This window comes from Ylistrum balloti, unplaced genomic scaffold (genome assembly GCF_031769215.1).
Source record: "Ylistrum balloti isolate Yb309-2 unplaced genomic scaffold, AGI_CSIRO_Ybal_v1 Utg371740, whole genome shotgun sequence".
In the NCBI taxonomy this organism is placed as follows: Eukaryota; Metazoa; Mollusca; class Bivalvia; order Pectinida; family Pectinidae; genus Ylistrum; species Ylistrum balloti.
The window spans coordinates 371475-427451 of record NW_026782874.1 but is presented as its reverse complement, the minus strand read 5'-3'; the positions used below and the strand labels follow the sequence as shown (position 1 = coordinate 427451).

Here is a 55977-nt window from a genome sequence, read left to right as displayed (position 1 = left end):
TAAATTTCTTCTTTAATATTCAATCTGCACCAAGATTTAAAAACATCTTTCCAAAATACATTTTTAATTTTGTTTTGAGACATTCTTATATAGTTATTACCACAGTTGATGAGATAATCAATATTTATATAGGTTTATGTATTTTTTGCCATTTTCCCTGTTTTTGTAGTAACCTCCTTATCCAGCCTAGTTTGAGTGAATCTATGAATGACGAAAGATGTACCATTTTGAGCCCTCCATCTATATAATTTTTCACAACCACATCCCTATTTATTTTCTCAGTTTTACTCATCCAAAGAAACTCAAATAAGATCATGTTTAGTTTACTTAGAAACTTTCCACTTGGCTTGGGTAAGGAAATGAACAGATGATTTAACTGAGATATCAATAATGATTTAATAATGTGTATTCTACCAATAGGTGTCAAAGTTCTTCTTTTCCAAGAATTGAGAATAGACTTTAATCTAACTAGCTTTTTGTCAAAGTTTAACTTTGGGATTCGATGTAGGTCCACGTGGAATTCTATTCCAAGAAATACAAAACGTTCCTCCCCCCAGCGAAGATCTATATCTGGTAATAAGATGTCATTACTATACTTTTTGCTACCTATCCATATTACTTGTGTTTTAGTTAAATTCATTTTAATCCAGATATTTTAGCATAAGTATTTAATTCATTTAATGATTCTTTAAGAGACTCTTCTGTACCACCTAATATAAGAGAACTATCATCAGCATACTGAGAAACTATAATTGGACATTCATTAACATTTATTCCTTTAATTTTCCTATTATTCCTTATTCGAATTGCTAGTATTTCAGCGCAGAGAATAAATATATAGGGTGCGATAGGGTCCCCTTGTCGACAGCCTCTTTTAATATCGAAGAATGAAGAAAGATTCCCCCCTTGGTTTATAGCTGACATTGTATTATTATGTAAAAGTTTAATCCAGTTTCTTATATTATTACTAAATTTGAAAAATTTAAGAACCTTACCTATGAATTTCCATGACACGGAGTCGAAAGCTTTTTCAAAATCGATCATTAGCAGCATACCCGGTATATCATTTTCTTCTGAATATTGCATTATATCATAGATTAGCCTTGTATTCTCCCCCATATAACGCCCCGCTAAAAATCCAGTTTGATCTGTGTTAATAAGTTTTTGTATAACTGTTTTAATCCTACTTGCTATTGTTCCTGAGGCTATCTTGTACACTATATTCAAAAGGGAAATAGGACGCCAATTTTTTGTAAAATGTCTGGGTTTATTGTCTTTTGATATGCATGTAATAATACCTTGTCTTTGAGTAATTGAAAATCTACCTACTTCATAGCCATAATTTATTGATCTAACTACAAAAATACCTAGTTGTTTCCAAAAAAAATTTAAAATTCTGCAGTATAACCATCTGACCCAGGGCTTTTATTGTTCTTCATAGATTTCAAAGTTGATGATGCCTCTTTAAGTGAAATAAACCCTTCTAAACTCTCTGATTCTGTAATATTCAATTTTGGAATCTCAAAACCCTGTAAGAAATCTTCTAATTCAATATCTTCTATGTTACTGTCTGAAGTATAAAGCTTTTCATAGAATAACTTGACTTCATTAAGAATTTCATCCTGATTTGTAATAACCTCCCCATTATCTCTTTCTAATTTCTTTATTATTTTTGAAGTAAAATTTCTATTTTCTAAATTAAAAAAGTAATTTGTAGGTTTTTCTCCTTCTTCCAGCCATTTTTCCCTTGATCTGACAATATTACCCTTAATCTTATGTAACCTTATTGTTTCTAACTCTTTTCTTTTCTGACTAATTTCCTCTATATCTACAGTTTCCCTATCCTTTAAATCTTGAATAACATCCCTGAGTATTTTTTCTCTACGGTCTTGTTGTTTTTTCCTAAAAGATGTATAAGAGATGGTTTTGCCCCTAATTTCCATCAAATGTGTTTCTAAAAATAACTGATCTTTGATTAAAAACTGAATAGACTCGTCAGTGATCATATGCAAATTATCAGGATTATAAACAGGTAAACAATATTGTGTTTTCACTCTTAAAATAGTTTCATTTATAACATCAAGATAGTCTTTTTCAGATCAAAGAGAGTTGTTAAATTTTCATAGCCCCTTTCCTTTTTTGAATTCACTAAACTTTAAAGAAATTTTTTGGACAAGAATGATCCGACCTATACCCTGCTTCTATACTTGCATGACATATGCTATCTATTAAAGCCAAGAAAAAAATCTAGTCTTGCTTGTTTTATAGGATTGTTCTTTCGCCATGCATATCTTCTAGTATTCTGATGTTGTTCTCTGTAAATGTCTATTAAATTAAAAGTGTTCATCAGTTCCAAAACTTTATCTCTAGATCTAGGATTGTTTACCTGCTTATAAGTCTGATCATAGTCTAGATTGGGGTTTAATACCAAATTAAAATTACCACATACTATTACGAAATCATTATTAAACTCTAATAAGGTTTCAGATATTTTCTCAAAAAATCAGGGGAGTCTGAATTCGGACCATATAGTACAATGAGAGAAACTCTTGATCCTTCTATATCTAAATCGAGGCCCAAAAACTTCCCTGTTAGATCTTTTTTCTCTTTAAATACTTTATATTCGAAATTTTTGTTGAATAAGATAGAAATGCCTCTAGAATTTGACCTATACGAGCTAAAAAAAAACACTGCAAACCCCACTCATTTCTTATGAAATCTTCCTTCTCCGGTGTGAAATGTGTGTCCTGAAGACAGTAAAGGTTACAAGATTTATCTCGAAGATATTTGAAAACATCCTTTCTTTTAAAATTGTTACCCAGACCTTGACAGTTTGCCGACAGAATCGTTATATTTTCAGACATACTGAAAATTGTTAATTGTTAAATAGAAGTGAGATTGGAGAGAAGAAAAGTTCTAGAAACGAACGACTGAAACAAGGAAGAAAATAAATTAAAAACAAGGTCAAAAAGTGTTGACTGCTATTAACTCACGCATAACAAAACATTCTTTCTTGCGATACACACATCTTTTCCACCAGACAGGAAGCACCACAAACAAGAGGCGCGAAACCGGAAGTTCTAATTATACACTAATAAAGTTATGCACGTATGATCATATTCCGGAATCATGGAATAAACTTGAATGAAAAAATGAAAAAAAAAAACCCAGCACATACCGATACTGAAGAGGAAAACTTGCAAATATCCATTTTTTATATAAGCATAGAATAATTTGGGGAAGAAAAAGGATCAATCGTTAAAGAACGGAGCATATTTTACCGGGTGGTCATCTCGACATAAGCCCATTTTCCCCATTCAAACAAAATGCATTGTATAATATATTTTTAAAAATTATACTATTTTCATTAGCTTTAATACGACATATTACCTAGAAATAATTACTTCTGTGAGAGTAGAAAACTAATTCAACAAAAGTCTAGCCGAAATTTTAGCACGATAGCTATCCTGAGTTATCGTTCCTTGCTTATTAACGGAAGGGACACTACTCTGGGCAGAAACCGTATCTCCATGATCACAAAACACATCCAACCCCAAAAAATATATATCATCATATATAGGCTTACCTTACTTTACGAAAATAAATCCTGCACTCATATATCCACATCCATTCGTAAACATATCTTCACATTTAAGAATGGAAGACAAACATAGAAAAAGAAAGAGAAAAACACCAAAAAACACTGTAATAAGTGCATGTAACACCGACCGGTAAACGGCACCATACAGATGCCAAAAGTCCACTACCGATCTTCATATTCAAAAGAGGGAATCAAGAGAAAGTCTTCTTTTTTTTACCATTGTGCAGAATCGCGAACAGTTTTCCGTCAACGCTGAAGGTGTTTTTAACACAGTTCAACCTGAAAGCTTCCTGAAGTCTCTGTTGGTTGAGGCGCGTGAGATCCTCAAAAATGGTACACCCTGAACCTTTCAGCTTCCTCCTTTCCTTCATTATCTCCTGTTTTTTCCGCCTATGGGTGAACTTTACTGTGACATTCCGTGGTTTGTCCTTGGAGAACACACTCCTCCGCCGTCTCTTTTTCCAAGGGATCAGCCATTCCGGCTATCCTTATGGATTTTTTACGTCCGTGCTGCTCAAGGTCATTGTTTTTGAATGCAATGTCCTTCTGACCATGTTCCAACTCCCCAATTTTCAACTCCAGGTGTCCTATAGTCTGCTTGAGTAACCCGTTTTCTGTCTCTAACTCGAATAGTCTTCCCTCAAATTTACCCAGGATAACCTCATTTTCCTCTCTGATATCCATTAATCTCACCTAACTTTTCATCTGTCGATGTGGGTTTCTCGGAAAAGTCAACACCTGCTTCACTTTCCCTGGTACTCCTGGAACTTCGAGTGACGGAAGCTCCCGCTGAAGATTTGGTGGTGCCAGTTGATGGTCTCATAATTATATGTATATCCTGTTACTTCGTATGAAAAAAAAACCAACTGTCCGTGTACAATGTGTATTTCTATAAACGTATATACGTAGCGCGGTTAATAGTAGTCACCGTGGTCTGACTCAGTCCATTGTTACAAGTGGAAATGTCCAAAAATTCACTTTCCGTAAGCAAATAATCACAGGTTTTTACACCAAAGGTATTATAATACGTATAACTATTCCATCGCCAAAAAAATGGATGTAATTTTCACTAGAAAAGACGTATTTGACACAATTATGTATGAGGTCCAGAAATGTCGACTGACCAGCTCACCGCGTGACCCCATCTCTAATTTTTTATTGAAAGGTGCTATTCACTTGTGTGTCTTTTGTACAATTTTCATATATCAAATAATATTAGAACGATTACATGTGCTTATTCTGAATCGTGTAGTTATCTAAATTAATGTAAACGTGGTACGCATGCTTCGGCAAAGATCGGGGACAAAAGAGGCCACCAGTGTCTACCACCGGCAATCTCGACGAATGTACAAAAGCCACACAAAGTCACTTAAGCTGCATATTTAATAGAAAGAAATGATATTTTCAATACCAACAATGGGAACACCGACCTATTAACAGGACTGAATTTAAACATACTCAATGAAACTATAGCAATATCAGAGGAAAAAGGTTTACACTAGGTTAATGTAAGATTGTTAAGAAAGGTAAAGGTGCTTTTCTTCACCGCCTTCTTCTTCAATCACCCGCCATGTAAATTATGGTCAACCAATCTAATAAGGTTACGTTACGGAACCAGTAAGCAGATGAATATCATACCTGTCTAGCTTCATATTACACAAATATATAGTATATTTTCGGCTAGAGCATAATAGAGACCGTTAAACATCCCCAAAATCTTCATCAACTTGCATCGCTTGAAACCTTGGTGTGTGAGTTTTTCTGCCAGTTGCCGATACCTTTTACGAAAACTGTCATATTGGGAACAGGCCATGGAATATCGAATTCACTGTGACACGTAAACCTCATAGGTTGATAAGCTTCGTCTGTAAATACTGTTCATCTAATAATAGATATTAAGACGATTACAGACAGAAAAGTTAATGTAAGCTAAACAGAAAAATAAAAAATGAACTCGCATTGTATTTCGATAAGAATATTTGTTTGCATAAAAACGATATCATTTATCCGAAAAATATATATATTAAAAAGGCATCAAAATTGTCTTAATCAATTGTAAACATCCAAATAAAAGAACAGTGAAGCAGCATGTTAACAATGTCTTAATTCAAAATCAAGAAACAAAAGATGAAACAAAAGATGAAACAAAAAATGCGACAAAAGATGAACAAAAGATGAGGCAAAAGATGAAACAAAGGATAAAAATGAAATATTTACTCGTACAACTCTGGAAAGGTACAATGAATAAAACACCAGGTGTTCCATTGTCCACACCCACAGTGTTAATGTCGGTGAATCCAATGTTTTGATTTTATGGTTTTTTATTATTATTATTTATAGACAGGAGGAAAATGCGTACATATCTGGTAGCAGCACTTATAATTGCGGTTGTAGCATGTCTAACATGCGAAGTATCCGCTAAAGGCTACGGGGGTAAGCAAGTCTACGCACCATACCGTCCCCCCGTATACGGCTACAGGTATTACCGACAACCATACTTGATCGGTGGAGGACCCCTAGCATACGTCGGTGGAAACAGCAGCGGCATCTACAACTCGAACGCAGGATATATCCTTGTCTTGATTTCGGCCCTTATTTGTAAGTTATATTTAAGTTAGAAGATTAAGAATAATTTAATATAAGCATTTTAAAAATTATTATTATTATCTTAACAGACAACCAGTGTCAAAATGAGAGCGAATTGTTCATTGTCTTCCAGCTGTTAATGTTTCGTTTCGTTACGAAATAAAATTTGAATTTCCAATAAAATTATGTCTTTCAAAAGCACCTGGTTTTGTCTTCACACAGATCGATATTTTTCTGGCTCCTTTTGCGTTCTCAAAACGCATTTTTAATAAAATTGAAGGTTTCTATTTTACCAGTGCTATTTTAGTATTGAACGTTGTATTTCACCAATGTTAATGTTATTTTACGAAACCATAATGCTATACAACATGTTAGAAAAATATTCTGCATTTCCACATTTCTAGTAATGATGTTCAGTCTTAAAAGTCTTTCAAGCATTTTCTGGTTTGATTGTTTAACCTCATTATTCCTTTTAATTTTCCCATAGTGATGTTGATTGCTCTACTTTCTGACAAGTAGATTAAAAGTGAGTATATTGTGTACATACGCACTTTATCATGGTATAAAATGAAGGAGCTAATGCTTAACACTAGTGTCTATAATTATTTTCCACTGTAGTGCCGTTAATGTACTAGGCCTATACATATGCTGTTAACATAATGTTATTTTATATAACAAAGATCTGTACTTTTCTAATTTGAAGAATCTCCGACGGAAAACAATTTTAGTATACATAAAACCGGTGTTCAAAAGACATGAAACCATCACAAATTTTTTCTCTCTTTTATTTTTCAATTTTAAATCTTTTCCCGATGGTATCTGAACACGTGCTACTGACGTCATACAATAATTCATAAATTATGTCTCTACGGCAGTGTTGACTACTATCTAATAAACAATGTGTTCTACTTTTCAGGAAGAACCTTACTGCTGATATCAACTCAATGGTTTTTATTTGAATATGGTCTGAATTTTCGCTCCTGTTTTCCAATAAAGCATTTATTCCATGTACAGTGTGTAAAGTTATCATTGTTTTATGTGTGTTTATCAATATCACGACAAAAATCAGAATACCATTACAGAAAAGCTAACCTGCATGTACGTGTTCCACAGGGTTAGCATTTTCTGTTTCATCAATAATACCAGCTACTAGTACAAGTTTACCCATTGCACCTCGCACAAGATGACCCCGACATCATCGGTCAAGAGATGTCACGTGGTGACCTTCTAGTTTTCTATAGGGGGTCAGTTTAATTCAATTGAGGGCAAAATGGTGAATTCCAAGTCCATCGCTTGTAATTTTGAATCATGGCATCTTAAATTGTTACACTAAACTCGAATATTTTTTAACTATGATGTATCTAGTAAATTTATTAGAGTTGTCCCCCTTCACCGATTAAAAAGTAACAAGACGATGTAGCGTATTTTGACAATCTCTACCACAATTGTCGTTCGTTAACAAAACTCGCGGCCAGGGTCAAAGAACCAGCTGAACGGCCCTGCCATGGATACCCTGACACGAGCAACCTACACGTGATTTCCTGTCAGCAACAGGTATCGTAGTGGTGGCACAGGCTGCGTATTGCGTCTTTTAGAGGACGTCGTTCATCACTGCCTCATACGTGTTACACTGGAGACAGGTTTTTGGTGTTCCCAGGCAAGAGTTCTGCCCGAGTTGGCTGAGGTGATACAGCCTACTTTGTTTTCCCAAGCATGGTATTGCTTGCTGCTCTGAATTGAGCGTCTGGAATGCATTCTAGTGACTGAGTGCTACGTGACGGCTAGGAGTCCCTTCATGTTTGTGTCGGCGGTTGGTCTCTACTGAGTTACTGACATGGCAAAGCTACTTTACATGAACTGTAGTTATTGTGTATGAAAGTGTGTGAAATAGCCTGTGTGATTTGTTTTAATTGTTGTATATAATTCTTCATTATTTTCCATTCTAAATAAACATTTTATTTTGTGTTCAATCTCATCAGTCTTTGTTTCCCGGATCACTGACCGACACTCGTTCCACGTTAACAGTGACTGTTAACTTATCATTATACATCCAAAATATAATTTCTTACGTTTATCGCCACATTAATTAATGTAATCATTTTCAACATGAACAAAAATTTTGTCCAAAATACTTACAAGAGCGATGTAAAGATCTCACCCAAATTAACATTTTGAGGAAATTTTAATTTACATTACATCGCAGATGTCTTCATACTATGTATGTCTTACTTTTTCGGCCAATATAAGACTATGGTGATATTGTTTGGAATAACCTAGCTAAAGCCCAACCATACTTCTTGGGAAATCGCTAATTAGAAGCAGCGCGAATAGTTACTGGTGGCACAAGGCTAATGAACAGAGCAAAATCATATATTGAAACCGGCTGGTTGCCATCGGAACAAAGACGTAAATATCACAAAGTTATCTGTTTTCATAAAATGATTCACGGTTTCGCCCCGCAATATCTACAAGATATTCTTCCTCAACGTAACACGATCCCCATACTCGTGTCAGAAACAATTTTCGTCCATTATCCTGTCGTACGACTTAATATTGTCTTTTTTGTCTTCTGTTAGTTAACTTTGGAATTTCTTGCCGTCGATTCTTAGACTGAACAATCGTCTCTTTGACGATCCCATCCCACTACATTTCTAGCATATCGGTAGCAGGATGGGTCAAAGCCACCACTCTAGGTTCAGAATGGAATGTAGTTCTTTAAGGTTCTACTTATACTGTAGAAATCTGGTTGATAGCCCTTTATGATCTTGTATGGAAAAAGAAGAGACTAATGAACGCTATTTGTTACATTGCAGTCTTTTCCGTTAACTCCGTGTACGCGCCTTTGCGATAACAAATCACCCAATCTCAACTAAAGTGCTTTTTGGTGAAAATTATTTTTTTCATGTTCCCAAAAAATGTCATCCCAAGATTGAAAAGATTTGAAATGTCTAGGTCTTCCATTTACCGTGAACATTATATATACTCAAGGAATAAAGAAATGCAGGGTGACATTATTTGCAAGATCTGCGAACGCGTTGTTCAAAAACAATGAAAATCGTTCAAGCAACTCTCTAGGCTACAGTGCACATGAACCTGTATTGTTGCATTATTGTATTGCGTGACGATATCTTCCGGGGAAAGCACAAAACGGAAATCTATCGCGCACAGCAGTGTTGTGACATTGAGTTATACTGCTCATCATACCATAAGGTAGTCGTCAAAGAGAAACACATCATTTTCCGATACTTTGATAAATTTCTGACAGCATTAAACAATAGCACGGCTGACGGAATTTCCGAAGGGTCATGCCATTGCGATGATTATGCATGGTCAAAGACAAATACAGGCTGCATTAGATTTCGGTGTCCATATTTGCGCTAAAGAATGTCTTGTTAGACGTCTAATGGAAACTGGACGGGTTGCTGCCAAACCTAGGTCTAGGCGTCCATGCGTGACGTCACAACGTCAGGACAGGCTTAATCGTCTCGCGCTTTTGCGCAATCGTCATCTTACTGCCACTGAATCTGCCCTTCATGCAATAGGCACTCATAGAAGTCCTATCCATGCAAAAACGTTAAGGAAACGATTGCAGGAAGTTGGTCAACGGGCAAATCAATCGTTTGTAGGTCTGCCACTTACCGCTGTTCGTCGGCAGCATCGTATGGATTGGGTGGCTTTACATAACCCCAGAATATTCCCTTTGAGGCAGTGCAGGCAGGTCTTGTTTAATTATGAATCCCGGTTCACCCTGTTTTGACCAGTATACCGACGTCGTGGAGAACGTTTTACCGCCATCTGTGTGGTAGAGACATATAGGTGAGTGGATCGATTATGTTGTGGAGAGTGCCGCTAGGTATATTGTTGAGATTCTCCGAACCCTTGTGCCATTATTGCAGCAAACAACCTCACATTCCAGCAGGATCTGTTGCGACTCACTAACAACAATATCCACCCTCTGGATGGCCACCATACAGCCCCGACCTATCCCCTATTGAGTACTTTTGGGATCAGATGGATAGTCAGCTTCCTCCTGTTACTCTGGCCCAACTGAGAACAGCGCTCTTGGAAAAATGTGCCAACATCCCAATGAGGAGGATAAACTCATGAACTCATGAAGACAGCGAATGGGGGTCATACTCGGTATTGACTAGCCAGATCCCACAATCAGTCCATTTCAGATTTCAGATTACAGAGTTTTCTTTCAATTCCCTTAAATTACTCCTAAATCACTTACCAGATACAAGTCGTTGATTTTGCAGTTTATTCTTTACGGATTAATCTTCATTCTTTCTTTAAAATATTGAACATTATACTCGACGTCTTCCCTAGAAAAGGAACGACAACTCTTGTACAGACTTGTAAGGCATCAGTACATAGTTTCACGGTGTGGCAATGGGTGACATTTTTGTTATTTAGATTACAGTTGTAAAGGTTTTTATTAAACTTTAATAAATAAATCTTTGCTAAAATTGGTAATGTCATGTTGAAATGGACAATGTGGGGTTTATTTTTTTCAGAATAATATTCTTTTTTTAAATAATCATCATCATCATCATCATCATCATCATCATCACCCGTGACTACAACACCACTAATGCTGGTTACCCAGTGACTACAACACCACTAACACACGTTACCCGTGACAACAACCCCACTAACACAGGTTACCCATAATCATCATCATCATCATCATCATCATCATCATCATCATCATCATCACCCGTGACTACAACACCACTAATGCTGGTTACCCAGTGACTACAACACCACTAACACACGTTACCCGTGACTACAACCCCACTAACACAGGTTACCCATAACTATAACACCACTAACACAGGTTACCCATGACGACAACACCACTAACACAGGTTACCCATGACTACGACACCACTAACACAGGTTACCCATGACTACACATTGCTGGAGAGTGGTTAGGTGCAACTAAATATTATGTCAATATTGGAATGAAGAGGGTTAGGTGTGACTAAATATGATGTCAACACTGGTATGGAGAATTGTTAGGAGTAACTAAAGATAATATCAACATCGTTATAGAGAATGGTTAGATGTAACTAAATATGATGTCAACAATGTTATGGAGAATGGTTAGATGTAACTAAATATGATATAAACATTGTTATAGAGAATGGTTAGATGTAACTAAATATGATATCAACATTGTTATAGAGAGTTGTTAGATGTAACTAAAATTGATGTCAACAATGTTATGGAGAATGGTTAGATGTGAATAAATATGATGTCAACAATGTTATGGAGAATGATTAGATGTAACTAGATATGATGTCAACAATGTTATGGAGAATGGTTAGATGTGAATAAATATGATGTCAACAATGTTATGGAGAATGATTAGATGTAACTAGATATGATGTCAACAATGTTATGGAGAATGATTAGATGTAACTAGATATGATGTCAACAATGTTATGGAGAATGGTTAGTGATGTAACAATGTTATGGAGAATGATGTATGTATGATGTCAACAATGTTATGGAGAATGATTAGATGTAACTAGATATGATGTCAACAATGTTATGGAGAATGGTTAGATGTAACTAAATATGATGTCAACAATGTTATGGAGAATGGTTAGATGTAACTAAATATGATGTCAACAATGTTATGGAGAATGGTTAGATGTAAATAAATATGATGTCAACAATGTTATGGAGAATGGTTAGATGTAACTAGATATGATGTCAACAATGTTATGGAGAATGGTTAGATTTAACTAAATATGATGTCAACAATGTTATGGAGAATGGTTAGATGTAACTAAATATGATGTCAACAATGTTATGGTGAGTTGTTAGGTGTAACTAAATATGATGTCAGCAATGTTATGGTAAGTTGTTAGGTGTAACTAAATTTGAGGCCATCGAATGAAAATTAACACCATCAGCGAAAATAATGAGGTAATGTGTTGCATTTATGAGAGAATGTAGTGTCTTTCTCAGGATTTATCTGCTAAAACATTTTAAATGATTGAATTACCAGTACATAACTCTCATTATGGTTTTTCTATCTGAAATATTTACATATTGATCCTAATTGTAATTACTACCTATTCTTGATATTGACGTATGTATCACTTAAGGATCACGAAGTTGTTTTGTTAATGAAAACTCTGTTTAAACCAGCAGTTGTACATTGTACTAACCTATGTAATATCAGTTCTGTACAGTATGGATCATAATGTAAATGTATTTCTGAAATCTGATACTGGTCTAAGAGAGAAAACACAATACAATGTTGTACATCTGAATTCATTGACTTCATTTTCTGTCTGGCATTCCATAAAGTATGATCCTCTGACTGCCATCTTATTTCTCCAAGTCTGATATTTTTGTTTCATAGAATAAAGATCTTTTCAAACTCAGCAACATATGAGTCTTCAGTTTTGCAGACCAATAAAATAAATTATCAAATACTGGTACTCTCTGCTGTACATGTTATGATGTCTATTTACAAGGATAATCCTGGAGAGATAATGACCCCGTGCCCCTATGAATCATACCCCTCCATTTTCATATTTTCCTCTTAACATAAAATTACTCTCATCATCGTGGATAACAGATTTTAAAAAAAAGCAATACAAACTGAATGGAAATGTTACCTTTGGTAACAATGATAAATTTGAAATATTGTTTAAGTGTCTAGACCTACAAATTGTTTCACTGCATTAATATTTTTATGTATTTGAGAATCAATACCATAAAAGGTTGGTTATCTTTAAAACCTACATCTACTAGCAATCTGATAATCAAAAGCAAGGTAGACTAGCTAGGCCAACCAAAACTACAGATGTATTCAAACTCAAAGTTCTCACAAGGTAATGTCTTTCAGCCTAAATTCTACTGTAGTATGTACTATGATCGATTGCGATCGATTACAACAAAAACCTAGATATGTTGATGTACATGAAACGTTACCAAATGAACCATCGTGAGTTGAACTAATACTATATTATCGTGAAAATTAACAGAATGGCGGTTAGCACTGATGATGATGGTATATATCAGAAAATTTAAACAACATCTGATCAGTTTGAATTCAGATTGGAATAGTTCTATATATATAAATAGTATCCATACAACACTCAATCAACAAACAAACGACGAATTCCCGTTCTGATTTTAACCAAAATTCATGTGTAAGGTAACGGAAGCATTACTGTTCCGTCATCTTGGATCAACGTTGGAACGCTTCAGCAAGCGACCACCCTAACCGGTTTGCTTTTTCCTAGTACGCCGCGTTCCACTACGAGTACTGCATGTTCGGACCGGAACAACCGGTACATATCTGATAAAGGAACTCACGGTAGTTATTATTTGGTTTATTTACCTAACCGATCAGTTACTTCATCGATAAGATGACGTCACTGTTGATGTCACGTGATACTCAGTAACAACATCGCTTCACAGAAAACTGCGCACGACATTTTGATTGAAGGAATTTGTATTTATTTTGAGAAATTAAGCCGACGATTCTTTTGAAATACAGCAATACAAAAAATTAGGTAAATGAAACATAAGCCCTATAAAAAGTAATAATTTGTAGCGCATTTCTATAATTACTTGAAATGAAAAAGATGATTTGCTTTGGAAAGGAAATAGAAGTCAGCAGTCGAGTTTTTTTTTTTTTTTTTTTTTTTCATGGAAATCTAATATGTGCACTGATATATTATTGCTAAGTGTCAAATTATTCGTGTGTTTAAACCTCGATTTCATGCTAATAAAAATGCAATTCAACAATTTCAACACACAATGACTCTCTGATCTGTGTGTTTGAATATGTGATCGCTGTTCAAACAAAGCATTAACCATTGCCATAAAAATCGAAAAGTAGTATAGATGTATGTACTTAAAAACTCTTCTGTGCACTCCAGTTCTTTATAGCAAAAGCATCAATGAGTTATAGTGGCCCTTCCCTGTTGTTTTAAACAACAATCCATGACAGCTTCCTGGAACCTCTCGCAAGCCCTGACAGATTCCTGGAACCTCTCGCAAACCCTGACAGATTCCTGGAACCACTCGCAAGCCCTGACAGATTCCTGGAACCTCTCGCAAGCCCTGACAGCTTCCTGGAACCTATCGCAAGCCCTGACAGCTTCCTGGAACGTTTCGAAAGCCCTGACAACTTCCTGTAATCACTCGCAAGCCCTGACAGCTTCCTGGAACCTATCGCAAGCCCTGACAGCTTCCTGGAACGTTTCGAAAGCCCTGACAACTTCCTGTAATCACTCGCAAGCCCTGACAGCTTCCTGGAACCTATCGCAAGCCCTGACAGCTTCCTGGAACGTTTCGAAAGCCCTGACAACTTCCTGTAACCACTCGCAAGCCCTGACAGCTTCCTGTAATCACCCGCAAGCCCTGACAGCTTCCTGTAACCACTCGAAAGCCCTGACAGCTTCCTGGAACCACTCGCATGCCCTGACAGCTTCATGGGCTCCTTTACATCTCAGTTTAGCCCGTTGCGAACCAGCAACCCAAAGTCATCGAAGAGCAATACAAACACAAGCGACAAAAGACACACAAATAGAGGTAGGAATAACTCTGCATCGACACTTATATTACCACCAAAACGAAACAAATAGTAATGTCTGTTAACTGTAGAAGCCTAAGAGTCAAAACGTCAGAATTTAAGACGACAAAAAACTGCACTGAACCGGATGTAGTAATTGGTACAGAATCATAGCTGAAAGGGATAAAACCGGAAAAAGCTCGGCTAAATATGTGACCAATTATCCGAAGTATACCCAGACGACTACACCGCATTTAGGAACGACAGAGGAACTCTAGGAAAAGACCTGATGAGCCAACTAGAGAAATCTTTAACACTATCCCTTACCCTCGCGAAAACATCTATCGACATCCAAGGAATCTCCAACCATGATATAGTAAACACTAATATAGATACAAGACCGCACTACCAGAAAACAAACACCACGAAATAGTACGTCTGGACAAAAAAACACACGGAAGCCTGGAAAAGAACTAATGAAAGCCATCGAACCAAACAAATAATTACCGTAGTTCAACCAAAGATAAAATAAAAATCTGAGGAAAAACAACACCTGTATAATGAAGCCAAAGGATCACAAAGATAGTCCAATTTGAAACATCACGAGAAAGAATGCAAAAACGAAATAAAAAAAAGCTGAAGTCACAGAAGATGGAGTAGGCAAACTATATAAGCCCACAAAATCATCAGGACCAGATACCATCACAAATACTCAAACAGTGTGTTGACCATCTAGCACCGGCATTTACAGTCATATTCCATCACTCGTTAGACATGGGCATTCTATCAAATAATTGGCTGAGAGCTTATGAATCGTGTATATTCAAGAAAGGAGACAGACAGGCATTATAAAACTGCCGGCTGGTATCCCTAACATCAATACCGTACACGCTGCTGAAACACATCATTAACAGTTTGAATATCTTGAAAAATATAAAATCTTGACAATATTAAACCATGGTTTCAGATCAGGGTACAAGTGTGAAATATAACTAGTAATCACCATTAACGATCTGCTGCAATCATTTGATCAAAGGTATACAAACTGATATAGAAATACTGGATTTCGCTACAGCTTTGGTTACTGTCCCCACCACAGACTACTCTACATATAAAACAGTGCGGGATCAGAGAAGAAACCCGCACATGGCTAATATCCTGAGAAAACGGAAAATGCTAGAAGAGGAATACTCAGATAAAGTCACTTTGGACTCCGAAGTTCCAAAGGGTAGAGCATTAGACCCCATCTTTTTCCTGTGCCACATAAATGACCTATCGGAAGCAGTTAAGTCCTCAGTAAGACTCTTTGTGGACAATTGCTCATTATACAGTGAGAGAAACAACTACAAAGACCACGCAGTACTACAAAATGATTCAAAGAATCTAGAGACATTGGCAAATAACTGGGGTATGTGATTCAACGCCACAAAATACTTCATCCTAAGTATAAGGAACAAAAAGCAAGCGTTGCTACACGCTGAACGATCACATCCTGGATCGAGTGCCACCCAAAACATACCTAGGCATAAAAAGATCTCAGAAGATCTAAATTGGGATGAACACATTAACGTTACATGTAAAACAAATCCGGCTCCACACTAGGACTTTTACTAAAAATTTCTCCACTGCCCAAAGTTTTCATAGCCCTCGTCAGATCCATCATGGAATATGGATCAGTCATCTGCTATAAAACCAAGGAGACAGCTAGAATAGAGAGCATACAAAGACGAGGTGCAATACTCGTAACAAATGACTACACATCCAGAGAGAAAGGAAAAATGACCAAATTGCTACAGGACCTAAACCTTCCTACTTTACAATATTTTTTCTATAAAATAGTTGAGATGCAGATACCAGCAATACCATTTGGGCAACTAAATTACTTTTCAAAAATAAAAGCTTAAAATCAAAACCAAAGCATACGAGAACTGTGACGTGAGATGATAAATCAGTAATCATCCCAACAGGCAAAACCGAACAAAACAAATTCTTATGCGTACAGTCATTGACTGGAACCATCTAGAAGACAGTATTGTCTCAGGCACCTAGATAGAGTGTTTCAAACTTGCCATTGTAAAGCACCGTGACTAGTACGCCCTCTAGCCGTCATATTGTAGCCCAACTGGGAACCTATGACGTATATATACAGATATACATACATAAAATGACTACCATAATTATCGAGAATCGTTGCTGGTAGGTTTCTTTGTGCCTTGTTTAATAAAGCATACATTTGATATTTTTAGATGATATGGAAGATCAGAAAATATCTAGAAGAGGAAAGCCCATAATTCGACAACATCAACCAATACCAGCCAAGGGCCAAGGGAGAAAGAGGGTGAGTTTATAAGATACTGTTACAATACTAGTCATGTATAGGGGCATGTTGTTGGGCATGGCAATTAAATCAAATACAAGCCAGGGTGGTGGTGGGGGGGGAGGGTAACAAAACAAAATGAATCATTAAAATATCATGACTACTGGATTTCACAGGAACTGTTATTGAGATTAGACAAGTGTTTACTGAGATATTTCAAGTGCCTGTCCTGAATATTAAACTGATTCGTGTGAATGCCATAATTCATATGTTAACTTCGCTTTTACAGAAGCTTCATGAACCATCTTATCCTGTAGACGGAAGGGATCCTAAACTAGGAGAGACAATCGCTGAGTGGTTGTCTGTTGTAAGACAAAAGGGAGACGACCGATGTAAGGACAGCAATAACCAAGACTACAATGATCAAAACAAACGTAGAGAACTAAAGGATAAGATGAAAAACAAGACTAAGCCAAGTTATTTCCGAGAAACACCGGGACCAGTTGATCTTGTAGCTTCGGTAAGCAATCAGATTTTTCCGATTGGAAATATTGAAGTCATGGTTAACTAGTGTTGATAGTGCCATAATAGGCGTGGTTAACTATATTGTTGGTGGTGTTGTACTGGGCGTGGTTAACTATTTTGTTGGTGGTGTTGTACTAAGCGAGGTTAACTATATTGTTAGTGGTGGTGTACTAGGCGCGGTTAACTACATTGTTGGTGGTGTACTAGGCGTGGTTAACTATATTGTTGGTGGTGTTGTACTAGGCGAGGTTAAAAATATTGTTTGTGGTTTTGTACCAGGCGTGGTTAACTATATTGTTGGTGGTGATGTACTAGGCGTCGTTAACTATACTGTTGGTGGTGTACTAGGCGTGATTAACTATATTGTTAGTGGTGGTGTACTAGGCGTGGTTAACTATATTGTTGGTGGTGATGTACTAGGCGTGGTTAACTATACTGTTGGTGTTGTACCAGGCGTGGTTAACTATATTGTTGGTGGTGTTTTACCAGGCGTGGTTAACTATATTGTTCGTGGTGTTGTACCAGCCGTGGTTAACTATATTGTTGGTGGTGTTGTACCAGCCGTGGTTAACTATATTGTTGGTGATGTAGTATTAGGCTTAGTTCCCTTGTGTTGTTGTATCAACCGTACTCAACTTGTGATGATGGTGCTGTGATAAATTGTACTTTAGACACGGCTATCTGTGGTGATGGTGGTGTTTTACACACGGCTATCTGTGGCGAAGGTGGTGTTTTACACACGGCTATCTTGGGTGATGATGGTGTTTTACACACGGCTATCTGGGGTGAAGGTGGTGTTTTACACACGGCTCTCTGGGGTGTAGGTGGTGTTTTACACACGGCTATCTGTGGTGATGGTGATGGTGATGGTGATGTTGTAGCTATGGTAGTTATCTTTGTTTTCATGTCTTCTCCTAGTAAGGATTAACATTTTTGTCATTTTACAATGGGATCGAATAGGAAATGACAAGCCCTCCTTCATTCAATCATTCTTTGTTGTTTCTTTGACCTTTGTGTTTTATGTTTATCTTGTTTATCTTTTACTCGTTTCACATGTTTATACTATACGGTAGTTTATTTGTTTTAAATTAAAGTTTTTCTTTATCTGATCTTTTTATGTTTCTTCTTTCCTTCCTGTTCTCCTTCTTTCGCTCCATCACTTTATCTTCTACGTCACAGAAGACGTACACGTACAATTCGTACGATCACGAGGAATCATCACACAGCGGAAAAAAGAGACGGTAAGACAAGGCCATTACTGTCTTATTAAAATTCATTCTCGTTATTTCTGTTTTGGTAAATGGGGCATGCTTCTTATTTCAGAGAATAAAAAGGAAAGAAAATACGCAGTGATAAGATCACGTGATTCTTAATTTGCACTAATAGGTAGACCATTTCATATATGAGTGTTTTTCGTCTTTTGAAAAGTTTCTTGTACTGTATCCTTACTCACAGATCGATGGAGAAATGTTCCGAAAGGAGAACAAGCGTGTATCGTACAGCGATCATAACGGACATGCTGAGGACACTTCAGAACCCCTTGGTCCTGTAGCCACGGTAAATATAGAAACACGCTGGGGATATTATACATGCTTTAATTGATACATGCGTTTCCATTTACTAATGATTTATTTCCTTTTCAATCACGTTTTTACTTTCTCTTTCCGATTATCTATATCTATCCTTCATTCTACCATTCTTATTTCCTCCTTTCTTCTTTCTATCCACATTTGTGTTTGTTTCCCAACGCCACAGAGGGACAACTTGTCCGTTATGACAGACCAACAGAATCCCGTAGAAAAAGAAGTAGAAAACGGTAAATGTTTAACGAGTTCTTATAGAAATCAATTAATTATTAATGACTGATGAACGTTTAAGGTTAAAACGTAAAGAGAATACTTATATCACCACAATTAAGTGGGGCGACATATATTTTCTCATTATATTTACCTTTGATGTCGTTTATAAACATCTCAGATATAGGTAAGTAAAATACAAGACCCATCACAAAAATATATATACAACTAATTGAATAAAATGACTTGCTGAGGAAAAATAATTATGTATCCAATATTTTATTAATGACTTGAAGTCGTTGGAATGATTGTTAGATAGGAAAAAAAAGAAAAGCGGTTTGCTAAAAAAAATCAACATGAATTGATAAAATAAATAATTTCTTAAAAGGATTTAATCATTTCGTGCAGAATAAAGATATAATCACTTCAATGTATCCTCCTAACACTGGTGTGTATAACTGATCCTTTATCTCACCTGTTCTTCACAACAAACATTAGACAAGGACAGCATCAAACACCCATGGTCAAGATGACCAAGTGACGTCACTATTCCATGACTTAACACTCACCCCTCAGGTAAGTTGATAACCATTAAAATATCTCTGATCTTCATGAGACGATACTTTTCGTTATGCTGTAGCAATAATTTTACAGTCTACAAATGTTTCATACAGTTAATAGTATGTCCAGGTGGGTAGTCGACAGACTTCAGTTTTTGTGTCTTAAATGTAGCCCAAAAATCGTTTTTGATGTACACATTCAGGTATTCATATAACGTTCAACAGACGTTTTTGCGTCACACACTAAGATGATAGTTTAGTTTAAACATCTTTTATTTGACCAAAAATCAAATGGAATTGGACACAAGTTAAACAACTTAGGAACGTCCTCTTCCATAAACAATTATACAAGATTACATACAGATATGGCAGCATTTCATCAAACATTGAATCATGGATTTATACATAAAATAAACATTACTGTATACTGATGGGAAAATTCCCAATATCAGCAGCTTTATAATATTACTAGTAAGATATATAGTATGAATACCAAATATACACTTTGTATAACTTTATGCGAATCTATTTGTATTTTCAATAAATTCTTGAACGGTCAGTCGAATATTATCATTTTCGGCTTGGTTCAGATGAACAGAACCTTTCAACAGGGCATCTAGATCAACGATTATGTCATCTATAGATAGTTTTCTTAAAAGTATATCACGAGTGAGGTTGTACGTGTTACATTGAAAGAAATAATGAAAATGATTTTCTAAAGGGTAGGTACAGTTACATGCTGGAGATAATACTAAATTACATCTGAAAAGATCTGCATTCAAAGCACTACAACCGTGACGAATTCTAGCATGTATCACATCTAATTTTCTGTTACATACAGTCAGATTAATCACAGGTTTGATTTGTCTTGAAATGTGACGTTTAAATTGTGACACTGTTTCTATAGTTCTAGTTGAAGATAGTTGACCACTTTGTCCTAGTAATAGTTTATTCGAGGTTGTATTTTGTTTGTCATTATTTCCAGCCTATTTTGTGTCGGTATCTACTTCAATCTTTCATTCTTATTTCCTCTTTCCCACCTATAATTCACCTCGGTTTACCTAAAAATGTACATTACAGGGGACGTATAGGCCCGTTTCGTCTGACCCAAAAAAACCTCGTAAGAAAACAAGAAGAAAACGGTAATACTTAATGAGAGTTCATACAAATCCATTCAGTAAGCGGTGGTGGTACTTATGCTTTTACGTTTTATTGTTTAATCTCGGACAGAAACAAGGAAAAATTTACGATATCTTACAACGGAAAGAAAAAACATGTATGACATGATGAGAACACCTTACTTGGAATATTTAACATATAAATCAATGCTATGATTTCACTGAAATGATTCCAATTTTTGTTAAAGATTTTTATGCATATGTAACTATTACAAAAATGCGGATATATTTTGTAAAGAACAACTAATACATTGATGTGTATTGATAAATTGAATCATATCTGTAAATATACTCTACAGCAAAAATGGGGAAAGAAAACCCTCACCAAACCTAGATAGTGAAGTGACGTCACAGTTGGCTTTCCCTACCACGGTAGGTTGTTAATTCTTTATTGACTTCTGGTCTGACTTAAACAATATTTTTATTTTCTTACATTTAGGGTCAGTTTTGATAGAACAAATTACAGAGAACGCATTGCAGACAGATTAACAACAAATCTCTTAATTAATTAACAAGTCCAAATGTGAAATCAGACATGAACTTAACGTTATATTCCATGTCTTTGTAACCCAGCGCCATAAAAAATCTATTTAAAAACAGCTTGGACTAGGAAAATATCGACATAGTTGCTTCGAATTATTTGATTTTCTATTAAATGTTTTATATAATGGATTTTGGTATATTGTATTTCATTTTCAGGATGGGTCTATAATATTAACTTACTGGCCTATGAATTAGGTCGCCTATCACTGGACACAAGCAAAATGGACTAATCGAGAGGAATCAAACGGAAACAGGATGATGTTCTTTGTGAGGAAACGGTCAGCTATAAGGATGACACATTGGGCCTAAAGATGAGAAAACTGAACAGCATTTAATGAATTGATGAACAATGAACTTTCCCATGGATTTATGTTGGAAACCGGAAATCTAATGACAGACTTTCTGATATGTGTATGGTTTCTCCTTTGTGATTTTGATGTTGTTTACAATGTGAGTATTTATATATATCTAATATAAATGCACTTTTATCCATCGCCTTGAGGAAGAGATAATTATGTAAAACGGTATGTCGACTCTTCACCATGATTATGTAAAACGGTATGTCGACTCTTCACCATAATTGTGTAAAACGGTATGTCGACCCTTCACCATGATTATGTAAAACGTTATGTCGACTCTTCACAATGATTATGTAAAACGGTATGTCGACTCTTCGCCATAATTATGTAAAACGGTATGTCGACTCTTCACCATAATTATGTAAAACGGTATGTCGACTCTTCACCATAATTGTGTAAAGTGGTATGTCGACTCTTCGCCATAATTATGTAAAACGGTATGTCGACTCTTCACCATAATTATGTAAAACGGTATGTCGACTCTTCGCCATAATTATGTAAAACGGTATGTCGGCTCTTCGCCATAATTGTGTAAAACGGTATGTCGACTCTTCACCATGATTATGTAAAACGTTATGTCGACTCTTCACAATGATTATGTAAAACGGTATGTCGACTCTTCGCCATAATTATGTAAAACGGTATGTCGACTCTTCGCCATAATTGTGTAAAACGGTATGTAAATAATAATGTAAAACGGTATGTCGGCTCTTCGCCATGATTATGTAAAACGGTATGTCGACCCTTCACCATGATTATGTAAAACGTTATGTCGACTCTTCACAATGATTATGTAAAACGGTATGTCGAATAATTATGTAAAACGGTATGTCGACTCTTCACCATGATTATGTAAAACGGTATGTCGACTCTTCGCCATAATTATGTAAAACGGTATGTCGACTCTTCGCCATAATTGTGTAAAACGGTATGTCGACTCTTCGCCATAATAATGTAAAACGGTATGTCGGCTCTTCGCCATGATTATGTAAAACGGTATGTCGGCTCTTCGCCATAATTATGTAAAACGGTATGTGGACTCTTCGCCATAATTGTGTAAAACGATAAGTGGACTCTTCGGCATAATTGTGTAAAACGGTATGTGGACTCTTCGCCATAACTGTGTAAAACGGTATGTGGACTCTTCGCCATAATTGTGTAAAACGGTATGTCGGCTCTTCGCCATAATTGTGTAAAACGGTATGTCGGCTCTTCGCCATAATTGTGTAAAACGGTATGTCGACTCTTCGCCATAATTGTGTAAAACGGTATGTGGACTCTTCGCCATAATTGTGTAAAACGGTATGTCGACTCTTCGCCATAATTGTGTAAAGTGGTATGTCGGCTCTTCACCATAATTGTGTAAAACGGTATGTCGACTCTTCACCATAATTGTGTAAAACGGTATGTCAACTCTTCACCATAATTATGTAAAACGGTATGTCGGCTCTTCACCATAATTGCGCCATGATTCAGTTGGAGATATCTATCCTCCATACCACTTTTCAAACTGCAATTCTGTCTTACTTCCACTTAGGACTGAAACAAAAACATCTTGATTCGTAAACATCTTTTTATAAGTTATTATTTTTGGTGTTTATTGTGTAAATCACGGGAGTGGTATTCTTTTTGTAGAAGATTTATGATTTATGTGTTTTGTAATAAATGTAATAAACTGTCATCTTTTGACGGCCATGTTGAGTTTAATCATTTGTTTGAATTTCATGTGGATCAGACATATGAAATGCAATTATACGTATTTCAATCGGTCCGTTTTTTCTTCCTACTTATATCTTATCAACTGTTCGATCGGGGTACAGGTGAATCGTCTATTAGACATTGGGGTCTATGACTTAAATCTTCAAGTTCTTCTAGTCGCATTCACGAGAAAACTATGTATTTGGATATCACAGGGGTGTATCGTGTAATGGGATTTGTAATGGATTCAATAATTACCCTATTCGCCATAATCTGAAATAGCAATATTATATGTTACAAGATCTAGTGAAAAACATAAACAATACAAATTAAGATATATATTTGAAAAAAAACTAAAAGCAAAAAAAAAAAAAATTTTAAATCCTGATTTTAAAGAAGACATCACGCGGATATTGCAGACAGGATACTATGCCGTACTTCAGTTTCTTTTCCGTGTCCCTGAAAAATAAAAACATAAAAGTTAAAAAAAAACTTTAACAAGAGTGCTGGGTTTAATTGTATCACACAATGTGCTATAAAACATTCTTTATTGATGCCAATGAGAATGTCTTGAAATTAAAATGTAAAATAATAACTAATGTGGATCTCGTTTAAAATGTCCATCTAACGTTTTTGAAATTCGGTATAGCTTTAAACAATTGCATCCTTTTAATCTGCTTTGTGATATAAGCAATGTGCTTCATAAAATATTCTGGTAAAAACAGAAGACATATGACAGCTGACTTCAAGTTAGTATATCGCAATAATGTAATGGTGGTGTGGATTACCGACAAAGCCTAGGTAAAAGAGGAGATATCTGTATCGGAACCCTACAATTGTTCTCTCCGCTGTGCCATTCCACGTCAGATTCTGCCATTATCTCAAATTTCTCCATTTACAACGGCGATTATATGCCTGAATATGTACGATAACTGTCATGTTTTTGCTTACGTCAGATTGATTGTCATGACAACGCATTAGCTATTCATAAGTATAACTGTGATTCGATCTTGAAAATTATCCAATCAGAAATGTTAATTCCTCCCACGGTAATTAAAATTTATTATGCCCATATACAGGTCAACAAGCGTGATTTATATACATTAAAACAGCATGTTTCCCAATCGTTGTACATGTATTGTTTACATTATTTAACAACTGATATCTATTTAGACTTACGTTTAAAAGTCATTTTAAACTCAGTGATAGGTGGCAACCAGGTATCTGAATCCGTTGTTATCGTCCTTGAATATTCCACTGTGACAATATCTCTCTTTTTTATTGCGTAGGGCGTTTTTTGGGGCATTAGTGTTGTGACATTAGAGGTTTCACAATGGGAATGTCTTACAGTTAAGTTATCAAACCTCCTGTCGAAAGTGTTTTTTTCAAACGTAATAGCCCATGTTGTTCGTCCTTTAGGCTACAATCAAAAGCAAATAAATTGAAAATATAAAGTTGAAATTGCATGCCAAACGTTACTTCAGTCAAATAATTACTCTAAATTTTGTAATATACAAGTAATTATTCATATCTGTAATCATAAAACAAACTGATGTAATCAAGGTCACAAACAATGCAGATATCTGCCATTGACTTTCGTGCTGCAAAAATTGCAGACAACTGTCAGAACTGAGTTATCTCCTTACAATCAAATGATGTAAGCCAAACATCACGTGTATCCTCCATGTTTCACATCATACATGTATATGTACATTTTTTCATTATGTATAAAACATTTGATGTCGTCAATAGTATGACATGATGATTTCTATTATCATTTTAAAATCTTTTACTCGATATTCAAGAAATATTGGCTCATGAGAAATGTTAGCCTTCTACGAATAGGTACCTTAAACATCCATTTACATGTGAAGAACTTCTCGGTGAAGTTCCCGCTGATAACCATTGACCATTTTCTCCCCTTCAGAGCTGTTTTACGTAATTTACATGCGTTGTATTTCTCTGGAAAAACATGTACACGTTTGCAATATTGCACCGCTAAGCATTAATTATATTGAAAGAAGATGAAAAAAAAATTTAAAAAAATAAAAACAAAAAATAATAAACGCTGATAGGGCAACAATATAGACAGAAACGGATAAAACATGAAAAGTTCAAGGGCACATATGACGTTTTACAAATCCTCATAAGAAAAGATGATATTAATGCTTATAAATATGTAGTGCATATACAATGCAAGAATAGAACATATTCACCATTATGGAAAAGATATGTTTGACTAACCTTTCGAACAGCTTTTGGGTTCCCTTAATTTCTTAACTGACTTGTATGAGCAAAAGTCGTCAGGATCGTTCACAGGCACGAACAATCGTGCATTCTTCTCGCACGCTTTACGATACGGACAGAAGTATTTGTGCCCTGGATGACGACAAAGTAAACGACACTTAGTGTACATGACATTTTCAGTTAATTGTTGACAGATATTTTTGACATGCGCTCTTTGACCGATTAAGGAACGATACATTGTGATAATAGACTTCGATTTCCATTCCATCATGTTCCGTACATGTAGAAAGAGTCTCATATTACTATTATATTTCATATGTTTATAACACATATCAGTATTTCTGTCGGTGTGTCACTCTAAAATGAAAACGAGTGAGACTTCTTAATCTATGTCAATTTTTCTTATCTTTTACAATGAAAACTTTTACGAAACAGGCACTTTTATATAACATCTTTTAATACAAGTTTACAATAAGATACACCAGAGCCAAATAATGAAGTTAACTGCATCATACAGCTGTTTCGTCCTTCTAGGACTCGTCAGTGATGATACATCATACAGCTGTTTCGTCCTTCTAGGACTCGTCAGTGATGATACATCATACAGCTGTTTCGTCCTTCTAGGACTCGTCAGTGATGCTACATCATACCGCTGTTTCGTCCTTCTAGGACTCATTAGTGATGCTACATCATACAGCTGTTTCGTCCTTCTAGGACTCGTCAGTGATGCTACATCATACAGCTGTTTCGTCCTTCTAGGACTCGTCAGTGATGCTACATCATACAGCTGTTTCGTCCTTTTATGACTCGTTAGTGATGCTACATCATACAGCTGTTTCATCCTTTTATGACTCGTCAGTGATGCTACATCATACAGCTGTTTCATCCTTTTATGACTCGTCAGTGATGCTACATCATACAGCTGTTTCATCCTTTTATGACTCGTCAGTGATGCTACATCATACAGCTGTTTCATCCTTCTAGGACTCGTCAGTGATGCTACATCATACAGCTGTTTCGTCCTTCTAGGACTCGTCAGTGATGCTACATCATACAGCTGTTTCGTCCTTCTAGGACTCGTCAGTGATGCTACATCATACAGCTGTTTCGTCCTTCTAGGACTCGTCAGTGATGCTACATCATACAGCTGTTTCGTCCTTTTATGACTCGTCAGTGATGCTACATCATACAGCTGTTTCGTCCTTTTATGACTCGTTAGTGATGCTACATCATACAGCTGTTTCATCCTTCTAGTCTGATGCTACATCATACAGCTGTTTCCTTCTAGGACTCGTCAGTGATGCTACACCATACAACTGTTCCTTCCTTCTAGGACTTGTCAGTGATATTACATCATACAGCTGTTTCGTCCTTTTAGGACTTGTCAGTGATGCTACATCATACAGCTGTTTCGTCCTTTTATGACTCGTCAGTGATGCTACATCATACAGCTGTTTCGTCCTTTTATGACTCGTTAGTGATGCTACATCATACAGCTGTTTCGTCCTTTTATGACTCGTTAGTGATGCTACATCATACAGCTGTTTCGTCCTTTTATGACTCGTTAGTGATGCTACATCATACAGCTGTTTCGTCCTTTTATGACTCGTTAGTGATGCTACATCATACAGCTGTTTCGTCCTTTTATGACTCGTTAGTGATGCTACATCATACAGCTGTTTCGTCCTTTTATGACTCGTTAGTGATGCTACATCATACAGCTGTTTCGTCCTTTTATGACTCGTTAGTGATGCTACATCATACAGCTGTTTCGTCCTTTTATGACTCGTTAGTGATGCTACATCATACAGCTGTTTCGTCCTTTTATGACTCGTTAGTGATGCTACATCATACAGCTGTTTCGTCCTTTTATGACTCGTTAGTGATGCTACATCATACAGCTGTTTCGTCCTTTTATGACTCGTTAGTGATGCTACATCATACAGCTGTTTCGTCCTTTTATGACTCGTTAGTGATGCTACATCATACAGCTGTTTCATCCTTTTATGACTCGTTAGTGATGCTACATCATACAGCTGTTTCATCCTTTTATGACTCGTTAGTGATGCTACATCATACAGCTGTTTCGTCCTTTTATGACTCGTCAGTGATGCTACATCATACAGCTGTTTCGTCCTTTTATGACTCGTCAGTGATGCTACATCATACAGCTGTTTCGTCCTTTTATGACTCGTTAGTGATGCTACATCATACAGCTGTTTCATCCTTTTATGACTCGTTAGTGATGCTACATCATACAGCTGTTTCGTCCTTTTATGACTCGTTAGTGATGCTACATCATACAGCTGTTTCATCCTTTTATGACTCGTTAGTGATGCTACATCATACAGCTGTTTCGTCCTTTTATGACTCGTTAGTGATGCTACATCATACAGCTGTTTCGTCCTTTTATGACTCGTTAGTGATGCTACATCATACAGCTGTTTCGTCCTTTTATGACTCGTTAGTGATGCTACATCATACAGCTGTTTCATCCTTTTATGACTCGTTAGTGATGCTACATCATACAGCTGTTTCATCCTTTTATGACTCGTTAGTGATGCTACATCATACAGCTGTTTCATCCTTTTATGACTCGTCAGTGATGCTACATCATACAGCTGTTTCGTCCTTTTATGACTCGTCAGTGATGCTACATCATACAGCTGTTTCGTCCTTTTATGACTCGTCAGTGATGCTACATCATACAGCTGTTTCATCCTTTTATGACTCGTTAGTGATGCTACATCATACAGCTGTTTCATCCTTTTATGACTCGTTAGTGATGCTACATCATACAGCTGTTTCATCCTTTTATGACTCGTTAGTGATGCTACATCATGCAGCTGTTTCATCCTTTTATGACTCGTTAGTGATGCTACATCATGCAGCTGTTTCATCCTTTTATGACTCGTTAGTGATGTAAAGGGCTTAAATTATGTAACCTATTAGAAGACTGATTAAAGTCCAAAGATGTCGAAAACAAATCTAGTTAGGAAGGTGCACTAGGCCCATACTTCAATACATTTAGTCATTTTCAAATGTATGATGATTTTAGAAGAACGTCAAGTACATGTATAGATTCTGTACCGTGTCACTGTTTGAATGAAATCGACCATGGATTGCAGGTATTTCATAAAGGTCATAGTTCAAGGTGAACGACGAAAAGTTATTCAGAAAACAGTCAATAATTAACATACTAACAATATAAATTTTACCTTAATGCAAGGTAACTTACTCTACATCGGTTATAATCATTTCACACACCTAAAGATTCAGTCAACAACATTATGTTTGATTAATTATGAACAAATATGTCCGTTCTAAATCAAGTGTGGTAATTCTGTAACATATTTCTACTGTACGTACTTACTGTGAACACATGTAGCATACGTCCCTTGTTTGGTTTCGATGATATCTTGGAAGTCTTTTATTGATGAAACAGCTTCGTCGACTCGAAGAACTGTGATATAAAGATAGATAGGCAATAAGTAAATACATTGTCATTAATCACAAGACATGTTGATGTTTTTTCATACCAAGTTTAAAAAAAGACTGAACATTGAGTAATCAACCAATTGGTAATTGCAGTTGATGAAATGTTTGAATATATTACTAGATGTGTAAGCGACACAAAAAATATACGATTTTGTGTGTTGTCCATGGTCTGTTTCGATTTTGAAGTAGAGTAATTGACAATTCCTTTACATTTTAAATGTAAAACATTCAGGAGAAATGCTTTAGGTATCTATGATATTGATTATGCCGTCTTTCCAATGTGCATGTAATCATGTGACTGGTATTTCATAAGGTTTTCTATCTTTAATTCATCTGATTTGTGTTGACGAGAAAAGAGATTTTGCAGATGATTTTTATTGTCTTATCACATTTGTTTATTTGCAAATGATGTTTTTTTAAAACCAAATCTCCGATTTTAACAAAGGGGAAACAGACAAAAGTTAGAAAAATCTATATTCCCAAAGTAAACTCACATTTATAGAACAGGACAAAGCCTTTGCCACCTTTTATATTGTAGTTTGTTTTAGTGAATCCAAACGATATATTGACATATGGGGTTTTAAAATCATAAACATAAGTCTTTGCCTGCAATTCCTCATTTTGAATGTATGCTGTGTTAAAGTCATCGCCAATATCTAAACTGTCGACGAAGACAGCGATGCGGCTGAAATCTGTATGTGACTCCATATTTCCGTTGAATGTTACAGTACACATTGGCGTGTATAGAGAGTTCTCGATGTGAAAGATGTCCTTCCCATAATTCCAAGGGAAACCCTCGTGACTTCTTATTATTCCTGATGGTTTGTCAGAGAGTTTCAATATGTCGATTTGTTGCTTCTTGTTTCCAGCACATATATCTGAAATAACTACAAAAGACACAATCATATTTTCATAATATCTAATTATATCTCATCAATTGATGGACAAACTCATACATGTAACACAGGGTTCAAAATATGCAAGTTGGTGAAAATTATGGTAAAGTTTTACTGTCGTCATAGGGATCACCTTAAGAAAAGTTCTATCTGTTGATTACCTTGTTCTCACTTAAGAGCGTGTTATTACTTAATTGGATCGGACAAGGTACACATGACGCGTGTCGTCGATGAAGCAGAAGGCGCTTACTGTTCCGGAACACCTGGTCCTATTCTCCTTGTACTCTTTCAGTATTCTCCGCGTAAAGAGTTCTTGTGATAACATTTTTTCGTACTTTTATTGAATTTGAGTTTGGATTATAAATATGTTCACATGACGCGTGTCGTCGATGAAACATATATATATATATATATATATATATTATTATTATTATTATTATTATTATTATTTTAATAGCATCATAGATATTAACGTTGACAAAATGTTCAAAATGAATTGAAAAATAACAGGAAAATCAGTAAAATCAATGAATAAAACAATACAACTTTTTTTCCATTTTGATACTTTTACCAATGCAATTTAATTAGCGTTTAGATAGTGAAAGAAATGTTTAATAACCTACCATTTTTGCTGACGCATTTCCACTCCTTAACCACAACGTTCAGCCACTCCGCCGACGGACAATCCGTTCCTAATTCTGCCAAAGGTGATGACTTATCAACGGACGATAAATCAATAAGACATTTGTTTTTCCAGTAGCAATTATAGATATCGATGCGTAACTTTGGATACAGCGTGACCAGCCCATCACAGAGATGTCGATTCTTACAAGTTGTGCTGGTTGGATAGACATCCGGTTTGTATATGACATGTTCCGATGGACAGGATAATTCGAGAAATTCACAGGGATTGGTTGGGCTTTTCCCTGTACAACACTGCTTTACCGTCTTTGCAGTTAGACCTGTGTAAATGATGAACAATTTCGATGTATAAATATATAACAAGAAAAGATGAATATGTTACGTTTGTTGATGATGTGATCATCGGAGTAAGTTTTTTTTTTTTTTTTTTTTTGCAACAATATCATGTTCAATTACGTTATATTCCACGAACCTGTGATATATTGTAATGAATCATAGTTCATGTCATTTTTTATCGAAAACGACATTGCAAATCAACAAAGAATGTATCATTGTCTGGAATCCATTATATTAGCAAGGCAGGTCTTTTGATAAATATATTAAACTCATTTAACGTAAAATGCCAATTACAAAAGATTTGCAAGTATTCCATCAAGTTACATATTCATTTCAGATTTGTCTTTTGAGACATAGATTCGCTTAGAAAGATTTGCAAGTATCTGAAATAGTTGTTGTTATGAATACTGACCAGACTCACATGATACTTACATGTAGGCCCTTTGACCAAAGCTACAAGCAACAGGTAATAGAATAGATGAAGCATATCCGGTTATTATCACATAAGTCCTGATTAGTTTTTTTTACTCCATAAAAATCCTATACACGATGTTTTAAGACTGGAACATACATGTAAGTGTAATCGTTCTTCAGATAGACTGAGAGTAAGTAATAGAATGATGCCAAGGCTAGACGGTTACATAAATCACAGGTGAGGATACACACAACATAAGATTTATATTCAAATCGATTGTTCCAAATCTCACCAAGTACTAAAGAATGTTTCACTGATGGTGGTTTTTTTATGTATTACTGTCATCTGTCGACATTTCAAATGAGTTTAATCTCTATGGAAATGATCAAATATTGTTATATTATCACAGAATAATGCATGTTAAGATTGTTATAGAAATACCCTGTGTGACGTAAAGTTGGATGTATTCGATGCTACTTAGTATGCCTGATTGCTTCGTTGTTGTCATCCATGGTCTTGTCTGTATGGACCAATATTACTATGGCAGAGAACACATCCTTCCGGAACACGTGGTCTTATTCTTTTTGCATATTTTTTAAGTTTTTGAGTAAAATTTTGAGTTTTTGCCAAGATGTTGTTAACACGTTCGTATTTACCTAATATTTTAATGTTAATCGATATGTGTTCTGCTGACTAGGAACACATTTGTGAAATTAGAATATGCATATTTTACCAAATCTGGAAACACAATGAGATACAATGTAGTGAACATGAAAAAAATAGTATTGTGAGAACCTTTTTAATCCCTTTGCTATCTAATGTGTCGTGTATGTTCGTGTAAAAAAGACCGCTTCATCCGTACGAGTTGTCTTGTGTTACACACTCTGTTTGACTAAAATGAAAACTGTTTGCTTGATCTTAATAAATGTAATACAAGACCATCGTAATGAATCAATATTCATAATCGGTCATAATTCAACGTGCTTTTAACCAAGGAGAATGAACTCTCACATCATAATGATGGTAATGAACACATTATAATATATATTGTTTCCCTTGTGTATATCAAATCTAGAACTTCTTTTCAAAATGTATATAATTAGAAATGAACTACAACAACATTTCCAGCAGGTGGATCAAACTATCAGTCACAAGCAGAATATATAAACAGTTCATTCTCTTCTTGTGAAGCAACAGAGCAATATCAAAACATGACACTCTCGCACACTTTCCCTCTCTCTCCGATTTTTTTTTTTTTTTTTTTTCGACTTCCTCTGCCACCCTTTCTCATTCTTCCACTCACTATCTCTCACCCTTATTCCAAAAGTGTCACTCTGTGGCTCTCTCTCTCTCTCTCTCTCTCTCTCTCTCTCTCTCTCTCTCTCTCTCTCTCTCTCTCTCTCTCTCTCTCTCTCTCTCTCTCCTACTCTGAACACCAGCAGGTAACAACCTTTTATCCCTATGTCAATTGCCTTTAACGTCTAATCGATATCGTGGGAAAAGAAAATTGAAGACATAAAATTAAGGGTTTACATTTTTTATTTATAGCTTTGTATAAAACAGATGGAACATTTTAAAAGAAATAAGATGATATTATCTGTATTCACAAAGATTTTTATAAATACGGGCGAATATTATTTACCTATATTTTCATCCTATATTTTTTAATACAGGTAAAAAACCTCAGTGCATATCAAATCTTTAGAACATATTTACATATTTCAAACAACAGAAAGCGTTAAAAAATAATACTAATAAAGCTACAGACGTTTTCATGTTGTACCATGCACTATATTAATTTTCAAAAGAAATGCCACTTCACGGTAATTCTAAATTCACATTTTCGTATGAGTAAATGAATTAAGTGATTACCATAGTATGAATTCACTTTTGGAGTACATAACTTAATGAAAGAATCGTATATATAAAACGAAAAACACACACACCAACCCACCCTTCCACCTACCCACACACACTTCGATATATGCCATTGTTATGAAGCTGCTTACGACAAGTTGTGCAGATTCAAGTTCATTTACAATTCTGTTACGTGCATTCAATAATGTATATTTTGAATCCAAAACTTGTGTCTGCTTTGATATACAGAAACTACTGTAACAGCACACTAATAGAAACAAAAACGTGCGATCATCGAAACTGTTGTTAATTTGAAGCATTAAAGTAAATCAATACCATATCATTCAATTAACAAACAAACCAGTACTTTTACATGCAGATATGGTTTGTAATATAATATTTTACAGTAATCTGATTATGATACATTTCTTTCTGTCAGAAGCAGAAATATGTTACTCATATGTCTGCAGTGTCACTGTAAATGACCACATACAGTAGAACAGTTATCTCGAACTCATTTAACTCTAAAACTCGTTTCATTCAAAGTGCATGTATTCTGTTGGTCCAGGTCAAATTCCACACTAAACATTCGAACTCACTTAAATCGAATACTCGGAAAACTCGAGGTTCTACCACGGTCCCAAAGACTTCGAGATAATGAAGTTCGGTTGAAGTTTGTTTGCTTACCAAACATGGTGAACTAATATACACATCAAAACATAATGTGAAAGTTAAGTGATTTATTAGATAATCTCGGCAGAGTATTTTGTGTATTTTTGTTTCCTATTGTGTACTTATAATTGACAATATATCTTTTCCATAAAACTGTGTGCAGGAGATGCAAACCAATAAATTATTTATATATATATATACCTTAGCATAGAGCAAACTGAAAAGACATGTTCAAACTAAACGAATCTATTTACATTTATGTCATTATGAATGCCATTTCATTTAGGAATGTAACATTTCAATCCAAGAGAAAATGCTTTGGTTGGCGTTACAACTGTACATTTCAATTCTTCTGATCAGACCCGTATTAAACTTGTTCCTTGAGAACGTCGTTTATATTTTAATCCTCTTCTGGCTTTCTTCCTACTTTTTGAAATACCTGTAAATACAAATATTGATATTAACAAAACAACGGTAAACACAGCCGTTTTGATTATAATAGAATATATCCAACAATTATACGCCATTTGAATGATATATCAACACCATGTGCGTCATTAAATTTCTATTTTAGATTTAATGCTTTTTTCTGTTTCTGTTTTCCAGACAAAAATATTCTGAAACAATTAACTTGACATACAACGGTAATCAAAGTATATATTATATTGTATAAATCATATTATTTCAGTTTTAAGTACATGATGATACAACAGCTAAAACGAATACATCATGCACCACAAAAATCTTACGTTTATAGTGTAGTATGAATCCAGTGCCGGATTTGGTATGTCGTTTGACTGACATAGTAATATCCACTCTCCCTCCTTGTAAAGTTTTGAGTATGTTTCTACCATTACCGTTCGATATGACGGTCACTTTCCGCCCTCTCCTGATGTGTTTGATGATAAAAGTATCTGCTTCCTCGTCAATATCCACGTCGTCTACTCGAAGTCTCAGTAGTGTACCTTTCGTTATCTGTGGAAAAAAGACAGAATTGTTATTGGAGTAAAGGTCAAACGTGCGACATAATCAGTGGTATATATTTGTTTTGGTCCAGTGTGCTTGATATCTTATCCTAGTCATAAAATCACCTTAGATATCTGAGATATTTCAAATAACTTTGATGATTTATTTTGCTTTGTTTTGTAGATATTGATGTTTATTTTATTACATTTATCATTCGTCGTATGAACATGTTGGTACACTCTAAAGCTTTTTATACCGATTTAGACCTCGACTTACCAAGGAGTATTCATAATATGCTGTAACGATATTCCCTTGAAACATATTGTAATTCATGGCTAGAATTTATTATTAAATTAAAAATATAAACTATCAGCAATTTACATCAACGCGAACAGACACTATCCAATCACCTTGTCCCATAGAAAAAAGTGAATAATGTCTTTAGGTTCGATCAATTCTCATCGACCAAGAAACAACAACAGCTCTTCATCCATACATACCCTAGGCAACAAACTCGCAACACACTGAAGTACCAAGCACTGAAATTTCCCAACATTAGAGGCTATTCACCGACATTATTATCTCTACAGAATCTAAGGCCAACCTTGACATCAATGTGGCTTTCACGTGTTCCACAAAGTTGGCAGACTCCTGCACGGTATCATTAACAACCTAGCTGTATGCCAAGACTACAGAAAGGAATCATCTCTCGAATTATGTGTAAGGCCTGCCTTTGATAAGTATTCTACGTGCATTAGATGTAGATGATCAACTTTTGTATTGTGATCCTAATAACTCTAAGATATATAATTGTTATTGATCGTATATCTATCTCTGATTGAAGATACATAAGTCTTTGTAGACATAATGAACTGACAGCATACGCCGTGACTTGGTTCTATCTGTCTACTGCAGTTCTTTTCTATATTTCCGCTAGTTTTTTATGGAACATTTTAATGAAATCGTGTAAATTATTCCACGTAAATGTTGAGTTGCGTAAAAATGAGTCATGGAATTAATCATTCCAGTTCCGTGAACTGCCCGTTTCCGACCTACACTGGAAGGGAAGTAACTCTGACAGATTGAAATTAAACATCAAACACGTGCCATCGATCCAAACATAAGAATACCGTGAAGTACTATGAACATAACATCTCCAACATTGAAAATAGATTGGTTATATCAACATTGCTCTCGTGCATAAAATACTCGAATGCATCACTGTAAAAGCTGAGCGAAATAACACAGAATCTATATTACAGAGCGTATCAAAACCTTGGAGAATGTCTAGGTTCACGTTACGTTTTCTATCGTGTAACGCTCGGAAGCAAAATACATACAACTGATTCTTTAGGAATTCCATGGTGGAAATATTCTTGACAGTAAAAGGAAAAATGTCAAAAAAAAAACATTTCCTTTCTTGTATATTGATATAGAAATGGCCGAGAAACTAGAAGTCATTAAAACACTTATATGTTCTACTCAACATAGATAGCAATCATTTTTCCTGCTAAGTATCTTCATTGTGGCAGCAATAAACAACCAATCTTTCCATTACATAACAAAGTTAACGATGCCAGATGATGACCTTTTGATACTTACTTTAATCCGTAGTCGACATTTTCTGTTCTGTCTTGGATAGTGCCATGGATACTGGGAATGACTACGAATCATACCCGATGATTTTAATTTTGATGACACGGTGTCACAAATATTTACAATATTACCTAAAAAGAAGAATTTCCAAAATACTTAATGTCTGAATTAAAGGGGAAATTAATGTTAATTTCGCATCTAAATTTTAATCTTCATTTCAAATTTTGGCATGAGACTTTGCCAAGAGCTAAATATTAAAATTGCAATCCTGATATTTGTGTAACAACTGAATCAAGCAATGGTGATTGATTCTATTTCTCCCATACTTTTCTATCGTGAAACATTAAGATGTTCTCGTTCAATATTTTCTCAGTATTCTTTTCTATATGAATATAACTTACGGTCAAACTACACACTCGGTTTATAAAACGAGAGAATATTTATTTTGATATTTCACTTTTACCTTGAAGGGGAAAATAAACAAATTCATCAATATAAAACCAACGGTTATGAATTTCCTTTCAAATGTTAGCGAGTACAAAGATTTAACTGCGAAAATGTTCTCACCTTCCTTTACACATTTGTAGTCTCCGATTTCCAAATTATCACCACTGCGACCAAAACAGCGTTGAGATGACGTCATTGTTATAAGGGCTGGTCCATTCCAATTCACTGTACAATTTCTGCGCCAGTAACATTCGTTTCGCTGCACAATAAGGTACGGAGAAAGTCCCGTACATCCGGGGAATCTGCTACTGGTGACGTTTATATCCGGGGAGTAAATAACTTTACCAGGAGGACAGGTCATCGTATAGGTGTTTGGTTTGTTATATGCCATAGCATTACCCAGTGTCGCTGAAAGAAGATTAATTATAAATCATAGATACAGTAGGTGTATACAAGATTTATAAGATTTTTACAAGGTTTATAAGACCTCTTTCCTAAAAAAACAAAAAACAAAGCAAAAAACAAACAAACAAAATAAACGAATAAACAAATAAACAAAACTAAAACAAGAACACTTGCAGTACCGACGAAAAAGGACACAATCTCGACTCAGAGTATAAAATATTAGGGTATGATGAAACATAACACACTTCTAAAACACGGCAGAAAACAAGCGATAGCTATAACTGAAATGTTCTGATATGATTCAATGGAAATAGGTAAATATGCATTACACATGAAAAGAAAGATTAGAAACTTTATAAAATATTGCTGTGATTTATATTTTCCCACAGTACCTTACTATGAATGACCTCTGTTTGCGTTACTGATGAAGCCGTTTTCAATATAGTAGCAAGTATACAGAAAAAAATACAAAGTTCTTATCGAAAGTACACTGAAGATACAGCTTTTAACAGGAAACCGAGACCAACTGGCTCACTTATATAAGCCATCACCAGTCTGGGCGTCACATAAAGAACACCAAATTGGCTATTAGATATGTAAATACACACTGTGGCAATAGTGGCTCTACAAATATGTGTGCACATTTTTCTAACAGTTACTCCCCCTACAATGTAATCGCACTACTAAACCGAAACTACCGGCCTTAAAATCACTCACTATTAGTTATATGAACATATTTGCGTATATTTTTCTAAGAGTTATTCCCCTTATATTGCGACCGACTCGATTGTGATGACGTTCATATCAGTATATAATCACGATATATCGAAAATATTTTTTTCTTCATCATCAATTTTTCTCAACTCATTAATGACGATATAAATGAACAAAATGTAGAAGAACAATTTACGGTGATAACATCAAAGTTATTCCATTGAGACTATTTTAGATCTTTAAAAAAGAAAGATTTTGGTTACAAATTAGGATACCGACAGGGAATTACGGTTACTCACCAAAAGAAGAAGATATCATATTTACAATAAGTATTCCTATAAACATATTTAAAATAGACATCGATACCACTGATTGGTCGTTTCTAAGGAGCGATTTAGATCAAGTTTCTGAGCAGAAGAATCGAAAACAGCATTAACAAAGAAATTGATAACATCAGGATCGGAACAATCTGGAGACGTGTTGTCAGAGCAGAAAAAGCTAATCGTCGTTTGACTTCGATGGACACTGATGCGTACATTTAAGTTAACCGGAAGTATTACTTGTTTGCCATGGTGATCCCACGTGTTGGTATTTCAGATCGCTAACTTCCGCACCTTTGCAGAATAATATCCTTGTTTCTCTTTCCGGTATCATTAGTGATTCAGTATTTGATATCTCTGAATGATTATGTATGGTCGAAAAGAGCAATATTTGAATATTAGGTAATTCCGATATTACGCGATCGCTTTCGAAACTTATGATAAACATCAATGAAGTCCTAGTTTCGTAGCTACTTCCTGGTGTAAATATTCACCTTTCGGGAACACTCCTGCTGAAGTGCACCACGATATTACAGCTGTGCCCGGTCTGGTTTACTCACGAGGAACTATTACTTACGTGGGCGACTATATCTACCTGTTCCAGTTATATTAAATACGCTGAATCGTATAAGTGTCCAAAACGAATCAGTGCTCATAAAAATAATCTTAATCCATATTTATGCTTTCAGATCGAGTGTACGCTGTTCAGGTATGTTGATTTATTCGTTATTTAATGTTTTTGATTAATGTTTGTCAATGTGTTTTTGTGATATTTATTTCTTTGTATTCATTGACTGGAATTAAAATGCAGAGATCAATAAATTTACTTTTATTTTCAGTAACAGTTCAAATAAATTTCTGTTATTCTGACTTAAAAGATAATTTACTACAATATGTATACGATTCGTAAATATTTACTTTGCTTTCCAACATATAATCGTGTTCTTATTTGTATGACTTGTTCACAAAATTAGATTTAAACAGCCGTAACTACAATATGTATTTATCTGCAAAGCGTTATAGTTGCCAATCATCGGATTGGCCGAGAAGTAGCGTCGTCTCGTTTCAGTAACGTCACGATCACATCACGTGATCTAAAAGCTTACACGTACAAAGTATATGTTTTATCGGTGCCAGAGATAATGGATATTTTAAATTTAAAATGAGAGCGCTGTTCACCTCATGTCTTTTACGGAAAATTATCTAAAATATTACCTAACATCTACAACAAAATATTTAGTAAATTAATAAAACTATGCAATAAACAAGAATGACATTTTCAGAAGAAACGGCATTAGGACTATATTATTGAGATGTAAGATCTTCGGGAAAGATATAGGTGTAATAAGTGTTATACGATATATAGCCATAGTTTTAAACTGACAACCATACGTGTATGTAAGGGTCCTTTCGAACTGTAAGGCAACTTTCCAGCTATCCCTTACCTTGCACAACAGCAGGTTTTCGAATCTGCCAAAATTTGTTACTTGCTAGACGGAACCTCTTTGTTTTGATAAGTTCCACTGAAATGAAAATGGTTTTTTTAATTTAAATATCCATTCTTAGTCTTTACCAGTATGGAAGTGATTAATGTATCATATTAAAAGCAGGGTAATGTCTTTAAGAAGTTTGAAGTGTTAATTAGGGTGAGAATATAGATTCTCGTGTGTTTTTTGTTGTTTTTTTTATTGTTTGCAGTTTACATAAATGAAATTATATTATGTAACGAGTCTACTGGAAATGAAAGCGTTTCAAAGATTGTAACTTCGAGGGAGAGTGGGGAGTGCCTAATGGACATCTATATAAGACAACAGATGTATAGAATAAGAGCGAGGATATGACCACAGGGATCAAATACTACGTACCAAAACAGATGAAATAAAATTAACCAAACATTTATATTGCTTTTGCATTTGAGAACATATTAAAATCACTTTATTTTGGTATCTGTGTACTGAGAGAAATGCTATACTGAATAATTCCACATACTTTGAACTATAGATGAAATGCTTATCAGGTTTTATATTGCTACCTTTATAACTCAGCAAAGACACACCTTTGTAAGAAATAACAAATCCTTCTTTGGTCGATCCAGCGTTTCTTGGACTCCATTGTATCTTAAATTTCGACCCAGTTTCGGAAAACGTCGATGAGTCTTCAAATATTCTCTTTCTTAATCTTCCGTTTTCAGTTGTCCATACAATTTTCGGTCGGTTTTTAGCTCCCACTTGGAGGTGCACGAAAGTGAGTGTTAACCTGATGACGTCAGCGGAACTCCCAAAACGCCTCATGCATTGTGTGTTACGTTTCTGGATGTAAGAACTATCGATAACCCCACTTCTGGAGTAAATTGGTAATGCGTTGGTCCCAGAACACATTGCATGAAAGGCATCTATAAAAAGATCATTTGAGTAATTACACATCTGACATCATGTAGAAATGTGTTCGTAAAATGATTGCGAAATCGATATGTCTGTTCTATCAGTGACATTGATTTGCAACAAACGTTATTGTTATAATTGTTTTAAGTTATGAACACATGAAACGTAAATGTAAAACGTAAATTTTTTTTTTTGATAATTCAATTCCAAAAATACAGTCGAACCTCGTTAACTCGAAGTCGGCGGGACCGGGAGGAAACTTCGAGTTATCCGAATATTGCATTTAAGTGACGTCGAATGTGTGGTATGAAGTTTGCCTGGATCACCGAAATATTTCGAAGTAAAAGGGGGGTCATCGAGTTATACGAATTCGAGATAACGAGGTTCAATATTTATGTTTATGTGAATGTATATATAACAATAATACTTACATTTAGGAACACATTTAGGCAGTATGATGGAAACATATGTGAGAGGTTTTCCCTTGCACATTTCCTTCTGTCCTGGTAATGGATTAAGTGTCTCCAGAATGCGTCTTAAATTGATTCTACACGTTTCCTGCTTTGAGCATGCTTTGCCCTCTTTTTCCAATGATGGAGTCATTCCGAGACAGTCTTGCTCGTTGAACACGCAAGTCTTTCTTTCAGAATATCCAGCAATGATTTCTGGGGCTAACATCACTTGACGACTAGGACAGGTGATATTCATGAAGTCGGCATGTCGTGTGACACATCGGGTCATAAACTTTCCTGGCTTCAGGTCTGATATTGGGAAAAGGTAAATATATTAAACTACTAATTATCGTCTAACATGGAAACATTTACCTCAGTGGATCAAAAGATTGATAAATATGTAATAAGATTGCACATATGTTTTTGTGGAAGATTTTACAATACACTCGTGAAAAGCATCTCTCAGAGCAAATTCAGAAGTAAATTTCTATTTAGTTAAATAACCATACAGTTGTTTCATCCTTCTAAGACTAGTCAGTGGTACCTTGAGGTTTAGGTGTTGAAACAGCGTGGCGATAAGCAAACTTGGGCAAGACGGACATCGAAAGTGATTAAAAGCTGTTCCCGTGTCAACGGCGGTAACTTATTCAAATTCTAAACAAGTTGTTTCGATCAAGTTCATGTGCAATAATGTTAACGTGATCAAATAAAGTTACTTCACTGAATAAAAGTTCTAACACAACCAGTAAAAATTAGAGTGTGACGTTTCGATGACGTACATCAGTGCTAGTACGCTCCACACTGGCCATTTGTTTGATGAAGACAATGTGCTACTGGTTGTGTTATAAGAACTTCTATTCCATTAACGTTAACAACCCATAGAAAATGTTCCAAAATACAGTAACTTCAATTTCTAAAACTCACTTTGATTGTTTGTATTAATCTTACGATCGTATCTATACACACTTCGGTTCAAAACACCATAACCCGACACGAAAATTAACTGTGTATATAAACGCTGCAGGCCGTATGTAGATATAATCAAATGATACTAAAAAACAACAAGAAAATATCAAGATGTCAACATAATTATAATACCAGGTGTTCCGAAAGAATAAACGGCTTCTGCTTCATCGACGACATCAGTCATATATTTGTTGGTAAATCCAATCAAGTACATTGTGTAATGCCAGGTTCTCAAATGAGAACAATGTATACACAAACAGAACTAATAGACGGACTAACGAGAACTTATGATCGTGTGATAAGCAACATATCATACATGTACATTATATGCCATGTTATATATTATATGTTTTAAAGATATTTAGTTAGTTATTTCAATATCATAAAATTGATAAGTGCTCTAAGATCATTTTTTTCTGATGATGCAATAGCATTAGCATACAAGTTCAATAATATTGTACTGAATCTGCAATCAAATGATCAGCTTGATATGTTGGATAGGAAACCACCTACATGCAGGATAGCTGCATTGAACCTGTAATCTTACTCTTTACAGCTGCAGCACTGCCAGCTCCAATAGGCTATGGCTTAATATGCATGTGCGAAATGCATAATTGTAAGTATATTAAGAATATCAAGTTAAGGATTGACTAACCTGCCACGTGCATCCCACTGCTAATTCCGCTGAACAAAAGGACACACTTGAGCACTGCCATAATATCCATGATAGAGCGATCCCAGATGTATTGATGCTACCCGGAGATTCCTCCCATTTTATTTAGAAGGGACAGGAAGTACATTGTATGTCCTTATTTTAAGGAAATATAAACTAACTACTCTCACCAGTTCTAGGTATGATTTATTGTTCTTCCTTAATTTGAGTTGATTTAATTTTTAAATTTCAGACAGGAACAATAATAAAGTTAACACATTGTGTCAGTTATCTATTCATGTCAAACCTATTTCTCCCGAAATTTAATTTATGCGAGCAATATGTTAAATACCATCACTATTCTGTACTCGTATTGTTCTCGAGTTTTAAATCAAAGACAAAGATGTCCCGCTTGGATCCTCTCACGGATTACTAAACTTATTTCACTTTCGCTTCTGAATAAGTTTCAGGTCTTTTTTAGACAGAGTAGTCTGTAAAGTACCTCACTGATAATGTTGAAGATATGTCTCTGCTTCCGGTACCGGAGTTGTTTGTATAAACCTTGCTTGTCCCGGAAGTGTAAAAGAACTGAAGTTATTAAGCTACCCGGTCGTCCGGGATGAAAGTGTCCAATCTTTCTTCAGCATTATTCAAACTTTATATAATTTTATCTACCATCGTTTTCAAAATGAAAGTTAAAATGAAACTTGACAAGAAATTGTTCAAATCATGCATGCAGCGTGTAGACTTTTTTAGAATGTAGAATTTCTCTGGTTGACTCAAGCGATTGGTCAAAAAATGCGGATTTAAATACTTCGAATCTAAAATAAGTTTCGCAAAATCTGATAAAACTCTCATAAACAGAAGTGTATGTGTCTTACCTTTCAGCAATGCTAATCGAAAAAGGCGCAAAACAAATCAGGACGTCTCCAATCTGAAACGTCATGTCTTTGTCTACTGAAATAAGGAAATATTTTGAATACGGCATAAGTCGATGTGACATAAAGACATGAATTCAATATCTAAAAAGCAATGCATTTTATCTTATAAATTGCAACAAATATTCGATAGTTATATATACCGAATCGTGTGGATATCATAACTAATACGTTAATCTCGGTCACCTGCATGGTGTCACGTTTAACAAGGAAGGTGTACCAGGAAGGTTGTAAACACCTCTATTTTACTCCGCATTAATCTGACCTACATTTTACAAATGTGATTTTGCAAAGGTAGATATCAACAAATATCAACAATAGGAACAATGAGTCAGTTTGTGATATAATTACCTGGGAATGAAAGATCACATCAATTATTGTGTGATAGCATATTTCACAATAAAAGGTTTCAGTGTGGTAACAAATGCAAGCCCGATTCAATCATTAGAGAACGTGGGCGGAGAAACTTAATAAACCATATTTAGTCATGATCAAATGTTATGTTGTACTCTTAATGCCTAAACTGTATTATTGTATGGTCAGATAAACGGGCTATTTCGTGGATTATTTTTATTATTTTGGTGGTGGTTTTCTTGTGTGTGTGTAGTTTTAGAGAAAAGACGGTGTCAGGATTAATTGGATTGTAATTATATTTTGGTCAAAAAAGAAAAAAAAATCACATTTTTTATATACAAATCTTTCGATCGTTAAGGTGAGTCCCATGTGTTCACTATGCATGTACAGATGGCATAACGGGGAGGTAATATTATGCCGCTGTGTGATACTAATGTTAGGCTAGGATATAACATCGCGGAAAGTAATAATATGACACTTTCTCCTGCGATAATTATGTCCTGTAGGGATGTCATATTAGGGAAAGTAAGAGGCATAACACAGTCCCCTTTGATACCCAGGCGGAAAAGGAGTTTTATGCACGGTAGGGATGTGGTGATACATTCTCCATCGATCTTAATGTAAACCTAGGGTGGAATAAAATGTTGATCAGGGTGGGGATATAATTCATTATTATTGTGATTATTGTAATAGTGTTATTTATGAAGCATCCATTTACAGCAGGTTGGTAAGTATATATGTATATAGATAGAATTTCGTGTATCAGAACCAACGAGTTAGACAAAAATGACTTTTGATGACTCGTCTCTAGCACCTTCATCAGTCCAATGACTAGTGAATCGTATGTAGTCGACAGGTCTCTTCAGCTACTCCTATGTATACTGAAAAAATATGAGATTAAAATGAAAGTCGAAAGAGTTTTTAATATTCAATACCTACAGCAGATGATCTACAGAAAGTTAGAGAGCATATTTGTGGAAGCGTCACGAACATTTTCTGACTGGTCTTGTGTTATTAGCTGTCCATAAACCAAAGAAATGCAAGGGAATGGTGAAATGTTGGTAAGGTTTGAAATCTGGCAAGCGCCATGATACAATACCCTGTGGTACATGTGTACTTAAATACAGTCCCGTTGATACAAACGATAGTTTATCCGAGAGGGCTTCATATATATATATATACATCAATTTATAAACCGTGCTATTATTCGAATGAATTAATTCATTGTTTGGCTATACTATATCTCACTCTAAATCATAAAAAAGTGCTATTCATTTGTATGTCTTTTGTACAATCATTGAAAAAAATATATAAAGAACAAACGAATATATCGTAGACAGGAAGCTGTTTTGAAATGAAGATATAATCTTTGTTTTTTATTTTGTTCAACAATTCCAAATTCATCACACCCTCATTGTCTGATTTTGAACGATCGACCCTATTTCACGAAGTATTAAGCACAACAACGAAGTTACAAGCATTCGATCATGTGTTTTTAGTTCAATTTGGAACTTGCTATTTATATTTTACCGTCTGAAAGCACTAAGGTTTCCTATCTTTATCCGAAGATGTGTAAAAGTTTCAATATTTGATTTTTTTCTCCTTTAAGACACACATAACATTAAAAAATAATATTATTTTACATTAAGATTTCACAATTTATATTAACAAGAATTACTTCCTCTTCTCCGGCACACGATATTCAATGGAGGGACATAACACATGCGTTTTCGCTATAACGCCTGTTAAAGGATTGTGCACTGTATTGATTTCCGCATTCTTCGAATTCTACTTTGAAATAGTCAACATAACTTTCGGGAATCATTGACCGTCATGGTACACCTTATTTAAACTATCCAGATTGATTGAAATATAGATAACATTATTGGTTTCTTGATGAATGAATGATAAATGTTATCAATGTAAACTCCCATATACAGACTTAGCAAAAAAACCTTCACAAGGAATGTTGTATTGTTAAAACAAGAAACTATCCTGTCTATTGTGCTGACATTGTTGGCCAAACCCATTATTAAATCACATGAAGATATACGTTCAATGGCTTTGACAAAGAAATTTTAAAACCCGTGATAAAAATCATTTGTTTTCATAACATTAAGCTATCTTTAATTACGTATCCTGGATATTTTGAACTTATCTCTCATTTGAAAGTATGGCATTCTTTACATTAAACAATGATGAGGCAGAAGGGAGCACCTAGTCTCATTATCCGCTTGTACGTTTTAGAGGTCAATCTGTTGTGGATTACGATTGTATTAATATGACAACACTTTCCATTCTATATTCACACAGAACCCGCAGTGGTGACAATTTTTGTACAACAGTTAAAATACATATATGAAGTCTGGATCACCGTCCAAAATAACTTCACCCACTCGAAATTTTAAGTCAGCTCTACGACGTGTGCACAAGTGACTAGATGTGTAAACGATCATCCCCCTCCCGAGATCCCCCGATCCTTGCGGTACAAATAACCACATATGAATAATTCAGCATCCGCTACAGATATATCAAGGTAGGCTGCACCATATCATCTGATGTCAGTTTTTCAATTGTGATATTTCGTCGGCTACAAAATGTTAAAATGAAAGATAAATATATCTTAATTTGGTCAAGAGGGCCTGGGTCAGGATGGACGTCATCGTAGGCAAGGAGGAGGAGATAACGTATAAATAGAAAGTTTGATTTTAAAGATATACAAGAAAACAAGACATGAATGAGAGAAAAAAGTTATGATAAACATCTTATTAAACCTTCAGTCATGAAAAAAACCATGAAAAACGTAAAGTAATAAAGAACATATTAAGTACACAAGTTTCAAGGTTAAGCTAAATACCGTAACCTTGCACTGTCAATTAATGTCTGGTATCATTATATATATCTAATGAATGTCTGGTATCATTATATATACCTAATTAATGTCTGGTATCATTACATATACCTAATTAATGTCTGGTATCATTACATATACCTAATTAATGTCTGGTATCATTACATATACATATACCTAACTAATGTCTGGTATCATTATATATATATATATTAATGTTATTAATGTCTGGTATTATATATACCTAATTAATGTCTGGTATCATTATATATACCTAATTATATGTCTGGTATCATTATATATATATACCTAATTAATGTCTGGTATCATTATATATACCTAATTAATGTCTGGTATCATTACATATACCTAATTAATGTCTGGTATCATTATATACCTAATTAATGTCTGGTATCATTATATATACGTAATTAATGTCCAGTATCATTATATATACCTAATTAACGTCTGGTATCATTATATATACCTTATTAACGTCTGGTATCATTATATATACCTAATTAATGTCTTTATCATTATATATACCTAATTAATGTCTGTATCATTATATATACCTAGTTAATGTCTGGTATCATATATATACCAAATTAATGTCTGGTATCATTACATATACCTAATTAATGTCTGTATCATTATAAATACCTAATTAATGTCTGGTGTCATTGATGATGATGATGATGATGATGATGATGATGATGATGATGATGATGATGATGATGATGATGATGATGATGATGATAGGCTCAGACACTCCTTCGTAAGCTCGACAATCTGGGTTGAGACAGGATATGGACTCCAATGAACTGGTGTGCACCGTCAGTCTGTGAAAACGAACAACGATGTCGAATGTAAGTATACAGTACTTAACGTGTAAGGCGAGTTTTTTTATTTATTTTTTACTTGGTTTTTCATTTTCTTACAATTTCGTCTATTTATTAATTGGTTACTGATTACTATACGATTGTAAATTATGTTTATTACACGGCATTTACCATTGTGTTTATCAGGATGACATCACCTAATGAACCGCTAAGCTGGACGCGCCAACTTGCCGTTCTTCATGCTAGTCCCGCACCTTAGGAAGGAATGCTCCCTGGTGACCACCCGGCTTGTACCCAAGAATGCCCTTTCAGCGCCACCAGATGAAAACCTACAGACGAGTCCAAGGGAGAATCGTAACACTGTGGAATGATGATGGTGCCATCTTATGAGCGTCGGCCAGGTGTACGCGCCAAGATCGGTTGATTGAACCAAACACCATCATATCCAGTGGTGTGTAAGGACAGTGGCGCTCTTGCAGAGCCGGCCTCCACGCAACAGAGCTGTGTAGTCGAACAATGGTGATAACATTGTTGGCAGGCATCTTCTATAAAAAAATATTCTAAAATTATCAATTAATTACTGAAAAATTGTTAAACACTCTTGCAAAAATAATAAATATGTTATCAATGTATTGATATATAATTATATTAATTCTATTTTGTCTAGGTCAGTAAGGATGTTTTTAGTATAACTGCCAATGGCGACCTAAAATGAATTTTAAAGTCGAAGTGGAGAGAGATTAAAAATCATTGAAATGGCTTTGTAATAGCAAAATATAATGTATGAAAAGGTAAGTGAGGCAAATAAACTTAGGAATAAGTATTTCTTTTATGAATATCTCCGTTCCGTCTCTAAAATGAGCATAGCCAATAAAAAATGTAGATATCATTAACAACATAATGGGAATATTGACTATTGCAGTAATGAACACGTAGCGTTCTGATTGGTCAAATTTGATATATTTAATGGATTATTATATATGAATGAAAGTAATAGTTCCAAACTTTGTTGTTAGATGTCGTCATGGCTCAGATGATATACACATAGTCATGGTAACAGCATAGATCACAAACGACTTCTACCAAAAGTGTTAAAAAGGATCATATATTTACTTAAATATAAATGTCTGGATGAGTAGATATAAACTTAATTCCACTGCACTGAATAAGGTATTTTCCCGTTATTAATCAATATCAGAGTTATCACCAATTTCTACTGCATGTTGTGAATGATGAAAACGATCAATATTGGTTAACATCCCATTTGAAAAATTGAAATGTAACTAAATAAAGATCAGTCATTATCGATTACTGATTCCAGTATTAGAAAAATGAAGAAGTTTCCCTATTTCTATACCATAAGCTCAAAAAAATGTCGGAGAAAAATGCAAGCAAACCTGTTATATAACGCATGAGTCTTTTGTACGTAATGATTTCCTGTCAAAGGTACAGAATGAAATAATGACTAGATAATGAAACAGAATGATGATAACCTATCACTTCTCAAAACCATATGAATGGAACACTTCTTCTCTATTGGTAGAAGCACTGTCATTCTGTAATACATGTTAATTATAAATATCGTATATAAATATCGACTTCAGACAATGCAACGTTTAACATGCCCGGCGTTTCCTTATTGCCTCCGTTCTCACTGCACTGTTTTTCCTGATTTTCTCCATTACCCACGACTTTTCCTGATTTTCTCCGTTACCCACGACTTTTCCTTATTTCCTCGTTTCCTACAGCTTTTTCTTATTGCCTCCGTTCCCACTGTTTTTCCTGATTGCCTCCATTCCCACGACTTTTCCTGATTTTCTCCGTTACCCACGACTTTTCCTGATTTTCTCCGTTACCCACGACTTTTCCTGATTTTCTCCATTCCCACGGCTTTTCCTTATTTCCTCCTTTCCCACAGCTTTTTCTTATTGCCTCCATTCCCACGGCTTTTTCTTATTACCTCCGTTCCCACTGTTTTTCCTGATTTTCCCCATTCCCACGGCTTTTCCTGATTGCCTCCGTTCCCACGACTTTTCCTGATTTTCTCCGTTACCCACGACTTTTCCTGATTTCCTCCTTTCCCACAGCTTTTTCTTATTGCCTCCGTTCCCACTGTTTTTCCTGATTGCCTCCATTCCCACGACTTTTCCTGATTTTCTCCGTTACCTACGACTTTCCCTGATTTTCTCCGTTACCCACGACTTTTCCTGATTTTCTCCGTTACCCACGACTTTTCCTGATTTTCTCCATTCCCACGGCTTTTCCTTATTTCCTCCTTTCCCACAGCTTTTTCTTATTGCCTCCGTTCCCACTGTTTTTCCTGATTTTCCCCATTCCCACGGCTTTTCCTGATTGCCTCCGTTCCCACGGCTTTTCCTGATTTCCTCCTTTCCCACGGCTTTTTCTTATTGCCTCCGTTCCCACTGTTTTTCCTGATTTTCCCCATTCCCACGCCTTTTCCTGATTTCCTCCATTCCCACGGCTTTTCCTGATTGCCTCCGTTCCCACGGCTTTTCCTGATTTCCTCCTTTCCCCACGGCTTTTTCTTATTTTCTCCATTCCCACGACTTTTCCTGATTTTCCCCATTCCCACGACTTTTCCTGATTTTCCCCATTCCCACGGCTTTTTCTGATTGCCTCCGTTCCCACGGCTTTTCCTGATTTTCTCCATTACCACGACTTTTCCTGATTTCCTCCTTTTCTACAGCTTTTTTCTTATTGCCTCCGTTCCCACTGTTTTTCCTGATTTTCTCCGTTACCCACGACTTTTCTTTATTATCTCCGTTACCCACGGCTTTTCTTGATTTTCTCCATTCCCACGGTTTTTTTCTGATTTTCTCCATTCCCACGGCTTTTCTTTATTGTCTCTTTTCCCGCGGTTTTTCCTGATTTTCTCCATTTCCACAGCTTTTCTTTATTGTCTCTTTTCCCGCGGTTTTTCCTGATAAATACACAAACGAACGATTAAATACAGAATTTTATGACATCGTTTGACCTGGCGATTGCATATCGAAACCACTTCATATCTGATAGCTGATTTGGGACATAACTCCGTATATCGGTATTTCCCCATAATTCGTGTATCGCCAACATCACCACATCGAAGGAGTATAAACAAGTGTCAACTGTTTTAAAAAGTATTTACTTTCTGTAATGTAATGAGTATATAGTGTATATTCCAAATATCCCAATTACATAATTTCCAATAATGCAAATGTCCACACTCGATTTTATAGTAACACTTCAGTTGTCTTTCATCCTGGACTCTTAACAATTACCGCTGTAACTGCTACATATTTTGTCATATTGTTAGTCTATGCGTTAGAAGTCACGTGTTCCCTCCCCCCCCCCCCCTTCCCTTTCATAAAACAAGAATTGGAACGACAAAAGCAACTGTTTTCATGCTTTTGAAATTTTAAATAAATGCAGTTTATTTGGAAATCTTGTTGATTTTATAACCTAGCAATGATAGCATACCCATACAAGTGATTAGTGGGCTTTGTAATTCAGCACACAATAAGGCACACTGCTCTGCCAGAGTTACTTCCCTTCGTTTTGACTGTCGACGGTACACTGTTGATGGTTCACTCTTGGACGTAGACATATCTAAGTCCTTGATGCGATAACATGAAGAGATATGTCAAGAAATATTGCCACATACAGAAAAAGGAAATGCATTTCGTTTGATTTTAATCTGATTCAGTAAAAAAAAAACCCAGTATGATCATAAAAGGCATTTTATGTTAAAATCAGCGGTGTTCTCGTCTGCTGAACACTGACATCATTGGTGACATTAAATATGTCAACCAAAACCAACCAACCAACCAAAATGTGTTAACATTAAATAGTTCAACGTAAATACGTTCGTTAGAAACATATTTGAAAAAGGGGTTAAAACAACGATTGCAAAGTCCGATGTAATGAAAAAAGTGCTATAAAACTTCAGTCATTTTTCACAATGAAAACTATGCTGGGAAGTCTTTATAGTATTCAATAAAATTTGACGAACGACAACAAAATCTGGTATGTGTATGGTGGGTGGGTGCTGTTGTGGTGGTGCTGTGGTGTGATGCTGTTGGTGTGTGAGAGTTCGTTAGTTCACGGCAAGGACGCGTATTACACGTCCTAGAATTGTTTTATTCTTACATCTTATTTTTTCCACAAACATCACTCTCAAAAGGAACACGGACCAGAGTATGGTAACGTTGCTGAGACAACCGTAAATTTAGGAACTGATAACCTCAAACTTATAGCAACTGGTTTTTGTCATACGGAAAATCTGTCCTGAAAATCCCCTTTTAGGATTGGTTGCTTACTGAACCAAACTTGGAAGAATATCAAACTAATGTGTAACACCACGGATATGTAAGTATGTGGTAACACTAAATAGAAGATGTGTTATCAGTGTTCAATACAGACAGACTTAAAAATCAATAGAAAAGATCAGCCCAAGAATTAATAGAAACCATCACACTGTAAAATGTCACACCATGAATACCGGCTAAAAAACATCCACACGTCAAACACACCAGCTTAACGGTTGTGTTCGTAAGACAGGGTATAGATCAACATCGAAATAGATACTGACTTTACAGAAATGAATTGAAATATGATATGTATACTTAAGTTTTAGAACGTGAGGGTTTACTTTCACATAAGAGAATTGAAGATTGTTCAATTTTGCCCTATGATGCTGTTTTAAAGTCCAAATTGGACGCTTTTTCAATCTATGTTAGATTTTAGCAACATATTTAGCAAATGCTGAAACGTACATTGAATATTACATTATAATAAGTTCATCTTAGCATAAATCCCATCTTGGTTAAGATATCTAAAAATAATGAATGAAGTCAGATTGAAACCTCACGTCGAGAAAATGTGACTGAGACGTTAAAACTGGACGATGGTTGTGAAGAATAAAGATGTAAAGATATTTTGAAGTTTTGTTTTTGCTACAACTTTTTAAATGAACTCTCATCATAACATGGTCCTCTAGTTTACTGCGGAAAGTAAATTTAAAGCATATACCTTTTATTTGAATAAATACATCCAACAGTTTTTTCCCTGAACAGTACGGAATGGGTGGATACATAATAAATAAAATCATCATTAAGTTGTCTGCATGTTTAACTTCAAATTTATTTCATAAAAACATTCATTTCATAATTGCGTTACTAGCAAAATAATTTGCATGTCAGACAAAACCTGCAAATTAAAGACCATTGTTGTCAAGAATAAGGGAATATTTTTCATTGTTGAGGCAATCTTGCATGAGATCATAGCTCAGACACATTTATAAACCTATCATTAGCATTTCCAATAAGTGGTACACATGTGGTACAATAATTAGTCAGTATTCATTAAATTAGGTCCCGAATCAGGCTTTGGAAAGAATTAACAATAACCGTGAGTCGTTGACAAGTTTTTTTAACTGTTACTATCTAAAGAATTACTTATCCTGACTGAAATCAATGTGTGTTCAATTTGTAATTTATATTTATCATTGCCGTCAACAACATAAGAACATATGCCGAGGGAAGGGTTACCCTATTTTTTAATTATTATTTACCATAACATTTGTTTTCCTTATGTTTTGGCACAGCTTTACGACGACTGGTCCGTCGCCCTATTTATATTGCATTATAGCTGTGATTATTTGCCAGACTCGAAGCTAGAACGATTATGAAAAGGAATGACGATGAATAAAATTTAAAAAAAAAACGAATAAAAACAAGACAAAGAAAATCTAGGAAATTGGGTCACCGGACACAGTTTTACGAACGTTATTTTTCAGTTAACAGGTAATAGACTCGTCAGTCAATACACTCAAAATTTTGTTGCAGTTAGTTTGAGGTTAGGGTTATTCTTTAAATGACTATCATTCGTTCAGAAATGAGATAACATTTGTAGGTTCGTATAGACATGTGTTCAACTAAACTTTCGTTATTTTGTTGCGTGTAATATCTAGCAGAGTACCAATACGGTAGAATTTGTTTTCGTATTTAAATAAGGTTGATGGCGAGCAAGTTGTTTTCATATTCTTAAAGCTGGAATCCTTAACAATAAAACAGTTTTATAATAAATCTCGCTCCTTGCCAACATTTCGTACCAAAAATCCATCCCAAAATGGATTTATGATGCGTAGTCTTTACTAAAGATACAGAAGACGTTAGCTTAAGATCAACTATTCGGTACAGAAAATAATGGGTTTGTATTGGGTTTATATGGGTCAATTTTGTTGTTACGATATTGGGTTACTTCCCTTGGCCTACGATACAAATATGATATGGAGAATGAAACAAAATAGCAAATAATTAAAAGTTCAAAGTTCTATTTTTAACAAAATATTTTTCTGAATATGTAAAAGTGCTATAAAATGTCATTTATTTATAGTTAGTCATATTGGATCTTGTTAACTATCGAAAATTAATTTGTAAATATACATATTTTCTTAAACACCCGAATTTATCAATGGCTATTTGAATAAGAAATCAGAACTACAACCTTCTGTACTCTGGTTTCTCTTCAAACCACGCATAAATCTTTCGCCTTTTACTAAAGATTTCCGTGGAGAGGAACATTGAATGAGTCTATAGACTATTTTTTCAACCCTACGACAAGTAGGGTAACATAAAAACCAAGAAAAGTATACCTGCCTTCCCTGGAAAAGAAGTTGAACCAATAGAGTATTCTGCTAAAATTATAAAAGGTTTAGAGAATGATGCATGTATTTAATCAAATGATTTGATAATATTTATTAATGATACCCCTGGATTGTTGAGGAAGTACAGTGCAGTTTAGTATCCTGTTCTTTAATATCATTCACTGCGGATCTTTTTGTCCATATACGTTTGAAATCATCGCAGTCATATGCCTGCTATAAATAGCATTGCTTACTCTGCTTCTTCCATATTACCCGACCTACACCGCTTTGTTTATATATGAATATATGATACGACTTTGTAGTTATGTAAAGAAATTTTCAGAAGCCATGCAGCTAAGATATCTCAAAGGTGAATAATCTCATTTGAATTCAGATTGTAATGGAACAAAAAGGTTGAATTACAGTTCATTTTGCAAATATGTTTTCCAAATTCAATAAAGTATTTTTATAAAACAAAAACAAAAACAAAAAACAAAAAAACAAAAAAACAAAAAAAACGGAATCTATACCTTCATGGAATATGTTCCTAATTTAATTTACTTCAATAAGACACAGGTTCTGGTCACCCTTTTACCTGCATTGGATATCTTGCTACAAAGATTCTGGCCTCCCTTTCTCCCTATCTACACACGTTCTAGTCTTTCCCTCTCAAACAAGGGTAATTTTCCCTCGTTTCAAGGGTTCTAATATTCCTCCACCAATCATAGTTTCTGGTCTCAACTCTACCTACAGGGATAATTTCCCATAACTAAAAGGTTTCTGATCTCACCCTTCCCCTTAATACAGGGTGTGTTATCTCCCTTAGCTACAAATGTCATGATTTTCCACTGCCCGGAGTTAATACACAGGTTGTGATCTCTTCCCTCTGTACACAGCAGGGTAACTCCTGTACTTACAATGGTTGTGACCTCCCCCTCCCCTAATTTCCTAGCTTTTGGTATCTCTCCAACCTTAACGTGTTCTGATGTTTTTCTTCACCTTACTACACAGGTTCTAGCCACTTAACCGCAAAACTATAAGGGCTCTTACCCCACCCACTAAGCTCCATCCCTTCCCTTAATACCCTCCACCCCTTACCAACAGGAGTCATCATCTCTCCTAGCTACAAAGATTCAAGCCTACTCCATTCCCTAACTACACAGGTTCTTGTCTCTA

At 35.3% G+C, this 55977-nt stretch overlaps 2 protein-coding genes and 1 non-coding gene across 3 annotated transcripts; 1 reads left to right on the top strand and 2 right to left on the bottom strand.

Annotated features, from left to right (window-relative positions):
* Positions 1 to 23696: 23696 nt before the first annotated feature.
* LOC132563483 (uncharacterized) lies at positions 23697 to 31915 on the bottom strand. The gene is made up of 8 exons (XM_060228242.1): positions 31763 to 31915; positions 30976 to 31314; positions 29951 to 30343; positions 29332 to 29421; positions 25956 to 26090; positions 25561 to 25673; positions 24891 to 25131; positions 23697 to 24170 (listed from the first exon to the last, which is right to left on the bottom strand). The coding sequence occupies exons 1-8, from the start codon at positions 31815 to 31817 to the stop codon at positions 24151 to 24153; spliced, it is 1386 nt and encodes a 461-aa protein (XP_060084225.1). The 5' UTR covers positions 31818 to 31915; the 3' UTR covers positions 23697 to 24150.
* Positions 31916 to 33350: 1435 nt separating this feature from the next.
* LOC132563464 (uncharacterized) lies at positions 33351 to 46495 on the bottom strand. The gene is made up of 8 exons (XM_060228223.1): positions 46408 to 46495; positions 41535 to 41864; positions 40779 to 41114; positions 40168 to 40245; positions 37404 to 37691; positions 36843 to 36967; positions 35024 to 35249; positions 33351 to 34713 (listed from the first exon to the last, which is right to left on the bottom strand). Exons 1-8 carry the CDS (start codon positions 46493 to 46495, stop codon positions 34631 to 34633), a joined length of 1554 nt encoding a protein of 517 aa, XP_060084206.1. The 3' UTR covers positions 33351 to 34630.
* An 8172-nt stretch (positions 46496 to 54667) lies between these two features.
* On the top strand, positions 54668 to 54785 carry LOC132563484 (U5 spliceosomal RNA). Its single transcript, XR_009554796.1, has one exon. It is a non-coding gene; the product is annotated as a U5 spliceosomal RNA (small nuclear RNA).
* The last annotated feature ends 1192 nt before the right edge of the window (positions 54786 to 55977 follow it).

What these genes read in the sequence shown, in the direction of transcription:
- LOC132563483 (XM_060228242.1), bottom strand. Translation starts at nt 31,817, where the DNA reads ATGCTTCATCTATTCTATTACCTGTTGCTTGTAGCTTTGGTCAAAGGG. An exon ending in ACCCAAAAGCTGTTCGAAAG is followed by an intron (nt 25,674 to 25,955) that starts GTTAGTCAAACA and finishes ATGTTTTTCCAG; the next exon opens with AGAAATACAACGCATGTAAA. An exon ending in GTTTAAAATGACTTTTAAAC is followed by an intron (nt 24,171 to 24,890) that starts GTAAGTCTAAAT and finishes TTTATTTTTCAG; the next exon opens with GGACACGGAAAAGAAACTGA.
- LOC132563464 (XM_060228223.1), bottom strand. Translation starts at nt 46,495, where the DNA reads ATGGGTTTGGCCAACAATGTCAGCACAATAGACAGGATAGTTTCTTGT. An exon ending in TGTGAAGGTTTTTTTGCTAA is followed by an intron (nt 41,865 to 46,407) that starts GTCTGTATATGG and finishes TCCCAATATCAG; the next exon opens with ACCTGAAGCCAGGAAAGTTT. An exon ending in ATTCATACTACACTATAAAC is followed by an intron (nt 34,714 to 35,023) that starts GTAAGATTTTTG and finishes TTGTATTTACAG; the next exon opens with GTATTTCAAAAAGTAGGAAG.